The following is a 72,089-nucleotide window of genomic DNA, read 5'->3' as shown; positions in this document are numbered from 1 at the left end:
GTGCTTCTGGCATGTGTAGTGACCTTTTTTCTCTCTATTTTTCAGGTGATGGCGCAATGGAGGCGGAGGATGGTGTTGTCATGCCAGACACAGGGTTGGTACCGCTACATCAACCCGGCACTAGTGGGGTTCGTGGGGTGGTAGGCCACGAAATCCCCCAAGTGCTACAGTCCATCTTGTCTCTGGCTGCCTATGATTCCAGCCTTGATGACGACTCTGACGTCCATGTTGAGTTGGATGAGCATCAAGTCCATGTGTCAGGGGTGAGTGATTCTGATGTGGACACTCCTCTGTCTGTGACACCTGCACTGAGGGATCAGACAGTCTTGGTTCCTCCGCCCGTGGCGGATCGGGACGCAGGGTCACCCTCCACACCAGTCACTGATGTGCCTGGGACATCACGTCGACGGGGGCATGCAGTCGTGCAGCCGTGGGCGGTGCCAACACAGCGAGGACCCCCGGTCCTTGGGTCCCGCATGGGTCAAGCCCAGCAACGCGGTCGCCACGCGCAACCGCAGTATACTGAGTGGGAGCAAGACATGACTGCCAATTCAGAACAGCAAGGGGCAGCAATGGGGAACATCGCTGAGAGCATGGAGCGTGTGGCCCGATCTGTGCTCCCCCCTGCTAGGCAGGTGCTTCTCCAGCAGCAGGCGGCACGGTCCACGGCCCGCTCGCTCAGGCTGGGCATGGCGGCCTCAGACAGGGCACGCCAAGCTGAAATGTCGTCTCTGCATCAAGCAATTGCTGCTCACGCAGAGGCGTACATGGATGCCCTGAGGGAAGAGTATACTTCCCTCAGATCCACTCTGGGTGTCCTTATGATCTCCCAGAGGCAGCAGCCAGAGGAGAGGTTTGCACAGCTTGAGCGTACCATCTCGGCTGAGCTACAGGCTTGCCGGGAGGAGCAGCGGTTGTCCAGCCAGGCCTTGCAGGAGGAACTCTGTGTTACACGTGCTACCTTGCAAGAGGAAGCACGTGTATCACGTGAGGTTCTGCATGCAGACCTACGTCACATCGCCACACAGAACCAGGCTCACCCGTCCGGCAGACTTGCTGCCGACGAGGGGCAAGCTGCGGCTAGGCATGGCCAGGCTACTGTGCCACGTCCTCCTTTCCAGGATGAGCCAAACTCGGATGACCATCTATCTCCCACATAGGTCGGGCTGTGCAGGCGTTGAGCCCATGGAGGTTTTTTTTTTGGCTCAGCATCATCGCATGTGGATGTTGAGCAGCACCCTGTACCTCCCCCCTCCTGGGTGCCTCCCCTCCCCCCCGGGTCGTATGTGGCCATTTTTGATTTTTCTTTTAGTTTAGTTAGTTAAGTTTCTGTTTGATAGTTAGTTTAATTAGGTAATGTAGGTTTTCCATAGTTAGTGGAATTAGTTAATAGTTACTATAGTTTAAAATTGCCCGTCTATTGTGCTTTCATGTGACGGTGCGGTGCTTTGTGGCTTTTGAAGGCATCCCCTGTCTGTTCCAGCTGGGCCCTTCAGGCTTGTCTTGTGTATGTGTTTGCTGCTTGGGGTCCTTGACTCACATATGCCACTCCTGCCTCCCTTATCCATGGGCACGCAAGGATGGTTCGGTGTTACAAAATGTTACACAAGGGCCTTGGACTGTCATATCTGTGGCATGTCTGGTGCTGTGTGACTTGTGTATACACCCCTAGTGGGGATGATTTTGGTGTTATTGTCCACTGTTCAGCTTTTGCTAGATGGGGTGTTTCATGATTAATATGTACATTCATTGCTATGCATTGTGTAGTATGTTTCTTATCTTTACTGTACACGTGCTTGTTGCAATTCATGCTGTAGATAGTGTTACACACTTTGGATGTGAAAGACGGACTGATGGTGTGATTTATGCTGTGACTCTTTGACATGGCCAAGTAATGAGATGCCTGAAGAGACACACACAGATGACTTTGAAGCATTAATCATGTGTTTCATGCCCTTTTGCAGGGGGATGAGCCTCCAGAGCACCTTAGCCAGCAGACATGGCCCATTGGACGACAGAATTCTGGACACGTTTGTTGGTGCCCACATGCACATGTGTGCACAAGCAGAGGCACAGGGATTGCAGACCTACATCCTAGAACTGCTGACGTGTTCCAAGGAACTCCAGGCAAGGTGAGCAGCACAGGGGGGCCACTACACAGCAAAGCTTGCACCAGGCGAGTTGCACATGCAGGCTTAGTCACAGCACTGAGGGTGAGCTTTTGACGAATATTGGTGTTGAAGCACACAATGCAGCTCAGATGTGTTGGTGGACTGATGGCTGTTGATTGTAGGGTTGTCTGGGACACCTGCAGGGGCAGTGGCACATGCCCTCCGGTACACCAAGGTCCATTGAGGCACTTGTATCAACCATGTAGCCTTCCGAGACATGGAAAGGGGCAGCTCACAGGGACATACAGCAAGGGACATACTCGGGTGCAGTGCATTTAATTTCCATGTACTTTATGATAAATGCACTGACAACTTTGTTTCGGTCAAGGTGGTACGCAACTTGCTCTGAAGTCATGGCTTGCTATATGGGTCTGTCTGCTTACCCAGGGAACATTGCTTGTTGTGTGAATTGTGACACATTGGTGTTCCATTTGCCACGCACCCACCGGCAGCTGACTTACTACATTGACTGTGTATGACCCGTCACAGGGGTACTGTTATATATGGGTACGAAGCATCTACACCAGATTGTCTGTTTGTAGAGTAGTTTGTGGCTATGGGGCATGTTTGGTGGTGTGTTTTTGTGTAATTGGCACGTACAGGTTGTTGACTGTGGCTCTCTTTGCAGCATTGCAGTGGACCTGAGAGTGCGCAGGCAGGAGGCCAGCACTCAAAACCAGAGCTAAGTGTCTTGTTGTTTTTCTTTCAAACTGCTCTGCATAGGCTTGCTGGGGGGTGCACTAATGCATGGATGTATGTGTAATTCAATTTGGTATGTTTTTGTCCCCCTAATCACCCGGAATCCTATGCAATTATGAACCCTGTACCCTCTACCCGGTGTTCCTGCTTCCCGTACCTATCCAAGCAACGTTCCTTAACCCTCTTTCCCCACTGGGGTTGCGGATGCCTGTGTAAGCCCCGAACTTGCAGGCGCCAAAACCCTAGAGGGGGTGGTTGGTTCGTACCACGCCTAAGCCTGGACTACAGAAGGCCATGACAATGATGTCCAAGTTTGTTTGGATTGTGTATGTGTTCATGCAGGTAGTACATTTTCGTGCATTCCCTGGTTTCACGTGTCATTCCTCCTCCCCTCTCCTGCCACTCATTCCAGTTATCCAGTGTGCCAACACTTGTCCCAACTGCATATCCCTGAACCTCCTTCCCCACCAGGGTCTCAGGGGCCTGTGTGAGTTTGACCTTGCAGGCACCCGGGACACGGTGGCGGTGGTTGTTTCGTGACACTCCCGCGCCTGTACACGGGACCTGTGACAATACACATCCGTTCATGATGCATCATCCTATGTTATGTACCACACATGGTTCACATCCTGTTGTGACATTGTTTTATTGTGCTACCTTGGTTGTTGCATCATTGTGGTAGTTCTTGGCCTTTGTGAGGTACTGCTACGTCAAGTCATCTACTGGAGGGTGTTTGGGTTCGTTTTTATGCCTTGGATTTTGTGATTTTGGAAATGAGTGTGGATTCTGAGGGTGCAGGCATCTTTTTACACACAAGGTGGGAGATGGTGACAAAGGGTAAAGGTGATCCTGTGGCCAGGTGGAATTGAGGGTTGAAGGCTCCATGACCCAGGTGCAGTTTTTCAGTGGGTCATGGTCATTTGTGAGGGCGGGGGGGGAGTTGTTGTTGATAGTTGCCTTGCCCTGCAGTGTGATGGCAACTCTGACATTTTAATGGTGGTATCCTATGTACATGTTGTGTTCTGCTGATCAATGCCTGTTCATGTGTTGTGTTTAGCTTTCAGGTGCGAGGGGATAGTTGTGGTTTGACATGCTGGGGTGTACACATGGTGAATGTTCACATGTGATGTGTAGAGAACACTGATGGTCACTTGAGTGCACATGCATATGTTGAGTGCATGTCCTTGCAGACCCACACACTTGCACTCTGATGCACTACATGTACTCCCACCCTTGCATATCCATGTGTACACTGTTTGCCTTCTGGTGGCCACTGTGTCCATGCAGCACATGTTCTGTGACCAATTATGGATCCTGTACATGCCTAATTTGCTTTTTGATGTGGTCTGTCGCTTAGATGTGATGCTCAGGGTGTGCATCACACACAATGGCTGTTCACTGTGCTGTGCGCTGAGCAGTGTGTTGCAGGAGTAGGACACAGCACACAGAAGCTGCAGTGTTGATTTTGCAATGCACAATGTGCATGTAGAAAGGCATTCATTGTTATGTTACGTGTACAACTCTTGTAATGCATTTGGAAATGACTTATTTTGGGTGGGAGGTTGTTGGTCTGTCATTTCATCTGATTCCTGCTCAGGCATCATTGTCTGATGCCACTGTACATTTTGGACATGGCAATGTGTGCCTTATTGTTGCTGTGTTGGTGTATGGGTATTGCTTGCCATGTCATGTTGTGGTTTGGGAGGGTTTGAGTGACATAACAGTGATGGCCATGGCCTGTTGTGCAGGTGTGTGTGAAGCACACCTTACATGTCAGGGTCATCCGCTTCTCAGAGCAACTAGCTGGGGGTAGATCTCTCTGCGCGGCAGGGCCCTCCCTCTGGAACAGCCTTCCTGCCTCACTTGAACTTGAGGGGAACCATCTCCGGTTCGGGAAGCACCTCAAGACCTTCCTCTTTGCTTCTGCTTTCTCTCTGCCTCTCCCTTGCGGAATTCTTCACTGGAACTGCACTGGATCTGCAACCGGGCCACTCTCACCGACCTCGGTCCCTGGCCCAGCCACTCTCCACTTGCACTGGCTCCCTGGCAACCCCTGCACTGTGGTACTGTCTCTCTATCCCTACAGCCCCCCCTTCCCAGCACTTGTCTGCACTTACCTTTGCAGTTGCCAACAGCTGACCTGTGTATTTGTTTTTTGGTCTACTTCCCCTCTACTGCACTCCCCCCCTCCCCTTCCCCTTGCACTTTTCCCTGCCCCCTACCCGTGCACTTGCACAATCTGAATGACACCTGGCCTAGTTGTACCGTTGTCTGTCTTCCCTTGTTCCCCTCTCCCTGCCTCATCACACCTTGAGATACTTGTGTATAGGCCATATCATGTCATATGTCATATGTGTGCCTTTTGGTCACACAGGATAGCTTGTGTTTAAGTAGCTAGGGATGCAGACGATGTGGCACTTCCATGGCAACATTCTCAGGGTGGTAGGGTTGTGACAGTTGACTGTCTCTTTGTCATCATCGATTGTCACCTGGTATGTGCCAGGCCTGTGTGCACTCCGCAGGGGTGGAAGTTTAGGTGAAAAATGTGGCCACAAGCTGGGTCCGGGCTCCTCGCCACGTACCGTGTCCCCTCCCATGGGCAGCGCCTGTGCCTGTGGTTGGGGATGTGGGGACACCACCATGTCCACCGGTACGCCCTGCCGTGTTGCAACATTGTGCAGGACACATGCTGCCACAATGATCCTGCACACTACTGGTGGTGCATAGAGTAGTTGCCCGCCAGAGCGGTCAAGGGAGCAGAAACGTGACTTGAGCACTCCGAATGTGCACTCCACTATGGCCCTGGTTGCAATATGGGCGGCGTTGTATCTTACCTGGGGTGGTGTGGTGGGGTTCCGGATTGGCGTCATCATGTGGTTGCTCAGAGGGTAGGCACTGTCCCCTGGGGAGGTGATAATAGTTGTGGTGGGGTTCCGGATTGGCGTCATCATGTGGTTGCTCAGAGGGTAGGCACTGTCCCCTGGGGAGGTGATAATAGTTGAGATTGTTAGGGTTTGGGTATTTGTCTGTGTGTGACTTGCATGCATGTGCAAGGGCATTTGTACTCACCTAGGAGCCATGTGTCGCCATGCTGCCCAGCTTCCAGGGCCCGGCTCAGGGCGGACATTCTGTATATGAAACTGTCATGGGTGGAGCCAGGGTAGTTTGCATAGACAGAGGTGATGATTCCCTCTGCATCGCATACCACCTGTACATTGATGGAATGCCAGTGCTTGCGGTTTTGGTAGATGTGCTCAGTGGCCCTAGGTGGACGTAGGGCCACATGGGTGCAATCTATGGCAACGAGCACTTTGGGGAAGTGTGCCACCCTGAAAAAATCCAGGACAACGGCCTGCCTTTCTGCGGGTGTTCTGGGTATGTATATGTGCCTGCGGACTGTGGGGCGCGCTGTCATGATTGCCAGTGGAATTTGCCTGGTGTAGGCAGCGTGACTGCGTGGTCTGTGAGACCCCCCCCCCACTATGGCAGTAGTCCGCTGAAATGACCCAGTGGCCAAAAAATGCAGGACATTGAGCACCTTCTCCAAGGGGCTCAATGCTTGGGAGCAAAGGGTGGGGGATGTAAGGTCATCTTCCCACTCCCTGACCAGGTCTAGGATGATGTGCGGTGGAAACCTATACCTGCCGTAGACCTGGTCGTCAGGCATCCCAAAAAGGCTTGTCCGTGGTGCGCAAATGCGTGCCCTGGCTATTCTCCTCCTCCTGCGGTGTCCCAGGATCAGTGCTGCGACAAATGGGGCATTCATCGTAGCTGTATATACATGTTTGTTGTTTGCACGCACTTTTGTACTGTGCGCGGGGACGCTTCCGCCTGCCTTCGTGTGGCGGACGCGTTGACGTCTGTGTGCGTCTTTTGCCGTGCGCGGGTTTCCCGTATTCGGATCCATGAATACGGGTTGTTCGCGTGCGTGTGGGCGTTCCGTGTAGTTAGCTGCAGTACTTCCCCAGTTACGCCTTCTTTTTCACGCGTTGTTCCCCATTCCGCGTGCTACGCCCACTGTTCCGCCCACTTTGGTTGTGTGCGCCGTGCTATGTGCGCTTTTGCTGTGCGCGTAGCGCACGCCGTGTATGCCTGCGTGCGCCATGGCTGGATTGGACGCACGGACAGCGGGAAACACGCGCAGCGTCTTCCTTGAATTGCACGCGTGCTCGTGCGCTGCGTTTCTCACGCTTGCGCTCCCTTGCGCCTGCTTGCGCATGGATTTTCGGCGCACGTTTGTTCCATGAATCGGCCCCTTAATGTCAAATGATGTTTAAGGCCATTATGAATTGCCTGGACTAAGCTTGCACCTGAATGAGCTTACTGTTAATTACTGATAATCAACAGTGCTATTAACAGTATTGAGCTTAGTAGAGTTATGATCTGTTCCAAACATTTTACCACCAACCGAATGCTGATAAATTACATCAAAGTACAGATGTTGCTTACCATTTCATCTGACACTCAAATGTTGCTCATTGCTAAAGGTTGGTGTCCCCCGCCCTAGTCAATTATTTATACCCCACAGCCATAAAAGTTAAAACTTAATGGGGAGATGGAGGACCATTCACACCTCTAAGTGAGGTAGCACACTAATTCAAGCAGGCTGCCTACAACTATTTTCTCAAACCTAACATCACAATTTTAGTTTCTGTAATTTAAAGTATGTTTGTTTTTTGTGGTAATGTAGTGGTTTTTCACATCATGCTTAATAAAATTGTTAACTATATCAAACAATAAATGACAGGTAAAGTTGCTTGAACATAGATTTCTGCAGAAGGTGCGTCAACTGACGGGGGCCCTTACAAATTACATTCAAAGTATATATTCTGCTGCATTAACTACTTGAGTATAAGTGAAAAGATAAGGTTGGTAGCAACAAAAATGTAATTCTGGAGGGGAGAGTCTAGTAAAATCAAAAAGTGACAGATGCAATGCTTTGAATTAAACATTACCACTACCGTTGCTCTGCGCAAAATTCCATTCCATGATTCTGTAGTATGTCTGTGTGATTAGTGAAGGGGACAAGCCATTATCAAATTACTTTTGGTGCTGCCACCAAAAGGTTCAGTTGAATCTCAATTGCTAGGCCATGTTCCACCTGAACTGGAACACAAGCAACCACATGAATTTTTTGGCCCTGTGGTCTAGCAGATTTGGAAGGGCTTCTGACATTAGTGACTGGGACAAGGCTCATATTCAAACTATGGTGTGTAAGGCTAGCCAGAGCAATGCCGGCGGTACTAATTGATTCAGAGACCTTTTACACCTATTAGGTACAACCAGAACTCATGCTGTGGAAAACAGATAGGATGGCAATAAAATGTGAGGAAAACATACATCGTATGGGTGTGTTTGGTCATTTAGACACCTAATGACTAGCCCTGGCTCTGGCAATGCCTCACCACCAAAACCTAACCTTTCTAGAACTCCTTGAGCAAGCTCTATCACAAAGTAACATCAAACGTGTTGCTGTATAGGGCCTGCCAGCGTTATATTTAAGCATTCTTTTGAATGTTTAATTACTTAATTGCCTCTGTAAATGAGCTCCTAGTGTACTAAAATTCTCTTAATGTGTGTCTTCAGCCAGTTGATTTTATAAGCAATATATTTGTCAATGCCTCTGTGACTTGCACCAAAGTCCTGTCTGAAACAAGCAATCACAAAGCCAGAATTTCTGGTATGCATATAGGTATTAGTAGACATTTGCCATGCCATCATATGCCCAATCACTGACACAATTTTCCAGTTTTTTCCATTTTATGGCCAGTTGGTACCCTTATCGCAGTGCCTGGAAAATGTCTATCCATGCCTAATCAAAAGCCCAAGCTGTTGCTAGGCCATTGCATGTTGCCTTGAGTTTATCTCCCTAAGTGAATGTGTATATGCCCAGATGTGGGAGTCTTGCTTGCTACGCCTAGGCAATCAAGCTGCACCTCACTGAGCTGGTCCAACAAGGCACTCCCTGAAAATGATATGGCTAGGTTGGCAAGTATTGACCACTTACAGATCACCAGTGGGGCACCAACCTAAATAGAATGTATCTTTGCTTGGAAGCCTAGTCTACTCTGCCAGAAAGTTTCATGATTCAAACTGATAAGTACTGACTTGATAACATCATTCTGTTTGAGTAACTTTACAGAGTTTGCATGTAAACAGAATATGTCATGTGTGTTGTGGGATTAGTTTGGAAAGTATGATGTAAATCTTGGGTGCTGGCTGTTTAGGTAGTGCCCGAAATGAAAACCTGAACCTGTATATCTGAAGGTGTATATCTTTTATAACTAAAAAGCAGTATTTAAATATTTTCTAAAGAGGTGGATGTAACATTTGGACAAGGGACAAATGGCAATGCCCCCACTGCTCTACTCTCTCCCCTCAAATACAAAGAGCAGGGCTGAAAAGGCTCTACCAGTGAGATCTTATCTTTTTAACGTGTCTCAGAGGCAGATTATTTACAACAGGAAGTGATTAGAGATGAGAAAAGGTAACAAGGCTGCAAGGCAGTGACCATTGCTGAGGCACTTTAAAAAAATGCTGAACGCCAAGCCCCTTGACCTGGCCTCCAGACAGCGTCTCCCCCTTTCTTGCAAAACAGATGCTTCTGTACAATCTATGTTAAAGTTCCCTTTAAGTATTACGCCCCGGGAAGGATGCCTATCACACCATGTCCTCAAAGTTTCAACAACTGCACGCATAAGTGACTTGGTAGAGTCACCTCCCGTGGATCGTACATGGCTATCAGCAAAATTGGCTCTGGGCCCCATGGGGATTTGGACAGGGTTGCAGTCAGGAAATGTTTGTGTGTCGGCCTGACGCGAACCGCTGTTAAGTCATAACCAATTTCTGCTCCAATGCGAAGACCCCCTATAGGGCGACCCTTTGCGACTGGAGCTGCCAGTTAATGAACCGTACTATACCCATCTAAATCAAATGAGAAAGTCATCCAGGTTTCCGGCAATGCAAAAAACTCAGCCCTTGTCAGACAGGCTAAGCCTCTCTGGTTGCTAACAAGGAGTTTAACCCCCTGGCATTCCAAGAGACAAGCCTTAAAAGGACAATAGAAGACAAGGGCAAAATTCAGCGTGTAGGATGCACATAAGACCAACGACCATCGAGCCATGTAACCGTCGCTTTATAGCCAGAAGTAACATGCTTAGTGATTTTACAGGCGTGTATGTACTTAACCTCCTGTCTCCATAGTTGCTCCATAGTTTCCAGGGTCGATGGGCAAAAAACAGAAAGTTTGAAGCCCAAGTTCGCAAAGGCATGAGCGAACCTGCAGATTTGTTCAATGGCAAAAGATGAATTAAACGAGGCAACCACCCTGTTAGATGCCCTCAAGTAATGAGCCAACTCTAAAGAACCTATGTCTATGCTCGTAATAATTGCAAGATCAGGACTACTGTGCAGTAGTCTTAGGATCCATTTTCTATTTAAAAAAGGACTGCTCTTTGTTCACGACTCTAAAGTAATGCAAAATACAGTTTTTTGTTTATTTTTATTTGGGGGTCCCCTCCCGCAAACACACCGTTTCACTAGGTCCATAAACCCACTCCACCCTCTTCCCAACCCATCTTATTCTCTTAGTCCACCCCATATATATTTTAAATAAAAAAGTAATGTTTTGTTATTTTACAGTAGTTTAAAAAGTTGTTTGTTATTCATAATTCATTATTATCATTGTATAGCGAAAACATTTCTTCTTCTAATCTCAAGCCAAAGTATTCAGCATTACATTTATCAACCAAACAATTATATATCTTTCCCTTTAAAATTAAAAGCAAAATATCCCTATGTTCCAATTTATTTTTGCTGCCATGGGTGTTCACATTTCTAATTCATCCCTACTTGAAAAACAAAACTACTGTCATTACTTTGCTCGAAAAGGTACATTTGTTAAGCATACCAATGCCTTATACTTTAGAAGACAGTGCTAATAAAATAAATGCAATTATTGGATTCAGTCAAGTTAATAACTTCTGTATCTCTTACACATATATGTAGGCTTGTGGCCTATCAAGCGTTTATATGGTGGATTCATGGAAGACTGGTTTGAGACATTTGTGAGCAATTCCCCAGTGACTTCGTACAATACAAGGGATTTATACAAACAGTGCCTCAACCACAGCACGACAATTTGTAGTTTCTCAATGCCATTAACCTTTCCAAACTAATAAAATAAATGAGGTAATACAAAAAGTTATTAAAACTAATGGTAAGTCACCAACACGTCAAAACTCAAACATTTATAAATGCATTCTATAACAAGAAGTTCATGAAAAATCAGTGTCCTTTAACAAGGTTCTTGGCATATTGGTCTCGTCTCATCCACATCCATCCGCCTCTGGGCGGTTCGCACCTGTGACTGTGTGCTCACAATGGTGCTGGGTTGGTGTGAACGAGCACAATGCTGAATACCATGCACACCTCAAATGGTTCTTTTGCATGGGGACCATTGGCCACATGGCCACCCAAGACCCAGTGTCTCCTGAATCCCCTTTGAAGATGCTGTCCATGCAATCAACATATGTTTGTGTCCTTGGAGTATGTGCCAGGCCTTCTGTGCTCGCCTCATCCACATTCATCCCCTCTCCGGTATCAAAGGCAGTTTGCACCTGCGACGTGCACAAAGGGGCTGTGTGGGTAGGAACGAACAAGGTGCTGAAGACCATGTACACCTCAAAGGGTTCTTTCGCATTGGGGACCATTGGCCACATGGCCACCCCAGATGTGGTGTCTCCAGACTCCCCTTTGAAGACCCCGCCCCTTCAATCAACATATGTATGTGTCCTGTGGCTATGATCTGGGCCTATTACGCTCCCCTCATCCACATCCATCCACCACCGGTATCTAAGTCAGTTCGCACCTGTGACTGTGTGCTTGCAAGGGGGCTGGGTGGGTGGTAACGAACACGTCACATATTCACATACACACCCACTTTTCTAAGCATGTATAAACATGTATAAACACCTTGAACGTTAGCACGAAAACATTAATGCAATCTACAACGAATATTGCCATCTATCTGCTTTTTACCTTGGTTGCTGAATTGGCTCATCTATTTTGCCAAGTAATGGTTAGTCAACTATTGGTTTCTCGAGTATCATCGTTTTAAGCTCAGTAACTTTCTATTGCTTTTTACTCCATACGTCGTCTTTTGATTTTAATGTATCTCAAAGACTTCACTGTTATCAACCTTTCTATGTATTTTTATGTCTGACAGGGTATCATTTGGAAATGTAATGTTTCGTAACATGTTTTGATTAGGTGGCTTAAAGGTTGTTCGATGTACCAGTAATCTGGTTCTTCTTGTTGTAGGCCAATGATTTTTAAATAATTGATCACTGTGATTGTTAGCCCAGGTTACAAGGCATTCTTCAAAGTCTAAAAAAAAGTTTACTTTCAATGCTATGTGATGGTTGAATTAATCACTGTGATATTTTATTCATTGTAATCTTTAATTATATGTGTTAACAGATCTTCAAAACAATTGAACAATAACTTCATGTATCATTTGTGGTTGCCCTAATATCAGCCATGTCAAAACTCCTGGTACAGTAATGCATGTTTTCCCAATGGATATGACGTTAATAAGAACATGTTGGAATTTGGATTTCCAGTTTTCGAGATTGAATGCAGAGCCAAGGATGTCTTGGAGGATGTGCATGCACTTCAAGGTAGATATGCACAAACCATCAAAGTAAACAAAAAAAGCATTCCCTCAGACTTCTTCACAAATTACTTTCCAATGCAGTTCCAACTGAATTTCAGCACACACTGAACGTTGAAATATTTATGTATGCTTATATGTACGCAATTGGTGTGTATACATACGTTGTCTAAATGATCACACAATCTATTGAAATAGTGTGTCCATAAAAATTGCGACACCATTAACAGTAGTTTTAAAATGTTTCGCTTTTGACTGCTTTGTGTATCCCTATTTTAGAGATAGACAAATAGTTAATTGCAATGTGAGCCTTTCTAAAAACTTTAATCGAGTCCTCTGAAAATTGGTCATTTTGGTAAATGTGTTGATTACCATGTCTGTCTTTATGTAAACCTCACTGATGGAAGTACAGACGTTTACTAAGGAGGAAACAACAGACATGTAAAATATCCAAATGGTGAGGCCAACCGCATGCATGTAAACTTATTTTAGAGATTATGAAATAGTCTAAATGTTAATACTAATGTAAGTTTTCTAATGAAAATGGTTATGAATATGTACATTGAAAAAGGAGCGAGATTCAACTTCGACAACTATTCCGGTGTCAATTTCAAACTCACTCGCTTTTCAAGAAATGTGTTTTATACTATTCATTCAGTTGCGACTAAACAATACACTTATAAGGTCAAGTTCAACTTTAAACATATCGATCTTTGTTTTTTATCATATTGGCTAATGATATGAACTGGCATGTAGCATTGTATCACAATAACTATCGTTTTCATAAAATATTCTTGCTATAATTCCCTTGAATCACTATTATAACAACAATTATTTTGCTGCAGGACATTCCACAACGTACTATTCTTCTATTGCAACCGGTCAAGTCGATGGGCCTCATTACGAGTCCGGTGGTAACCGCAGCGGTAAAACCGCCTGGTTACCACCGGACTTGTATTACCATTCCGCCTCCGTGAGTCCAGGAATTACAGAGGCATTACAACCCCGGTTTCCCGGGAATCACAGAGGCGGAATGGTGTTAATCCCCATTCCCATTGAGTCCAGTAGGACTCAATGGGAATAGGGATCATGGAAACACCTGCAGCATCTCGTAATGCTGCTGGTGTTTCCTCATCCGCCTGCAGGCGGGCAGGTCAGACCTGGCGGGAGCATCACCTCCCGCCTGCAGGAGTTGTGATCGCCCGGCATGGAAATAACAGTGGCGGCGGGTTTACCGCCACCGTTGTTTCCATACCGGGCGATTTGTAATGAGGCCCGATGAGTTATGAGACGTGAGAATTTATTGGACGATATTAGTAACTGTTGATTAATACTATTTTGTTTAAAATACGAAAAGTGATAATTTATTTACAATTAATAATAATTTCGACAAATTGGGAAGCATTCAGTCAACAACCTTCTTGTGTTATTCACCCACACACATTTAACAATGAGAGTAATCCATTGCAAAAACTTAGATTGTAAAAGAATTACATGGAATCTTTCACTCTCTGAATAGCCTATGCATGTGTTAATAAACTGTTGCTGCCTACCTAAAGCTCAATACATGCAAAACAAATGATCACACAACATGTGTTTGGCAGCAACAATGTATTCACTTTGTTTTGCAGGATGAGCTCACACCAATTCCCTGTGACATATTAAAAGCTCACAAGGTACAATTTCCAATATCTTTTTTTAAAAAAATTTTAAATTTTTTTTATTTTTTATTTTGGTTTTTTCAAACCTTTAAAAAAGAAAAACAACGACCAAGAGACACAATAACAAACAGCAAAAAATACATATTTTTGCATCCAGTTCCATAGATAAATCACATCTTTCGTCAGCAGGGCGCATTTCCAACCATCCCATCAATTAAAGAGCGGGCTTTTCGTCCAAGCGGTCTTTTATGACGCGAAGAAAGGAGTCCAAGGCATATAACACAGATCTATTTGACCCGTCAAACATGGCTCTCCACCAATCTTCCCGAGATACGAGCTGAAATTTCTCTATTACTGGGCCAAAGATGGTGTTTCTTTCTTGTTCTAGCCCAGAGCAAGTCATTATCAGATGCTTAAGAGTTTCATTTGTGGTTTTACAGAGTCGACACACTAGGTCTGAATCATTTGACGGGGACCAAAAGCATAGTCGCTCCTTGGTAGGCAGTACATTGAGCCTAAACTGCAAGTATATGGTTCTAGACCACTGGTCCGGGAAACAAGTCAAGTATTCTGGAAGACGGCCGTAAGCTCTCGCCTCTTCGGGGGCTTCTTTCATTGTTCGTGATTCCGATCTTAGTTTACAAGTGTTGATCCAGTCGGTTCTCCACAGCTTCAATTTTGCAAAGTCAGGATTTTCAAGCAAGGTTTGTGTCGTGATGTCATATGTGTCAAGAACCTCGCGACACAACTCATTCCATTGATACAAGATTGTTTGAGCTTTTTCGGAGTCTGGATTGTGGAGTATTGCGATTTGTAAAGGCGGATTCATTTGTATTGTTTTCATTAAAAGACTTAAAAGATTCCAGGCAACTTTTGCTTGAATTAAAATGTACCCGAGTTCATATTTTACACATGCTGTGGCAGTCCCCTCTGGGAGGTGTAGAACTTTGGACCAAAAGATGTTTTCTCGCGAGTTCCACACCTCATGCACACAGCCAAATGCGTTTTCTCCACCATATATCAGGGATGGAACCACCTTCTGTTGGAAAAAGGTTACCGTGGGTTTTAGGGAGAATTTGCCAAATTTTTTGTTGATCAGCGATGCCTGGCATGCCAACTGCCGGCATTTACTCTTTGCTGTCTCTACCCAGGATGCATAATTTCTACTAGCACTGATTCTCATCCCCAGATAGGTGGTGTTCTTCACAATCCTGATAGGTTCTTTATCCAGGTACCATTTGAATTTCTTCTTGTTTCCTTTAGAGCCCTGCAGTTTTTCAAAAAATGATAATTTCACATTTCCCCTTGTTGATGTTAAAACCATTCTCTGTTAGATACTTTTCCACAACGATAAGTTTACGTTGGAGTCCTATTGGTGTTAGATCCAACAGAATAATGTCGTCCGCATAAACAAGGTAATCAATGTGAGTACCATGTATTTTCGGTGGAAACTTAATCAGCCCTTTCAAAATGTCTTTGATGTCTGATATGAACAGGTTGAAAATGCTCGCTGCTAGCGGACAGCCTTGTTTAACACCTGTAAATGTGTCAATTGGGGCCGATAGATTGCCCTTGAGATCTAGTCTGACCCTAATAGAGGTGTTTGTGTGGAGTTCACGAATGGCGGCCAGCAGGCTAGATGGACAGTTCCACTCGCTCAGTTTCTCCCATAGTAGATCTCTATTTATACTGTCAAATGCCTCAGATAGATCAATTAGTGCCAAGTAGATCTTAGAATTTGACCTGTGGGCTTCCATCTTCAGTAGATTTAACAGTAGGAGGTTAACGCAGCATCCCACACCCTTGACAAATCCAGTCTGTCTCGGGTCCACTCAATTACATTTAGTAGACCACTCCAGGAGTTGTTGTTGGAGAACGGAAGCATACACTTTCTCCAACACATCAAGCAGGGCGATAGGTCTATAATTTTTAGGGTTTTTACGGTCACCTTTTTTGAAAATCGGTATGATCACTGCCGATTTCCATGATTTCGGGGTCTTACAGCACTTGATAATTCTGTTGAACAAAATCTCACAAAAGACTGACCATTCTTCTGGGTGGCGTTTAATAGAGAAGTTTGGGAGCCCGTCCGGTCCTGGTGCTCTAGAGTCATGCACGTTCTTAATGACTCGCAAGATATCTTCATAGTCAAAGGTGAGCTCCCAGTGTGTTAGTTTTAGGGATTCCCATTCTTTAATACCTTTGTCTTTGCGAAAGAGATAGAGTAGAAGGAAGACCACTCTGTCTCTAGGACCAAATTTGCCTGCAAAGCGTGTTGTGGTGCACGGTTATCATTTATGAGTCTCCAATAATCGGCTAGATTAGAGCTCGCCATTTTCAGCAGCATAAGTTCTGCGTCATTTTGTAACATGATGGCCTTGTGAGATTTAAACCAGTTCTTATAGGCTTGTTTGTATTTTCGTGATTGTTCTCTGGCATCTGTAGAGAGGGATTTTCGCGTCTTTCTCAGTTGCCAACGCAGAAGTCTTTTTCGTTGCGAAATCTCAAGATCAAATTTATGTTTGCATGTAAATTCAATGTTTCTTGGATTTTTCTGCTGTTCTAGGTATTGAGTCAGAAGGTGGTCGTATTCCAGAGTTCCAGAAGTCTGAAAATCCGCCGAGAGATACCTCATCAGTGTCGAGGTGTAGACTGATGCGACCAGCACCCGTTCTGACTGCATAAGCCCAGCGCTCCTGATTTGATCGAGTACGTGAAGAGAATTTTAGGATCACCATGTTGTGATCACTGTGAGGCATTTTTGTGACTACAAGACCATTGGTTCTCATATGAATATTTCCAGATACCAAGATGTAGTCAAGAGTTGAACTTAGATCTCCTCTTCTCCATGTAGGGGCCGCCGGGATATCCCCTGGTGTTTGGCTATTGAGCATCGTTAGCTCACATAAATCCATTTCCACACACCACTGGGTTGTCAGTTGTTCTTCAAGTTTGTTGACTCTCTTCTTGCCGCCAATTAGGTTAAAGTGGCTGATACAGTCAATGTTGAGATCACCACAGATGATCAAGTCGTTTGAGTTGCCCATTTCCATAAGATCATCGATGACAGTTGTTACTTCGTCAATGAAGAATTTTGCGCCAACTGCCCATGATTCCAATAGAGGCTGATGATGTAAAGTTTGCAGTCTTGATCTTGTGCTGCCCCTGCAGAACTGACTGTTACCAACTGGATGAAGGGAGAGATGTTAACGCAGTTCGTAGTCCTGAAACCTGAGGCTATCCTAACTGCCACCAAATGACCGGCCATTGTTCTACACTTGGTTTGCTTAATAGCTGGATTATGGGCTATTTCGAACCCCTCCAGTATTGGGTTATCACACAGCCACGTCTCCTGCAAACAGATAAGGTCTAAGTCAGCGGTCCACGCAGTGTTGAACAAGTGACTAAAGGCCCTGGTATTCCAGGATCCCAATTTGCAGTTTATGAATGGTTTATAGGCCTGGCGTTAATTCGACTGTTCTGTTTTTAACGTTCCAGCAACCCAAGACCAGTCGTTTTCTTTCACTACCTTAGGCACTCGTTCTTTGTCAGAGTCCACATTAAGCATGGCACGATCCACTCCTTGGATTGTTATCTTGATAGAGTCATTCCGTGATATCTCAGACAGTGGTTTTAGTTCAGCAATAACAGGGCATGGTGGAATTGCGATAAATGTCGGTGTTGCAGTTTCAGTCAACACTGTCCTGTGCAGATGTTTACTTTCACCGTTGTCCACTCTGTCAGGCGCGTTTTCCGTTGATCTAGCTACACATCGCATCGGTGCTAAAGAAATATCGAACCCCAACGACATTAGCACCGGACCTGCTTGAAGTAGCATGTCCACTATGAGTTTAGACTGTAGATGTAGTATGACCGCATCATTTTTGGTGTCATCAAAGAATTCCACAATTTTTAGATCTCCAGATTCAATGGCTCTTAAGCTCGGTACAAGATGGCATTGCCACAAAACATTGTGACGATTCAAAATTAGATCATCCGCAGAGTCTATGCGTTCGAGGAGCACTTGATGGCACGTTACTTTGTTTCTTGAGTGACTTTCCTTCTTTAGATCACTATGGGATCTAAGGGTAATCTTTGAGTTATCTTTTGCAGTAGATCTTATTTGGATGCTTCCGCCAGTTCTGGGCTCTCAATACATCTCAGATTTAGAGCCCTTTTTATGCTCATTTGTGGTTTCACGCCAAGCTGGCGGTAGCTTACTGCAACTATCCAGTTGTGTATAAGCAGCAGTTGGATTTGTCTGACAGGCCAGTTTGATTGACAGTGCTAATATCTTGCAACGTTTTTCGTCCAGTGTCATGAACATCTTCTTCTGAGTGTCCGGGCCGTATGATACAGCTGCTGTCGACTGCGGGACTTCACATAGTATTACAACTCTGTTGTGTTGTTGAGGTAGAGTTCCGTCATGCATATTTTCTCGGCGCGGAGATTTCGGGACAAGAGAAACATTGTCTTCCGGTTGTGAGAGTGCTGGCACTAAGGACGTTTTCGGCAAACTTAAGGTGTTGTTGGAAATTGGAGCAATAGCATTGCCAGTAGGCGAATCGCCTTTATTAGGGCGATCCGCCAATGGGTCAGCATCCTCAATCACCCCCCAACTCCTCCACCACATCGTCTTCATAGACTGACATGTTCAGTAAGTCTTCAGGTATGTCACATGACTTGGATTTAGATCCAGTGGTTTGATCCAACACAATGACTACTTCGTTTGTTTGTGTTTTTGTTTCGCCACTTTTTTCTTTCATAAAGGTCTTGTTCACTGTTCCGTTTACAGTTTTGATGTTTCTCAAAAACTTCCTTGAGTCTTTGCCTCGGTTTATTTTTTTCAAGGATACGTTTTTCGATTTTTTTACACCAGTGCCTCTAGATTTGTTTGCAGTCCAGCCAGTTTTTGAAACATTCTTAGAGGTCTTAAATATATCGAAGACTTCTGAAGACTCAACATTCACTTCTTTGTTGGCTGAGTCATGCACCGCGCCTGTCAAGTCCACATATTGGCTCGGGTCAGAAGAGGATGCTGTTTGTGGATCTAAGAGGGCCAAATTCCCTATGGATTGACTCACCACGAGGATATTGTGGAAATATGTAGAATTTCTCTTTTCTTACCCAGCCGTGGTCTGGAAATCTGCCAATTTTTGGGCTTTCATTTCGCAGGCAGAAATTACGTGCATCGCTGACAGAGTACAACCAGCTGATGTTATTTCTGCTTTGTCCGGCAAGCTGTTGTTGTCTTTAACCACATCTATAGTAATACATTCCTGGGTTCTTGCTGTTGGATTTAAGGATTTGCTTAGATCTTTGGCAACCAAAGGCAAATCACATGTAGCAGCGGGCAGGCATTTCGGATTACCGAGTGATAATATGTCAGGGCAGCGATGGTCGTCAACTCCTCTTTCACTCAATGCACCCATTCGGGGGCTAAACTCAGTCTTTTGTTGAAAGAGATTGAGCGCTTGTTTTGCCACTTCGGCCAGAAGTTTCTTGTCCAAGTTGGCGTTTTTATTGAAGTCCATCACTGACGTCATCGCCAACTCAGCCTTGGTGTTTGTTCTCACAACTGCATCCATGTGTTGCATATGTGTGTTTTCAGTAGCCAAGAGCTTAGAGGAAAGACCTGACAGCGGAAACTACCACTGTCAGGTCTTTTAAGTTCTCATTTAAATGCTCGTACATTTTGAGAAAAGGCGCAATAGACAGCGTCATTGAAGATATAATAGTGGTCTGGAGATCTTTCATGTTTGGAACTTCGACCACATTGCCATTAGCCACTGCTTCATGCCCTGTTTGGCGTTTTCTGCCATGAAGGAAGCGTCTGATTTTCGGAAAAGGGCGCTCCATTAGAGACGAGTCGGAAGATGATAGGTCAGACGAAGAGTCAGTATGCTCATAATCAAGAGTGACCCCCGCCCCGTCCAGGCACGACTCATTCACTGGGCAATTTTGCAATGGTTTAGGGGCTCCCATTTTGGGGATCTTCATCTGTGAGCATTGGACACTTGGTGAGATGTTCGAATCAGCTCGCCTTCTTTTCACCAGGCGACTTTGGTGAGGGGTCTGCAATTTACTAGTAATGCCTGTAGCAAGTGGTTTTAAAATGGCAGGTGGTTCAAAAGCATCCTCCATTATTTCTGATGTTCCTTTTTGTGTTTCGTTTGTGTTAATTTATTACATCTGCCCTTGTTAATCTGTTTAAGGTCTGTTAATAGTTTATTAACAACGTCCAAGGAGTTTCTGCGATTGTTATCATGTTTGTTTTCCACTTTCTTTGACACACTCAAGACAGCTCTCGCAGAGAAGGAACGGCTAAATGCGTCTGAACAGGATTCTTGACCTGACTCCACAGCGTCCAGGGGCGTGGAAAGAGCACTTTTGCTATCCACGTCAGCATGAGGCACTTCAAGGGGATTCATAGGCGATAACACCAGTTTCTCATACGCACTGTAGAATCTGGGTCGGGGGGGGCGCTACTTGTTTCTTCATTTCCTTCCATGCCGGTAGTGGCGGGGACAAATGTGCCTGAATTTAGCGCACCAACACTAGAGTCGCAATGGGTTTGCGCAGGCCTCGATCCGTTTGCAGCTCTCGGTTCACTTAATGTGATTGGGGTTGGAAACAGACTGGGACCTATCGTCTCGGTCGTGGCCATGTTCACAGTGCCTCCAGTGAGCTCCTTATTGTTGTCATTGTCGTTATGGAAAGGAGCAGTGTCGACGTTGGACTCAATACGGCATTCAGACAAAGTCGTTTGGACAAACGAGATGAGTGCAGAAATGCATGTGGTTCCCAACGCCGATTTTACCGGCACAGTTTCTTGACCCAGGCCCCCCGCCAACATGTCTGCTTCATGAGATAAACAGGGTGCGGTCGGCACAGTTAATTCAGAGGACACATAGGCACTTACTTGGGCAGCTTGAGTGACGTTGTTTGATGCCGGCTTTAGTGCCGGCTGTGTCGAGAGCTCCGACACCGTCGCTGTAGCAACCAGAACCAAGGCAAACTCACGTGAGTCTCCAGGGACCGCCCGCCAAGGAGATCCAGTAGATTCTGCTATGAGCCATAAGCGTTCAGACTCTGGGCACGGCGAGTCAGGTCCCTGTTTGACTTGAGCGCGGGTTTTCATCACTGCGCTAGGAACTTTCCCTTTCGTTTTCAAAGCGACACGCATCGCACGGTCTGCAGCGGCAGCAGACCGCGGAGAGCTGGGGAGTAAAAGCGAGGAGTCCAGGATTCCACGGACTTCCTCGGACTCCTCAGACTCTGCCAGACTCCGCGCCCGCTCCGCGGGGAAGTTCAGTTTTTAAAGCGCGGCCCTCCAGCAGCAAGGTACTCCCCCAGCAAGTAGACACAGTAGAGTTACTGGCAACTAGCAACTCCTCAGACTCTGCCAGACTCCGCGCCCGCTCCGCGGGGAGGTTCAGTTTTTAAAGCGAGGCACTCCAGCAGCAAGGCACTCCCCCAGCAAGTAGACACAGTAGAGTTACTGGCAACTAGCAACTCCTCAGACTCTGCCAGACTCCGACTCTTTTTTTAAAATTTGACATCTATACAGTGTTCGACTTTGACTTATTAAAAAATTAAGTTTTATCAAAGGTTTCACTAAACAATGTCTTCCAGCGATTTACCATCCCTGTTTTCTTTGTATAACTAATGTTGTAAAGTCGACAATCATAAAAACGAAATTCTCAAGATGTACCTTTTTAAATCAAAGTGTGTAACATTAAATTGCTTAACTATTAAATTATTTTGATGAATTTGTTATGTACAAGGCGTGTACTACTGAAGCAGTTGAGGGTGAGAGGCACATGGACGCAAGGTACATATATGATATTGCAAAAGATCATTTATCTATTTTTCGTGTACAATTTATTATGTGATAATGTTTTTTTTCATACAGAAATAGGCTATATTTGTAATTGTAGATATGTATCTTGAAATGGACGAGAAAAATGCTTGGTTTCTACATTTTCAAAATGCTCTTTTTCAGCTGTGCGGTCAAGTCAGAAAATCAAGTCTGACTGTACCAAAGCAAACTAGGAAAACAAGGGTAAATACCAAACAGGCTTTCTGTTTTTTGTTAAGGGGTTGTTTAGAATGTTCACTTGGGAGCAACTTAATTTTAAGGCTCAGCATGCTCGTGTCAACATTCAAAGTCAGGATGCAGCTGTCCATTGGCCAGTGTCATGCCCACACTTCCCTGCACACAAGCTCACACCTCCCTGCAACAAGACTGTAGCCTCTGCTACAAAACTCACCCACTTAGATGCCTGGGACCTGGGTATGCCACCTCTAAGTTCTCCCTCCGTTTGCTTCAGGGTTCGCTCCCTCGGTGGGCAGAGGACTGCTGGGGCGCTGGAGAGGATACCACGGGAGGAGCCATTGTGTGTATCTGGCGTGGCGACTTCCGTGGCACCTCCGCGCGCAAAGGAGGAGAGGTGTCTTATGTGGAGCGCCCGGGGCACACCGTGTTTCCAGGCACGTCATTGCCCATTGCATTCGGACACTAGCCATGCCCACTGCTGCTAAGAGCCAATGTACCTGTTGTGCCACACCAGTCACCAAATCACGTGACGCATCACATGATCAACAAGCTCACGTGACAGAAGTTACGGGATAAAACAGACGCTACCCAGCAGCACAACGCTTCTCAGCTGTTTTTCCTACGGCTTGTGACGTTACGATTTGGATTCTTGTTTCTTCGTGCTACTGACCTCTGGACCTCATTGTACGGACTCCTATCTGACTGATCCTTTTGTGCTACGCCTTGGGATTATTACTTCTGGTTCTGACAACGGATTGCTCACGGATTGTTCTTGGTACTCTACACCAGCAGATTGATATATTTGGTTCTGACTTTGGATTGTTTATGGACTTCTTACGGTTTTCCCTTTTGAATCAGCTGACCTGGATATGCATTTACTGTGACACTCCATCAGTCACAGACCTCAAGCTACAGGTGGTTGCAGTCTGGTGTAAGGGCACACTCTTCATCCTCCCAGTTCCCCTCTGTGTTGAATCGGCCCGCTGAGGGAATAGGTATTACCCCAACTGTTTAGGACACTTTATCCCCTGACTTCTGGTAGGTGTAGCTACTGTTTCATACATATTTCATCTTGCCTACTTTGTTGGCATCAAATAACTTGCCCGTTTCCCTTGCAGCAGCCGTCCGGAAGCCTTGGGTATCCTGTTTCTTCCACCTGTGGCCCTAATCTTCAAACAGCGAGTGTCTCTTTGTCTCGCTGTTGGCTGCTTAGGGACGGAGGTATCCTTGTTCCTCTCGACTCGCAAGTCTTGACAGACTGAGAAGCACTTTATCGCTTGAAACATGGATCCCTCCACTGGTGATCCGGTGGCTGCTCTAGTTCAGGGCATCACCGTCCTGCGTTCTGATATGGCTGCTGCAACTGCAGCAATACACCAATGCCTTGATACTATTCAAAGCGAGCGTCATGCTTTACCGGCTGACCTGGAATTTGGGGACCCCGCACCTTCACCGAGTGCACCCCAGGCTGACCCGCCCATCACTATTCAGATCATTGTGCCCACTCCTTTTCCATTGGCCGCACCAGAAAAATTCCAGGGGGACCCCAGAAGATTCAGCACCTTCCTGAATCGGTGCAAGCTGCACTTCCTGTGTAAACCACAGTCCTTCCCTGATTCAACAACAAAAGCCACATTCACGCTCTCGCATTTAGGTGGTATTGTGGCCACTTGGGCCAACCCCTTGTTAGAAAGCGACAGTCCAGCACTTTATGATTTTGACCCATTGGTAACAGAAATTACCAAAGTGTTTGACATAAGACACAAGGCCCAATCTAGAGATCTAGAGCTACTCAATTTAACACAAGGGAAATCCTCTCTCATTGATTACATAACCGGGTACAATCAGTTAGCAGTAGAGACTGCCTGGCCTGAAGACAAAAAAGCAGAAGTCTTCTATAAAGGGTTAAACGATGCCATGAAAGATGCTTTGGCAGTAGTCCCATCTCTGCACGTCCTCTATCATGAACTTGTGGACTTAAAACCTTCAGGTAGACGCTAGACGGTCTGAGAGGAGAGCAGAGTCAGGCTTTTCTTCAGCCCCATCAACCCCATCAACCCCGAAAGGATCTCAAGGAGAACCCATGCAAATTGGGGGGGCTCGCAGCCCAATCACGCCTAAAGAAAGGGAACACAGGAGGACAGCGAATGCCTGTTTCTACTGCGGCCTTAATGGACACTATGTCAAGGAATGCCCTAGACGCCCTCGTCTCAAAACCACATGTTTTCAGAAAGCTTGTCCCTGAATATGGGGGCACGGACGAGCTGCGATCATACCCCCATACCACCCATACAAACAAACACTGGTTTGAAACCCATAATGATACAGGCCAGTTTGTTCTTTGCTCCCGATACCATACATTCAGTCCACCTTGTCATCGATTCCAGCGCCACAGGGAACTATATGGACAATGCTTTGGCCCTCTCTCTCAATTTGCCTTTACAGTCCAAGCCACGGCCCAAACCGGTGCAAGCAGTGGATGGCACGGCGCTCATTTCAGGTCCTATCAAACAACAGACCGCTCCCTTATCCCTGGTAATCCAGGATACCCATATGGAAACAATTGTCTTTGACATAATCACGACTCCCCATTTTGGTCTGATCCTTGGGATACCTTGGTTGCATCTCCATAACGCTGTGATTGATTGGGCTTTGAGTCACCTTTCTGTCAGACCCAGCGTCTTACTCAACTAGGAAAGATAGAGACGCCCTCACAATTGTTAGGGGCAGTGGCCCGGCTTACGCTGGATGAACCGCCCCGATGGATACTGATCCACCTCAACACATGGTGGGTACTATCGTCTCTGGGTTGCCTACTGAGTATTATGACTACCTAGATGTATTCGATAAGGGTTGCGCAGAGGCCTTGCCACCACACAGGCCTTACGATTGTCCTATTGATTTGGTGCCAGACGCAGACATACCCAAGGGGAGGATATATTCATTATCACCTGTGGAAGAGCAAACACTCAAGGAGTACATACAAACGGCCTTAAAACTCGGTCATATCCGACAATCTGCATCACCCGCCGCTAGCCCAATATTCTTTGTACTAAAACGGGAAGGGGACCTGCGTCCCTGTATTGACTATCGACATCTGAATGCCATAACCATTAAGAACAAGTACCCCATACCGCTCATTGGCCCCATGCTAGACCGATTGATGCACGCCACTATATATACCAAGTTGGACCTCCCAGGGGCCTACAACCTAATTAGGATACGCCAAGGTGACGAATGTAAAAGGGCATTCTGTACACTATGGGCGCTACGAATATACGGTCATGCCGTTTGCTTTATGGAATGCCCCTGCAACATTCCAACGGTTTATGAATGACATTTACAGTGACATCATCGATGCATACGTTGTCATTTACTTGGATGACATACTGGTGTTTTCACCCACTCTACATGATCACGTGAAACATGTCCGTGAAGTACTCTCCCGGTTACGAGCCCATTCCCTCTTTGCCAAACCCGAGAAATGCCTATTCCATGTTAACAGTGTAGAATTCCTGGGGTTCTACATTTCGCCTAGGGGTTTATCCATGAACGAGTCCAAGCTCCATGCAGTATTGGACTGGCCTGTTCCCAACTCCCGCAAAGCCTTACAGTCATTCCTGGGCTTCGCCAATTTTTACAGGCGGTTTGTCTTTGTGTTCTTTGACATTACAGCTCCCCTTACTGCTCTCACCAGTCTTCATGTACCCTTCATATGGTCCATAAAACAACAGGAAGCCTTCGATAAATTAAAAGCCGCTTTTACCTCGGCCCGGTTCTCCAGCATCCGAACCCCGATCTTCCTTTTATAGTGGAAGCCGATGCCTCCTCATTTGCCATGGGGGCCGTTTTATCCCAGACATGCCCTGATTCTGGCCGTTTACATCCAGTGGCCTATCACTCCCGGAAGTTCACCAATACAGAGACACACTACACTGTTACAGAGAAAGAACTACTGGCCATAAAAGAAGCATTCCGGGTTTGGAGACACTGGGCCTCATTACACGGATGGCGGTAAGGGTTTACCGGTACCGGTAAGGGCACTGGTACCGGTAAACCCTTACTGCCTTACTACGAGGTCCCTTTGCGGGTTGGTACTTTAACGCCTGCTGTTTAGCAGGCGTTAAAAACCAACCCGCAAAGGGACCAGGGTGCTAATTACGGTACCGCAATTTGCGGCACCGTAATTAGCGCCTTCCCCCTTCCCATAGAGCCCTATGGGGCAAAAATGGGAATGGGGAAGGGCAATGGGGGAAGGGGGAATTACCGCCCCGCCAACCTTAGAATAGGGCGGTAATTCCCCTTTCCTCTAAGGCAGTGCCGGTATTTTACCAGCATGGACCAAGGTGCTAATAGCACCTTGGTCCTCCGCCTACCATGTAATGAGGCCCAATATCTACTAGGGGCCACTCATCAGACAATAGTCTACTCCGACCATAGAAACCTACAGGACCTGGCCTCATTGAAGTGTGTCAACAGCAGACAAGTTCGGTGGCACCTGTTTTTTGCTGCCTACGACTTTGTCATCAAACTTAAGCCAGGAACTACACACCGAAAGGCCGATGCTCTTTCTCGTTCCCCAGGGGGCGTTTCTCTCCCGGTTTTTCCAGAGACAGTCTTAGATAAGAAGCATGTAGTATGCTTATGTACCCCTCCTTCGAGCCTACTACACACTATACGTCAGTGGACTGAATCACAACCCGAACAAGTATCGGATTGGGGGTTAGTGTTACATGATGGTCTTCCCTACTATGAAGACAGGCTGTTTCTACCAATCACAGAATCACATAATTTAGCTCTTGAGTGGTCCCAAAATGCTCCCATTAATGGCCACCCCGGACAAAGGCACACTCTAGGCTTACTACAACGTTGGTGTTGGTGGTCTTCGATGAGGGCAGACATTAATGCTTATGTCAACACATGTTCTGTTTGTGCTCAGTGCAAAAATAGGAAGGGACGTCCTCTTGGCCTACTCCAACTGCTACCTGTACCCCCGAGACCATGGCATACACTCACTATGGACTTTGTTACCGATTTACCCAGAATCAAGGGGTTTGACACCATTTGGGTGGTGTTTGACTCGTTTACAAAAATGGCCCGTTTTGTCCCTTGTACATGCATACCCTCAGCACCCAGATGAGCAGAGATATTCTTTCGTGAGGTGTTTTGTTTTTTTGGGTTACCCACGGTCCTTGTTTCAGATCGCGGTACCCAATTCACATACAAATTCTGGAAGGCCCTCACCAGTCTACTAGCAATAGATACCCAATATTCCTCTGCCTACCATCCCGAGACTGATGGGCAAACAGAGAGAGTGAACCAAGTAAAGGAACAATATCTACGTTGCCTCACCCTGCAAAACCAGCAATCTTGGTATCAACTCATACACCTGGCGGAATTCGCCTACAACAATGCACCACATTCCTCTCTGGGTACTTCCCCTTTATATTCCTTGTATGGACAGAATCCTCGCACCCTGCCAATACTGGACCTGTCCGGTCCGACTGTGCCCGTCGCCTCTGCTTGTGTCCGTGACATGTCCCTGATCCATGCACATACACTCACACACCTCCTTGAGGCTCAGGAGAGCATGAGGGTAGCGGCTAATAAGAAACGGGCTCCTACGCCATCCTATGCCCCTGGGGACAGGGTGTGGCTCCCCACTAGACACCTGCAATTGCCTGGCTCTCGTAAGCTCTTGCCCCGTTTTGTAGGTCCGTACAAGGTCCTACATGTGGTGAATCCGGTGGCTTTTCGACTGTCTCTTCCTCCTGCTTGGAGGATACATCCTGTCTTTCATTCCTCCCTGCTAAAGCCTTGCCCAGTTGCCTCTAGATTGTCCGTCCCCCCTCCTCCAGTGGTGCGGGATGACTCTGTGGAGTATGAAGTCAATGCTATTTTGGGTTCCCGTGTTTCTAGGGGTTGCTTGTACTACCTGGTGGATTGGGTGGGTTATGGCCCCGAGGAGGGGTCGTGGGAGTTGGCATCCGATGTCCATGTGCCCTTATTGGTGTCCTAATTCCACAGAGAGCACCCATCCTGCCCACGGGGTCGTGGGCCCTTGGGGGGAATTCTGTCACGTCCACACGTCCCTGCACACATGCTCACACCTCCCTGCAACAAGACCCTAGCCTCTGCTACAAACCTCACCCACGTAGATGCACGGGACCTGGGTATGCCACCTCTAAGTTCTCCCTCCGTCCACTTCAGGGGTTCACTCCCTTGGTGGGCAGAGGATTGCTGGGGCGCTGGAGAGGATACCACAGGTGGAGCATCGTGTGTATCCGGCATGGCGACTCCCGTGGCGCCTGCGCGCGCAAAGGAGAAGAGGTGTCTCATGTGGAGCGCCCGGGGCACACTGTGTTTCCAGGCATGTCATTGCCCATTGCATTCGGACACTAGCCACGCCCACTGCTGCTAAGAGCCAATGTACCTGTTTTGCCGCGTCAGTCACAGAATCACGTGACGCATCACGTGATCAACAAGCGCACGTGACAGAAGTTAGGGGATAAAACAGATGCTACACAGCAGCACAACACTTCTCAGCTGTTTTTCCTACGGCGTGTGGCGTTACGATTTGGATTCTTGTTTCTTCGTGCTACTGACCTCTGGACCTCGTTCTACGGACTCCTGTTTGCCTGATCCTTTTGTGCTACGCCTTGGGATGATTACTTCTGGTTCTGACCTCGTATTGATTACGGATTGCTCACGGATTGTTCGTGGTACTCTACGCCAGCAGATTGATATATTTGGTTCTGACTTTGGATTGTTTACGGACTTCTTACGGTTTTCCCTTTTGAATCAGCTGACCTGGATTTGCATTTGCTGTGACACTCCATCAGTCACAGACCTCAAGCTACAGGTGGTTCCAGTCTGGTGTAAGGGCACTCTTTTCATCCTCCCAGTGCCCCTGTGTGTTGAATCGGCCCGCTGAGGGAACAGATATTACCCCTACTGTTTAGGACACTTTATCTCCTGACCTCTGGTAGGTGTACCTACTGTTTCATACATATTACATCTTGCCTACTTTGTTGCCATCACCTAACTTGCCCGTTTCCCTTGCAGCAGCCGTCCGTAAGCCTTGGGTATCCTGTTTCTTCCACCTGTGGCCCTAATCTTCAAACAGCGAGTGTCTCTTTGTCTCTCTGTTGGCTGCTTAGGGACGGAGGTATCCTTGTTCCTCGCGACTCACAAGTCTTGACAGCCAGAATTTGAACTCAATGTCACCAGTGACCCGGGGAAAGTAACCATGGATCATTGTTACAGCATACAACGTCCCTCAGAAGGGACAGACAACACAGAATATGTTTCAGAATTACTTGCAGACCCGCCCAGACAATCCACACCCTCTAAAAAATGTCAATCAAAGAAAGGCACAATGCTCCTGGTTTACCCAATAGATTCTGAAAACCCAAAAATATCACAGATTCAAATAACTGAAACATCTTTCGACGAATGTGTTCATGATCTTTACTTCACTCCTCATAGTGCGGAGGACTTGTCCACCACCATCAAATCACACACCAGTGAACTGCAGGACGATTGGCTATTAAGAGGTTCAAAATACCTTGTATTCGACTGCTGCCTGCTAGAGATTATCAACATGATTAAATGTAATCAAAAATTGTGTAGAAGGATTTGTGGGGAGCCATTGGTGAAGTTTACTTGTGTAGTCAAAGACACCAAGCTGAAGATCAAGGGTAGCTGTGTCCACCAGCGTAACACATTTTCATGGTCCGGTCAGCATATCCTTCCTGCTCGAAATTTACTTTGTTCATCTGCTTTGTTGTTTAATGGATCAAAGTGTAGTAAAATGTCAAGTTTTTGTAAGTCTCTGAGACTTGAGTTCCTTGCTAAAACCGCATACTACAAATATCCGAGAAATGTTTTGTTTCCACTATTAGCTAGGCCTGGAATCTTGAACAGATATCAATGGACAAGGCTCTCACTGGCAAAAGGCTCAGGCTTGCTGGTGATGCACAGGGTGACAGTCCTGGATGTTCTGCTAAATACTGCACTTACCACTTCCAAGACATGGAAAGCAAAGGAATAGTGAGTTCAGTCATCGTGCACGTGTCTGAATGTACATCTTCTGTTGCCAGGGAGAAATATGGTTTCATTAAATCCATTGAACTTCTGCAATTAAGGGGAATGCAAATAGAACCGATAGCCGCTGACAGGCACTTTGGAATAGCAAAGGCCATGCAAGAACAGTTCCCACACATAAAGCATCAATTTCATATATGGCACGTCACAATATCAATATCTAAAAAATTAACAGCTGCTGGTAAAAAAAGGGTACAGAATTGTTTTTGAATTGGTTACAGTCTATCAGCACCATCTTTGGTGGAGCTCAAAAATGTGTGAGGATCTGTAGATATTCTTCTTGAAAAGTGGCATTCAATGCTGCACCATTGTTCAAACATGCGCTCTTGGGAAGAAAACAAACATTTTCACGAATGTGCACATTGACCTTTGAGTAACGAGCAGGAGCATAAGAAAAAGTGGTGGGTGCCAGACTCCCCTCCTCACACAAGACTCAAGAAGATTGTGTGTGACAAAAGGCTTTTAAGAGACATGAAGGGACGTAGAATTCTGCTGCACTGGAGATTTGGAAGTTTTCCATAATATGTGCCTAAAGTACAGTGCTAAAATGTTGCATTTCGGCATAGTCGTATGGAGGCCAGACCAAGACTCGTTATAGTTAGTACATTGGTCGGGAATGAGCCAAAACTGAAGGTACTTTCGGGATGCTTCGTTACAAAATGGCTTTTACAAAAATAAGTAAACAGTGGGTGGCAAAACCAATATTCCAGCAGATGTATTTTTAATTTGTAAAAGATCTGACATTGACTATGCTAGCCATGCATACGCATGGAATGATACCAGATTATGTTCCTATGGCACAGTCTATGCCACATAACATTGCAAAAGCAGTTTGGTGAAAGGTTAACTTTAAGATTCAAATGATGTGTTGCAGTCTTTACAATTTTATCCAAAGCCAGTTTCAGTCGTTTCTACAATGTTTGGAAACAGTATTGATCACACAAAAAATGCAATTGTATAACACTTTAAATGTAAATGTTGAAACATGTCTTTGTATCAAATTATTGTTTTTAATGTAATCTTAGTAGATATGCATTAATAAATCTGTCCTACTTGACCTTTCCTTTATTAGTTCCCCTCAATATCATTGATTGATATTAATACAATAAATGAGAATGTGATTATTTTAAATATGTGCCTTTATTGAAAAATCATGGAAAAGTCTTTTATGATTAAAATTCTATATGCATATTTATTTAATTTTTTAAAAAATGTGTAAAAGGTCATGGTAACATGTTCATTACAAGAAATAGAACATCAATAGAGAGGAATGCATTGACAAAATTGAATCTTTACAGTAAAACAGATGCCACATGACATTTTACATTTGTTACAATTTATCTTGCACACAGAACATGGATTGACAGGAAAAGAACAATTAGTTGTGTGGTTGATAGTAATCGTGCATTATGACAGGGCTAAAGTCAAGGGGACACAAGTGTGCACAGAGTAGCTCCACTGTTTCCAGGAGTCCCCCCATGTTTTTCAGTGGGCACTGTTATATGCTAATTTCCGGTGAAGCAACATTCAGTTGGTTTGTTAATGAGTCCACATAAGGTTCAAGGTTGCCCCTGCACCAACCAAGTGCTCTCTTTATCCCCTGATTACAGGGTGAATCAAAGTTTATATACAAGTTACAATCTTATCAATACAGTAATCCATATCCTTAAATCACATTTTCCATGTATGTTTTTTGTGACTCAGTTCTTTCATTATTTCATAAAAGGCAGTGAAAGTAAAAAAAAGTGTCCTAAAGCCAATGCATTTTGGAGCCTAGTCCATCTTCAGGGATAAAAACAGCATGTATCTATACGTTTGTGCATAACTGAGTCTTTCTGATAACCTCCTTGAGGTTAATAGCCACATTATGCTCTTTAATGTGAACATTGGCTCATAACGAGTATTGAAACTCGGAGCAGTTGCATGGACAATACAGCGAAAGACGCTCAGTGGACTTGACATTTATTGTGCTGACTTGTTGCACTGTCTTGTAAAGTTTGATGCATAGTTTAATTCCTGGAAGCAGGGGGTACTGCGAGGCGTGTCATCCTGGAATATGGTGATGGAGTAAGTGTGACCTATAATATGTGTTTGTGTTTTCAAGGCGGTGCAGGCACTTTTCTTGAAAACACTTAAAGGTTGAAAAAAGGGACATGTAAAGGGGTGAAAAGGATGGCACCTCAGATGCCCACATTCTCATGGCCTTTCAGAGGAAATGCTTAAAAGGGACATTATTGACTATTATGTGTATAAAATATGACCAGTAATGCTATTATTCTACTAATAAGTAATACCTGACTGTTGCATCCTTAAGTGCTTGTTATTCATCTGTGCCCAAAAGTGAGTACGACAAACTACCACACTTGTAATATTCTCTAGAATCTCACCAGAACAGAGGAGAAGGAGTCATACAGAATCAAAGCAAGGAAAAGCTCTTATAAAATATGGAGTCCAACTTCCTTGGTAAGTAGGATTTGTGGCAAGTGGCAACGCATTGCAAAAGACCAAAGGTTTATGGGCCACAGTGTTAGCCAACATTGACATCCTTGGTGACATAATATGTAATTTAAATGCATACTTGGCCGATGTGCAGTATGAACATGCGCCTGTGGTCTATGCTCATTTCCATCTCACTGTGGGGGCCCACATGTGAAGGCCACCCAGGCGCTCCTGCAACATTGCAAAAATCAAGATGATTGCTTGACTAGATCTACGGAGAAACCAGCAAGCCTTTCAAAACTCAGCTCATTTGAGGCATGCTGGAATTTTAAGGATGTTCTCATTTTTTTTGTTGCACTTTGCACCTCTGGCACTAGGAGCAACAGTCCAGCCAGTCTAATGGGCAGGTGCCCCATTGCCCCCATTCGCAGTCCGCCCATGCAGTCACTATATATTAACCCACCACTTTTTATCAATCAATATCCAGGCATCTGTATTTCGTGCTGTAACCATCTCTCTATGTCCAGGATGATTTGTAAAATGAGTTTTCACGCTTTTAAAGATGGGTAGTGAATACCTAGTTAGCTAACAGCAATACATGCTTATCAGGTGTTGGAAAGTAGGTGCATTGAGTAATTGTTGCAATAGGTGGCAGTGTCCCACAGGTAAAATGATTTAATCGATGGACAGAATTTTAGAAGTCGTTGTATTGCGTTCGACTTGGAAAAGCGTGTTTTCATGTGTGTATTCGAATTCTGAAAAGTGAGGAGATGGATTGGAAGTGTACAGGCACAATACTGTTAGGTTTTGTTGTGATGGGGTTGCTTGACTTTACATTGAAGAAAGACTGGCACATGTTTGTAAAACCTCTTTTGAATGGAATGTGTCCTTCCAAGTATTCGTCATCTTTAGATATCTTCGCCTCTACCCAAGGCATACTGGTTACGGTAGTCTCTATCATCGAGTAATTGCCCAGAGTTTCCTGCGTGAACACCCACATGGTGCCGGATGCCGCTTTTGCTGTGGTTTTCCCCCTCTTTCATCAATTGTCTCTTTAAACCTTTCAAAGTTCAAATTAGTTACTTTTCGTTCAACGCAGTTTGGTCCCTTATCGACTCTCCCCTCGACTCACCAGCTGTGATGAACCACCTGGCTTTCCTTCTCTTCGGAGTCAAAGTTGATACCTCCGAGACAAGCGTCTCCCCCTGGCTGGGTAATCACCGGAGGAGGGTCTCGTGTAACGCTGACACCTGCTGCAACACACGCTGGCTATTGTTTGCGGTCCTGTGCTTCTGTCTGCGGAGGTTTCACAGGCCTTGATCGGAAAGGTCAAGGTTGCTTCTCTCCTTGTCACCCTCTCTGTATGTGCCGTCTTTTGCCTCCTCTTGAACTGCCGTGCTGGGTTAGCTCTCACATTGTGCGGTCTGCCTTACTCATCCTGTGCTCTCATGCTCCACCTTTTATCCCTGTGGGGAAGGGCCATCAGGTGTGTGTGATTCTGGTCAATTGCCTAATTTTGCCTGACGCTTGTATTGGGACATGTCAGGTAAACAGCTCTGGTATTAGTCTGTTGCCTTTCATGTTGTGCAAAAGTGTTCGTGTTGGAAAAGGGGGAGGGCAGTGTTTTGGAATATCCTACCTGGTAGGATGGGGAAAAGGTATTGACAGAAGAAGGATACTGTGTCTCAACCGTCAGCGTCCCACTTCCCAAGTGTCATGGTTCATGCTAAATACCCCCCGGATCCGATGGGACCCCCCCAGTCATCGACTCCCATAAGGACTTATCAAGCCCCAAGAGAGTGCCAGACTCGTAAGATGGGATGAAGCACGTGGAACTACTTGCCCAGTCTAGTGAGGCTGAGCCTTTCAGCTTTCTCAGGGTGTTACTTGAAGAACAGGGTGTGGTAAAGGGACTACTTTACCTGGAACTACTTGCAAGGCTATTTAAGCCACGCCCTGCCGGTACCGGTTAACCCTTACCGCCTACCGTGTAATGAGGCCCAAACTCTTTAGAGAAGTCGACTACCTTTAGGATTGGGTTCTGGCACAGCGTCTGCTTCAAGGTCTTAGAACATATCTAATCCTCGTCATTCCAATGAAGTTTCTGCATTTCGGCATTCTTAAATGTATTTGTCAGACGGGCTGTTTTGTCTGAACAGTTAGGAATAAACTTTGGTAATATCCTATTAACCCAAGAAAAGCTCTAAATCTCTTTTGGTCTTGGGAGTTGGTATATCTAAGACGGCTTTTACTTTCTCATGCTGGGGTTGTACATTCCCTTTCCCCACGAAGAAGCCAAGATATTTTACGGCTGATTGGGCCAATCTGCACTTAGCCAGATTAGCAGTTAGGCCAGAATTTCGGAGGACTTTCATGATGGTATAAAGATGGAAGAGATGGTCCTTCCAAGGTTTACTATAAATGACGATATCGTCAATATAAGCTCCACAGAAATCAGAATAGGGTTGTAGAATTTGATCCATGTGGCATTGGAAAGTGGCTGGAACACTGAGTAAACCGAAAGGGAGGACTTTAAATTGGAATAATCCTAGCGGTGTGGAAAATGCTGTCTTTTTCTTATCTGGTTCATATACAGGAACTTGCCAGTACCCCTTAGTTAAGTCTAAGGTCGATAGAAAGGTGGCTGATCTGAATTTATCAATAAAATCGTAGATTTGTGGCATGGGATAGGCATCGAAATCTGATATGCCAATATCTTGACGGAAGTCTATAAAGAAATTCCAGGAATGGTCAGGTTTAGTGACCAACACGATAGGAGAGGACCATGGACTTGAGGAGGGCTCAATAATGTTGGCTTTCAACACTTTGTTGACTTCCTCGATCACTATATGTTTACGGGCTTCCGGTGTCGATATGGTTTTAAGTTTACCACTTTACCTTTAGGTGGTCAAATATAGTGGTATGTACCTTTTACTCTTCCTGGTTTTTCTGAGAGTACATCAGGGAATTAAATTACTTCATCTTTTAGATCTTGTTGCTGTTGAGTAGATAACTCAGAAAGAATTAAATCAAAGTTATCTATGTCTTCAGGAACCAGACAGCCTACTACTTTGGTATGAGTGGCTGATGGGTTCTCTTTCCACTGTTTCAAGATATTTAATTGGATTCTCTGTTTTCTATCCGGCTGGGTTACTCTATAAGTACAGGTTTCCTTTTGTTTGTGCCATTTGGAGACAAGCTTGTTCTCTGAGGTTGGTAAGAGGACCAGTACTTTTTGTCCTATGGAGAATGACCGTAAATTAACTTTCTTGTCATGAGTGGTCTTTTGTTGCCTCTATGATTTTTCCATATGAGTACAAACTAAGTCTTGGACCAATTTCATATGTTCTCGCCTTCAGGTGGCGGTTTGAGAGATGGGAATAGGGGCCTCCTCGCGTTCTTCCTAAGTTTCCCAGAGCATGTCCAGGACATCTCTCGGCTCTCTTCCATAGAGCAGCTCAAAGGGAGAGAAGCCTGTGGAAGATTGGGGGTTTTTCCTCACTGCAAATAGTGCCCATGGGACCATTTGCTTCCAGTCTTTCCCGTCCTTATCTATCTGTTTTCACAGAATTCGTTTTAGGGTTTTACTGAATCTTTCTACCAAGCCATCGGTCTGGGGATGGTACACAGAAGTTCGCCAGGTGGTAATGTGGAGTAGCTCTTTGACTTTGGCCATGAGTTTACTCATAAAATTCGAGGCCTGGTCTGTTACTATTTGCTTGGGAAACCCTACCCTGGACTATTTGCTTGGGAAACCCTACCCTGGAGAAATACGGTAGATGTTTAAGGATCTGCTGATTGGTATTATTTCATATTGGGAATGCCTCAGGATATCGGGTTGCATAATCCACGATCACCAGGACATATTTATTACCTAATCTGGATGTTTCAAGTAGTCCAATTATGTCCATACCAATTCTTGAAAAGGGGATTTCTATGATCGGCAATGGGTTCAGAGGGGCCGGTGATGGGTTGTGCATGCTGGTTTTTTGACATATTTCGCACGTCTGGATGAACGTTTTTACATTGACATGGATACCTGGCTAGTAAAACTTTCCACTAATCTGCACCTATGTTTTAGATTGTCCTAAATGCCCTTTGGTAAGATGGGAATGCACGATTTCCAGTACAAACTTTCGGTGGCTTTTGGGTATTACCAATTGTTTTTTTACCATACCTTCTGGTGAGGCTTCTCTTCTGTAAAGCAATCCTTGTTAGAAAGAAAAAGGGACTCCCCTCCTCTAGGCCTTCTTCCAGAATTGCCTGTAAAAACGGTTCAGCGAGAGCTGGATCATTTCCCTGGCGAAGGCTACATCGGTGGGTATACTGAATTATCCGAGGTGCACCCCCTATGTAGTTGTCATACACAACAAACCAGTCCCGCCACCATGCACCTTTTCAGATACACCAGCACACACGGTTACTGTCCCCGGGTTGCAGCCCACCTCCCGAGACATCTCCTTACCTAGGGTGCGAGGGAGTCGCCATCGTCAACGAGGGCGGGCAGTGCGGAAAGTCCGACCCGGTTTGTTGCCTCGTTTCCATTGGCAACTCCCATGCAGACTGCGTTCGGGTTGGAACACCCGATTGCGGTTACTTCCTGGTTCCGCGGTGCTCTCCCGATCACGTGCCCAGAGTTCCGCTCACGTGATCGGGAGCCGGCACACATAAAACCGGGAAGTTCGAGTTTACTCACCGCTTCACAGCTGTTTCACGACTCTGTTCGGCAATTGCAGCATTCACGTTACCTTGATACTTCGGATTTGGACCTTGGCTTATGAATCACGGACTGGCTTGCTTACTCCTCGGATCTTGTTGCTCGGATATTGGTACATTGGACACTCGGCTTTGATTAACGGATTGTTTTCGGATTGCCCTTTCTTGACTCTACGATTTTTGGCCACTGGCGCTACGTGGTTAACTCAAGTGCCCATTAAGTTACCGTCAGGCTACAGGTACAGCCGGCAACTACCATCTGGGACACGGCTGACACGGCTGTCCGGATCTACGGCGCTCCCTCGCACCAGATCCCCGACACCCCAGTATCATCCCTGTTGGGTTTAGGTAAGAGATTCGTACACACTTCTTCATATCACAGTACTGTGTTTGCCTGTGCTAACCTTACCTTCCATTTAACAGCCTCCGGGGTCCTGGGCGTCATCAGATCCGGCGAACCAACAAACCACCTGTGGCCTCAAAGCTCGCACAGGGAGTTTATTCACTCATCCCTGTGGGTGATTTGTGGACAGAGGTCCATTACTCTTCACTACGCGGCAAGTGACGACAGACTGTGAAGCCGTTGCGTCATGGAGAGTATGGAACCTGAGGACCCCGTGGCTGCCTTGGTACAGGCACTCACACTGCTAAGAGCAGATATGGTTGCCGCTACTGCTACAATACACCAGAGGTTAGACTTGATCCAGAGCACACAACATCCCTTGCCCGCTGATGCTGAGTTCGGGGAGGCTGCTGCCGCAGCGCAACCCCCAACTGCTCAGCCGATTATACCCCAGCCTCCTCCTGCCCCTGCAGCACCTCAGGTTCCAATACTCATGTCCACGCCTTTTCCCTTGGCTGCTCCAGAAAGGTTCCACGGTGACCCTAGAAAGTTTCGCACATTTGTAAACCAGTGTAAACTGCATTTCCTCTGTAGACCTCAGGCTTTTCCTGACGCCACCACTAAAGCGGCGTTCACCTTGTCCCACCTGGCCGGCACCGCGGCAGAATGGGCCAACCCTTTATTGGAGAACGACAACCCCGTCCTGTACGACTTCGAACTACTAGTCACAGAATTGTCCCGTGTGTTCGACACGCGTCACAAAGCCCAATCTCGGGACCTCGAGCTGTTAGATCTGACTCAAGGGAAGAGTTCTCTCCTTGAATACATTGCTCGTTTTAATCAGCTAGCCGCTGAGACATCCTGGCCTGAACCAAAGAGGGCGGTCGTTTTCTATAGGGGGCTTAATAACACCATGAAGGATGCTATGGCTGTGGTTCCATCTTTGCCCACGACCCACACTGAGTTAGTGGACCTCGCATTACAAATCGACGCAAGACGTTCCGAACGTCGGTTTGAAACAGGAATCCCCATTGCCACTTCATCCTCCTCTTCCTCTGGTACAGGCATCAAACCCATGCAAATAGGTGGCATTCGCAGCCCCATCACGCAATCAGAAAGGGAACGCAGAAGAACCGACCATGCCTGTTTTTACTGTGGTCTAAATGGTCATTTTGTAAAATCATGTCCCAGACGCCCTAAGCTCAAGAATCCGGTTTTTCCGAATGCTCGACCCTAGACCCGGGGACGGGATCGAGCAATACTTCCATTTCCCCGGATAGGAACCCCACTTTTGGCAGGATCAGGCCAGTGTTGGTACAGGCCACACTTAACCCTACACCCGACATGTCCCATGTCGTCTCGATTTACATCGATTCAGGCGCCACAGGCAACTATATCGATATAACTTTGGCCAGATCCTTAAACCTACCTCTGATCACCAAGCAACATCCTGAGCCAGTACAAGCAGTGGATGGTACAGCACTGATATCAGGCCCTATCAAGCAACAAACCGCCCCCATCACCCTCACTATACAAAACACGCATCAGGAAATCATCACATTTGACCTGATTACGATGCCACAGTTCGGAATCATCCTGGGTCTTCCTTGGTTACATCTACATAACCCCTTGATTGACTGGAAGTCAGGGCAGGTCCATTTTGAATCTGAGACGTGCCAGAATTTTTGTCTCACCGCACCTGACGACGCAGAATCACCCCCACGGGCCCTAGGGGGCATAGCGCAGCTCACACTGCACGAGGATATCCCTATGGCTCTTGAGCCTCATGTAGTGGGGGCTGTTGCCGTTGGTTTTCCTACTGATTACAGTGATTTCCATGAGGTATTTGACAAGGGTTCCTCGGAGGTGCTCCCACCACACCGATCCTATGATTGCCCCATTGACCTAATTCCTGATTCCGTGATTCCCTCGGGCCACATCTACTCCTTATCTCCATCAGAAGAACAGGCATTAAAGGAATATATCCAGGTAGCATTGAAGGTCGGTCATATACGTCCCTCCACATCTCCGGCTGCTAGCCCCATATTCTTTGTCCCGAAAAAGGAGGGCGATCTGCGTCCTTATGTGGACTACCGCCGCCTTAATTCCATCACCATCAAGAATCGATACCCAATACCATTGATCACCCCCTTACTAGACAGGTTAAGCCATGCTACCGTTTTCACAAAACTCGATCTCCGCGGGGCCTATAACCTGGTCAGAATCCGCTCGGGAGACGAGTGGAAGACGGCTTTCTGTACACGTTACGGATTATTCGAATACGTGGTCATGCCCTTCGGGCTTTGTAATGCCCCTGCTACCTTCCAACGTTTCATGAACGAAGTATTTCATGATTTGTTGGACGTATGCGTGGCAGTATACCTTGACGACATCCTCATATACTCGCAGGACATAAAAGAACATATAGTGCACGTCCGCAAAGTACTGTCCCGCCTCCGCCAACACTCACTCTACGCCAAACCCGAGAAGTGCCAGTTTCACACTGAAAGCGTTGAATTCCTGGGTTTCCACATTACACCTGGATGTTTGGCCATGAACCAGTCCAAGGTCCGTGCGGTTTTGGACTGGCCAAAACCCAGCAATCTCAAGTCCTTGCAATCATTCCTTGGGTTCTCGAATTTCTATAGGCGCTTCATCCAGGACTTCTCATCTCTGGTAGCTCCCCTTACTGCTCTAACCAGCCCCAAATCGCCTTTTGTCTGGTTGGAAGAACACCAGGCGGCTTTTGACGCCCTGAAGTCTGCATTCACTACTGCTCCTGTCCTGAAACATCCCGACCCAGAACTCCCATTTATTGTGGAGGCCGATGCGTCCTCTTTCGCTCTCGGGGCGGTCTTGTCCCAACGTTGCCCTCATTCAGGTCAGTTGCATCCGGTGGCATTTCATTCCCGGAAATTCTCTGTTACAGAAATACATTACACCGTCACGGAGAAAGAACTGCTCGCCATCAAAGATGCTTTCTTAGTCTGGCGGCATCACCTGTTGGGGGCAAGGCACACGGTCACGGTGTTCACCGACCACCGCAACCTCCAGGATCTGGCCTCGCTCAAATGCATTAACAGTCGGCAGGTGCGGTGGCATTTATTTTTTGCGGCTTTTGACTTCCTGATCAGACATCGTTCCGGTCTGTCCCACGGGAAGGCGGACGCATTATCTCGCTCTCCGGGTGGGGTATCCCTACCTGTGTTCCCAGAAAACCTGTTAAACCAACATGTTATTTGCCTTTGCACCCCTCCTTTGTCTCTGTTAGACTCAATTCGCACATGGGTTTCGCTACATCCCGATCAGGTCACCGAGTGGGATCCGGTGTTTCATGAAGGGTTGCCCTATATCCAAAACAGGTTGTGGTTACCTTCGACCGACACTCGCAATCTTGCTCTGGAATGGTCCCACGATAGCGCCATCAATGGCCATCCGGGGCAGAAACGCACGTTGGACATTCTCAGACGTTGGTGTTGGTGGCCCTCCATGAAACGCGACGTAGAAGGGTATGTTAACACCTGTGCTATATGTGCCCAGTGTAAGCACCGTAGGGGACGTCCGGTGGGGCTCCTGCTTCCGTTACCTGTACCCCCCAGACCCTGGCACACGGTTTCCATGGATTTTGTAACTGACCTACCCCGGACAAAGGGATTCGACACCATATGGGTGGTGGTCGATTCATTTTCCAAAATGGCTCGCTTCATACCTTGTTCTGGCATCCCTTCTGCCCCAGCTTTGGCCGATCTCTTCTTTAAATCGGTCTTTTGTTTCTTTGGATTGCCCACGATTATTGTTTCGGATAGGGGGCCCCAATTCACTTCTCGGTTCTGGCGTGCTCTCACGGCTCTCCTGGGTATAGATTCTCGCTTTTCCTCCACTTACCACCCGGAGACGGACGGCCAGACTGAGAGGGTGAACCAGGCCATGGAACAATATTTGCGTTGTTTGATTTTGCAACACCAGCAGTCCTGGCTGGGCTTGCTGCATCTTGCTGAGTTTTCGTACAATAACTCCACACATTCCTCCACTGGCTCTTCTCCCTTTTATGTTTTGTATGGTCAGCACCCCCGCACCTTACCTATCCCGGACCTGGCACCCTCTGACAACCCAGCTGCTGTCGCCTGTGCCCGCGACTTGACGGCTGTTCAGGCTCGGACCCTTACTCATCTTCAGGAGGCCCGGGAATCCATGAAGGCCGCAGCGGACCGAAGGAGGGCGGTGGCACCTTCCTATGTTGTGGGGGACAGGGTTTGGCTCTCTTCTCGTCACCTTAGGCTACCTGGTTGTCGCAAGCTTTTACCCCGTTTTGTGGGCCCGTATAGAATTACTGCTGTGATCAACCCTGTAGCCTATCGCCTCTCAGTCCCTGCTTCCTGGCGCATACACCCCGTCTTCCACACCTCTTTGTTGAAACCTTGTCCGGCCCCTACTCGTCTCCGGTCTACGCCTGGCCCTGTGGCGGTGGGTGACTCCGTGGAATATGAGGTTTCTTCTATCTTGGGTTCTCGCTTTATCAGAGGTGGGCTCCAGTATCTTGTTGACTGGGTGGGTTTTGGCCCCGAGGAGCGTTGTTGGGTTCCTGCTGGGGACGTCCATGCCCCGAGACTTGTTTCACGTTTCCACCGGGATCACCCTTCCTACCCACGTGGTCGTGGGCCATTGAGGGGGGGCTCTGTCATACACAACAAACCAGTCCCGCCACCATGCACCTTTTCAGATACACCAGCACACACGGTTACTGTCCCCGGGTTGCAGCCCACCTCCCGAGACATCTCCTTACCTAGGGTGCGAGGGAGTCGCCATCGTCAACGAGGGCGAGCAGTGCGGAAAGTCCGACCCGGTTTGTTGCCTCGTTTCCATTGGCAACTCCCATGGAGACTGCGTTCGGGTTGGAACACCCGATTGCGGTTACTTCCTGGTTCCGCGGTGCTCTCCCGATCACGTGCCCAGAGTTCCGCTCACGTGATCGGGAGCCGGCACACATAAAACCGGGAAGTTCGAGTTTACTCACCGCTTCACAGCTGTTTCACGACTCTGTTCGGCAATTGCAGCATTCACGTTACCTTGATACTTCGGATTTGGACCTTGGTTTATGAATCACGGACTGGCTTGCTTACTCCTCGGATCTTGTTGCTCGGATATTGGTACATTGGACACTCGGCTTTGATTAACGGATTGTTTTCGGATTGCCCTTTCTTGACTCTACGATTTTCGGCCACTGGCGCTACGTGGTTAACTCAAGTGCCCATTAAGTTACCGTCAGGCTACAGGTACAGCCGGCAACTACCATCTGGGACACGGCTGACACGGCTGTCCGGATCTACGGCGCTCCCTCGCACCAGATCCCCGACACCCCAGTATCATCCCTGTTGGGTTTAGGTAAGAGATTCGTACACACTTCTTCATATCACAGTACTGTGTTTGCCTGTGCTAACCTTACCTTCCATTTAACAGCCTCCGGGGTCCTGGGCGTCATCAGATCCGGCGAACCAACAAACCACCTGTGGCCTCAAAGCTCGCACAGGGAGTTTATTCACTCATCCCTGTGGGTGATTTGTGGACAGAGGTCCATTACTCTTCACTACGCGGCAAGTCACGACAGTAGTCTATTGGCTAAAGTCTGCTCCCTTGATTGGAGGGGAAACAGTGTGTCATCATGATGATGTGGTTTATGAGAAAGGGAAAACCTCACCTTTGCCTTTTGCACATAAAATCTATTTTTGATGTAATACATCTTTACATGTGTACAATCTTTATACCAATGACATACATCGATCACATATTTTGTGGAGCACACCCTCTTCCAAGCCTCATTGCTGTGAGATCTTGTGTCTGGATTTGGCAAAATTTCACACTTTTTGTCCGGGACACAATGTCTAATTTGTCCACAATTTTATACATATGTGCGCATTGTATTTGGGCATAATCGTATGAAGTTTCATGCTTCTGACATGAATACAATTGCTACAAAACCAGAATTTTCACTACGCCTTCTCAGAACATCGCACAGAGTTCTGGGTCCTTTTAAAATGTCCACAAAAAAATCACATTACAAAACTGTAAATTTACAATTTTTACAAATTCGCAGTCATTTATCAGTCTTTTTAAAAAATGTGCTTTCTGTGCTATGTGAATCCACAAATGGTCGTCTGTCCGCGCCTCCAAAGTTTCTGGCAGGTCTGAAGCAATCCGCCCCCTTCCTTCTCGGAGAGGCCACTGTTGACACTCATAATCTGCATATCCTTTCAGCCAATGAAGGTCCTTTGTCTCTCCCACGAGCAGCAGCCCAAATCCCCTCCCCTCTTCATCAACACCTGAATGTGAGTTCTTGGCTTTTAGTGGGAAGCAGGAGAGATGCCTTTTGTTGGGGAAAGCTGGGGAAAACTGGTTTGGTGAGTCACTGTCCATTTATAACATTTTCTTAATTTAAAATAAAACTTGCCATTTTTAATCAAGCAGCTAGAACTCTGATTCCAGTCACTAAATCATGGAGTTTAAATTGTTACAACCTATGTTCCTCTTAATGACAGGTCATCTGATTCCAAACATTTGATTTCAATGGCACAAGTTTAAGCTTCTGATGCAATTAAGGACAGCTGTTACACAGGCGGCCGATGGTACTGCACCCATATTTTGACAGATTTTCACAGGCAAGCACACTTTTTACTGTGGATATTTTGATGATAGATTCCACTTTTCCTGACATTGTGTGTTCATATTGATTCCTTAAATGAAGTGGTGGGTAACACCCAGCAAAGATATTGGATGTTTTGTGGTGTTTTGATCCGGTATTCTGTATTTTCAGCAACCAAGAAAAAGGAATTTAAGAGCAATTTCTTGGTTTCTTGCAATAAAGCACTGCCTTTCATGCAGTTTCCATTTTTACTCGGTAGGCAGCCCAGTGACAGGTTTCAGCAGTGAGGCCTCCTTCCCACTACTGACAAGTGGCAAAGTAGATTTGGCAGCCATCTTTTCCGTTTTCAAAGCGCAATTTCCATAGGTTTTGGTGCGCATAGGGCTTTTGCGGCCAGTTTGTTGATTCTGGTGCCACCAGGACACAGGGATGTCGCAGGGCAGACCCTAGTGGGTTAAAACATCCCACACCTCTGACCCTGCGAGGTCTCGAGTTGACGACAGGCCCAGTCCACGTCCGTCGAAGACTCAATCGAGTCAGGGGTTGAGTCCTTCGAGACCCCTATCAACACCAATAGCGTTAAAATCTGTGACGCTTAAGCGTCGAAGCCCTCAACGCCAGTAGTGTCGAAACCCTTGATATCATCGAGGGAAATCAAAAAAACATTGAAACCACTCTCTAAAAAGGATTTCTTTAAGTCCTAATCTTCGATGTTGGAAGAGCATGAGCCATCGGATCAAGATACACCATCTGAATATGGCACCCCAAATGTTCCTGAAGCCCTCATATCAGAGGAATCTAGAATGAGGGACCTGTATGAAAACCTGCAAACAGCAAGTGGCATTGATACCTCACCAGAATTGGGGTTTGAGAATCCAGATCCAGCAGAACATGCTGATGCATCCTATGGACAGTTAATGTCTAAGGTAAGAGAATTCTTGGGATTGGGAAGTCCAGCCCCTCCTTTTGAGCAAGATGGTCTCACTGACATCTTGGATAAGGGCCTACAAGAAGACCCAGGGGGTTATTCCGAGGTTGAAGGTAAGGGAAAAACGATGCCTGTAATGGATTACTGACATCGTTTACTGCTTCTGGCTATTCTGACCAACCAGACTGCTATTTACGGTACCGTAAAGTACGGTGCAGTAAATAGCGGTCTTGGGTCGCGCGCGCGACACGCAATGCCGATATTAGCGGCATGGCGTAAACCGGAGCTGATCACAAATAATGCGCACATGTAAATAACGGCCTCCTGAAGCCCGTAAAGTACCTTACCGGCATGGAGTACATACAGGCATCTCAGAGAAGGTGTTAAGAACCCTGAGCAGTGGTTCCCAGAGCCACAGGTGCACACAATCAGCAGAGGTGTAGGCAATGGAGTCTGCCACAGCAGAAAAGGATCACACCCACACACCACACCCCCTCCCACACTAAGATGATACCAATAGAGGTAGCATTACTGAAGCAGGAGGCCCTGCTTGCAAGGCCTCAACTACAATAATAACACCAACAACACCAGGCCCCATCACAGAGGAGACACAGGAGGAGAAGGAGGGTGAGACAGGCCCAGCATGCACCACCAGTGCAGCCACCGTTACCACCCCGGCAGCCCCCAATCCCAAACATCAGGTTCAGTCCCTCAACATAACCCCTGAGCAGATCCACACCCTGTACCAGCTTGACTGTGACACCATCACCACCATAGTCGACCTGAGACATGACGACATAGTGAGCCTCATAGAAATACGCACCGCCATCCCCCCTCAACTGAAGGTGGTGTCTGTGCTCCACTTCCAAGCCACAGGCACCTACCAGCACACAGTGGGGCACATGCATGGCATATCACAACCGTTCATTTCACGGACACTGAACCAAGTGCTGGAAATCCTCCTCAAGCACACAAGGGACTACAAATCCCTACCATGGACTACCCAGGAGATATACGATACAAAAGTTGCCTCCCATGCACTGGTAGGCATGCCAAATTGCATAGGTGCCCTTGACTGCACCCACGTGGAGTTGGCGGTCCCGCATGGAGGTAGCGTATCGCACCGCAAACAATACCACTCCACCAACGTGTAGACGGTATGCAACGCAAGCAAGATCATCACACATGGGTGGGGCCGACATCCAGGATCAACTCATGACTCAATGGTCCTGCTGAACTCCACGCTACCTCACTACATGGAGCGACATGCAGGACGACATGCCTGGCTGCTTGGTGAGTTGCCTGACTGTGCCATGGCGGTGCATCGGTGTCATGAGGTGGGTGCCTGCATACTCAAACCAGGTGGAAATGTTGACGCCAGTGCACGATGTGCAACCCACCAAACACTGTGCCACAGAGCCAGTGAAACGGCACATGACTACCGAATCCCACATTGATGAAGTAAGGCCCACACCTAACACTACATGACCAACAGGTGACAAGGCCACATCTCACAACACATGCACCACTCATCGGCGGCCCTCACACACCGTAAGGGCATGTAGGAAAACACACTGCATATGCACTATGTGGCTACCTCCAGCATATCACCACACCGGAGAGTCATCCCTGGGAGTGGATTGAACTGAGGCCAGCAGGGATACCACACTGCATCACCGGTTCGGCACACCCATAGGAGTGCTGGAAGTCACCATAGTACGGATCAGTGCCGTAGGATCAATATGCTACTGACTACAGCCAACACACCCAACTACCGAATCTCACAGTACACAGGACTTCAAGGATCTTACCCCAAGACTGCTGCATGCATAAACGATGCTTGTTCTACAAGATGTGCGTGCCATAGTCCATAGACCATCTCGAAGATGCTATCCCCTACATCATTCCATTGCACTGGACACATAGCGGGGCCAGGAATGGGGTCAATGCATCCATGGACATGTGCGTATGGGCAGAAATAACCTACTGCCATGTAAGACTAGTTCAGTTGTCCACCATGAAAGTCCAAACACTTACCTTCATTCCCTACACATGCAGGTGATGGTGGCTGTCCATTCACGCCGTGGCTCAGGACCCCTGTCAGAAACCCACAGAACAGGCCCGAGGAGGCCTACAATATTGCCCATACCCGTGCACGTGTGGTGATTAAGCAGGCACTTGGCCTGTTGAAGGCACGAATAAGTTGCCTCAGCCGGTTGGGTGGGGCACCCATCTACAGCAATGAGAAGGTGTCCAAGCCCCCCATGTCATGTGTAATGCTGCACAATATGTGCATCCCTTGGAACGTGCCCCTGTCCCCTGACATGGGACTGCTACCACCAGATGATGATGAAGGGTAGGAGGAGGAGGAAGGGGCAGGACAGCATCATGGTGCCAATGCACAGGAGGGACATGCCATGTGGCAAACATTGATTGGACATTAAAACCGAAACACAAGTCAGCAGAGGGTGTCATGACATGGGGACATAGGGCACTAGGTGTGGGGATACATGTACACCATGCACTGTCAGATATGAGAATACACATGCTCAATGATGAATGTCCACACAGGTTTACCTTTGCAACACAAACGGTGTATTGAAAATGTACGTGCATAAGTGTATAACAAACCCTCCACCACCGCACCCCCACCCCCAACTCCCCAACAGTAGTCCCATGGTGTCCATCTAGGCCACATGTGGCAGGTATGCAAGTTACTCTGCGTTCCCGGGGCCTGGGGGAGCCATGTCCCGGCGGCGCTGGGAACGGAGTGAACGACGCAGTGGGCTCGTTCGGGTTGAGTGACTGGTCGAGGGGGTGTCCTCATGCTGAGTCAGCTGAGAAGGGCGCGCAGCCTCAAGGGCATCAGCAATGCGTCCGAGGACGTCACATAGATGGTTTGTGCTGTCCATCACCACTTGCCGCATTGCCCTTAGTTCCTCCCGCCACTCCTCCCTGCCCTGGCGATTGTCTTGCATCACCTCGGTGATGAGGACAGTGAGCTGCGCTGCACACGGCGCATCAGCTGATGGGGTGTCGTCCCTGCAGGGGATTGGGCTTCCATGCCCTGACAGGGCTTCGGCTGGGGGACTGGGCACAGGATTGGCCTGTTCCTGTGCTTCTCCATGGGCACATCGGCCAGGTGTGTCTGGCTCCAATGAGTCGCTGCATGACACCTGTGAGTAGTTGCTGGGTATGTGTCCTCCTCTGCCGCTCCACAGGTGGACAAGGGGCTGTCCACGGTTTCCAGGGGGGCCGTGGCTGCCACCTCCCCAGCGATGCTGGACTCCTCGGACCTTGGTGTTGACAATGTACCTGCCGCCAATGCAGGGAGGGGCGGGGTGGTGCACTATCCATGGGCCTTGCAGGAGCCCGTGTAGGTGTGTCCTTCCTGGCTGGGATGCGGCAGACCCTGCCTTTGCCCCTAGAGGTGGTGGTACAGCTGGTCTCGTGGTCCTCGCTGTCATGCCCACTGCCTGTGGGGGTAGAAGAGAGGGACGGCATGAGTGATGATTTGAGACGCAACTTACATTCATGGCTACATTCACATATTCAGTCATTTGGGGTTTATGGGCATTTGGGTATGCAACTGCACTACATTCTATTTATGGGTGTGATATGTATGCAGGTGTCGGTGTCACTCATCCTGGCCGGGTACTGTGCAGTCTGACTCGCACACTGGCCACACCAGCTGCACAGTGTGCATCATGGGATGTGCCAGTTCGTGCACTATGTGTGATGTGCGTTATGCCCTTGCACTTGGAACTTGCTTGGGTCGCAGTTGGTTCGGCATGATTTTAATGGGGAGGAGGGCACCATGCCGTGATTCCTTGGATGGGCCTTGTGAGTGTAAATCATGGAATTGGCATTGGCAGTGTTGACTTTGGACACTCACCTCCATCAGCGGATGACGGTGCCCCACACTCCATGTTGCCGACCCCTTCTATTGATTCCTGTCTGATCAAGCCAGCACACGTCTCCTCCCATGGCATCAGCTTCATGGAGGAACTTGGGCCCCCTCTGGTCTCCTGTGCCTGGCTGCGGTTGGCAGAGAGGATGCTCCGCACCCTCAGCCGCAGGTCGTCCCACCGCTTGCGGCAGTCCTTGACGGTACGGGGGGTGGTGCCGACTGAGCTCACCCTCTGGGCCACTAGTGCCCAGATGTTCTTCTTCCAGAGCACTGGTTCTCTGCGCATGTCCCAGCTGAACATGATGTCAGCGTGCTCCTCAAGGGTGTCAACCATGATCTGCAATTCGTCCGGGCTGAATCGCTGCTTGCGGAGCAGGTCTGCTGTCTTCTTGGGTGCTTTTGGCATTCCTGCTGCTTCTGATGGCCTTTTCCAAGGTTCAAAATGCTCCCAGGGGTGCTGCCTGTTGAGGATGGCAATGGATTGTGTTTTTAAAGATGGCCGCCGTGCTCCTTCCTGTTCCTGTGCAATGACGATAGTTCCGTTTCCGTTGTTTAACGGTGGCCGTAATTTACGGCTACCGTTATTTACGGACATCGCTGTTTCCGCTTTGTTCTATGGCGGTATTGTTAAGTACGGTGTGCTTCATGCCGGTAAGGGCTTTTTTGGGCCTTTTGCGGCATGGCGCTAGGTACTTAACCGGCATGGCGCAAAGCTCGTGCCCGCAAAGTCATAATAGGCCGCAATTAGCAGTCTGTTACCAGATCGGACACGTTGTTTGCTACATGCCGGTAAAGCCCGTTACTTACCTCCAACCTCGGAATGACCCCCCTGTGTTACCATTCCTTATAGCCCTTCAGAAGAGGGTGAAGGCAAATTGTGAGGTGCCGGAAACAAGCCCGGCTGTCAACAAAAATCTTAGTAAAAAATAGAGGCCTTCCACTAGTGACCTTGAGTACCTATCCAGACACCCGACACCAGACAGTTTGATGGTCCAGGCTGCAACTTCCACGTCAAAGCAAGCGTCACAGCCCACAATACCGCCAGATAGGGATGACAAGTGTTTCAAAGGCAATGCTAAAAAAGGTATTCTCAGCCGGGAGTATGGCTTTGAAATCAGTCGATGCCACTTGCAAAGTTTTCCTTCACCTTGTGAGATTGTATTTCCATGGCTGCTGAACCCGTTCTGGAAGGAGAGAACAGAGAGCTTTCTGAACATTGTGAGAGATGGAAAGAAGCAATGTCTGAGTCTGTGCAATCAGGGTTGGACTCTGCAGACGGCATTAGCAGAGCCATGGAAGCGAGCACAGTCATACGCAGATTTGCGTGGTTGAGGAAGTCGGGGTTTCCACTGGACGGGCAGTCCAAACTTCTCAACATGCCCTTTGATGGCACTCAGCTATTTGGCAGCAAAGCTTAAAGGAGCCTGGGAAACTGAAGACCTGAAAAGCAGCAGCAGTCAAATCACTTGGTGCCGCCAACAGACAGCCACAACCATCACACCACAGTGCACCAGTTTGGAGGTGTAGGTTCTTTCGTTACTCCTCCTCATTTGGAAGAGCAAGAGGACTGGCCGGTCAAAAAGGTCAAATAAAGTTCCCTTGTGGTGCACGAGGAAGAGGTGCCAAGCCTGCCCAAGCAACAGCTTCTTTACCCTCAGCTGCTGCTTCAGCTGCCTAAAAACCTCTCTGAGGCCTTAACCCACAAGACCCAAGTGGGAGGCAGACTTACACAACATCTGCAAGAATGGCAGGGCATTACTTTAGATGCCTGGGCGTTAGAAACAGTAGCCCAGGGTCACTGCCTCCCCTTTTTAAGAAGGCCTCAAGATCATCCACTGATGAGTCTCTCGTTCAAAGCTCCAGATCCGTTCCTTTTGCAGGAAATGTTGAACCTGCTAGAGAAAGGTGCCATAGGACCAGTAGCTTTGACAGAGAGGAACGGAGGGTGGTACTCCCCTTACTTTTTGATTTCCAAGGATGACAGAGGATTGAGACCCATTTTGGTCTTGAGATGCTTGAATAAGTTCCTCAGCAAGGACAAGGTCAAAATGGTCACCCTTTCTCAGTTCCTTCAGGCTCTCCAGCTTCAGGATTGGATGGTGTCATTGGACCTTCAGGATGCTTACTTTCATGTGCCTATCCATCACAAGCACAGAAAGTACCTGAGGTTCGCCGTTGGCGTGTCTCCCTATCAGTTTCAAGTTCTGCCATTCGGGCTGACCGGCGCCCCAAAGGTTTTGACCAAGTTAATTGGCGGTGGTGGCAGCGAGGCTCAGGAAAGGGGGGATTCACGTCTACCCCTCCTTGGACGAATGGCTGATCAGGGCTTGTTCTTCCGAACAGGCCGTGGAACATTTTAGCATAACCTGTTATGTTAAATTATGTTAAATTATTTATATGGCGCCAAAGCCCTCGGGCGTCCTGGCGCTGATCGATACAGGAGGAGTAGGAGACACTCCAATATTCATAACATTACACAAATAACCTGGTTTTCAGGAGTTTTCTAAAAACAGTGTGGCTTTCCTCTTTTTGCATGGATTCAGATCATTCATTCCATGCTCGAGCTGCCGAGACCGGAAAGGAGTGACCTCTTCCCTGGACTCTTTGTATGCGGTCAAATTTCAAAAGAAGTGCTTTTTCTGATCGCAGGTTTCTCGGGGGTTGTTATAATACCAACCTATCTCTAAGTTACTCGGGAGCAATCCCCAATATACATTTGTGAGCCAGAGTCAATATCTTAAAGGCAACTCTAGCTGCCACAGGTAACCAATGTAGCTCTTTCCTGGCTACGGATACTGGATCTTTCCATGTTATTTTATACACAATATGTACGGCTGCATTCTGGGTTTTGTATGGACTTTTTGCTCGCTGCTTCCAAAAAGGAATTACAGTAGTGCAACCGTATGAGAATGACAGCCCTTGCCAGTTTAGCACAGTTCTCTTTTGTGATCATTGGTCTGAGTAAACTTAAAACTCTAAGATTGTGGTTAGTGTTTCTTACGATCCATTGAACATGCGCATCAGCATTAAGGTTTGCCTCCATGTAGACGCCAAGAGACTTGACCTTGGTAGCTACTAAAATGTGATTCTCCTCTACAGAAAAACTTCTATAGGCCTGACTTAAGCTTTTCCTTGCTTGTCTGGCAACATAGATCATTAACTCGGTTTTTGCTGCATTCAAACATAACCAGTTTGTGGACATCCAGTTCTTAATTTCCTTGTATATGTTTTTAAGCTTCACTTGATCCTCTGTATGACTTCCACTCACCCCCATTGCTGAATATATATGTTAAAAAGCAGAGGCGACAGACAGGCCCCCTGGAGGACTCCACACATCAAAAGAGTTGCCTCAGATGCATTATCTCCCCAATACACCTTTGATCTACGTCATTCCAGAAATTATCGTAGCCCAAAATATTGCTTCCTCTGAGAGCCCCCCATCACTTTGAGCCTCTCCAATAAAATCTGATGATCTAAAATGTCAAAAGCTGCTGAAAGATCTAAGAGGGTCAGCAGCCCTGATCCGCTTTTTTCCAAGACTTCCAGCATTTGCGTTTGTAGATCGACCGAGGCATTTTCTGTGCTGTGGGTGCATCTAAAACCTGATTGTTTCCTATGAAAGATTCCTGCAACTTCCATATGTGTTTGAAGTTGCGTGGCTGCAACCTTTACCCACTAGTTTAAGAAAGAACAAGGTGTTCGTAATTGGTCTCAGATTTTTTGTATCCATCGGGTCAAGCTCTTGTTTCTTCAGCAGAGGTGTCGCTGCCATGTCTTTTATACGTTGCGGGATGATACTGGGCTTAAAGGAGGAGTTTACAAATCTACAAAGGTATGGAGTAAAGATGTCTTGGTGTTCAAGACATTAGAAGGTAAGAGGACTCCTGGACAGGAGTTTCTTTCATTTCCTGTGTTGTCTCCTTGAACCTGAAATCACTGGAGGATGTCCCCTGATTTGGGATCCTTTGACCCGAGATACAACTCTCATCTAATCTGTTTGGAGGTTCCTCCCTAAAAATGTTCTTTGTTATGGCTGCTTTCCGCCCGTCGAGTTCCTTCCTAATCTTGTTCTGAGCAAGCAAGAGTTTGTCCGCGAATGCTTGTTGCACTCAGTCGCAGTCCTCCTTGGAGGGGTTTATGTTCTGGTCAAAACTCTTGGTTTTTCCCAAGATTTAAAGACTCTGAAGAGGTCTTTGCTTTGATTCCCAGCCTTATTAATTAGGTCATTATAGTGATTAGGTTTGGCTTCTGAGATCCTTTCTTTATATTCTTGGGCTTCTTCCTCAATTTCAAGAAGTCACACATGATACCATCTCAAAGGCTCCAGCTCATCAGAGGAGTTCTGGATGCTTCCTTGGGAAAAGCCTTGTCACTCATCCTGCAGATGTTCACCAAATTCCAGAGTGCCCAGCATTTTCCTGGTGCCAGAGACTCGCCTGAGGATGAGATCCCTCCAATGGGCTCCAATGGGCTCTCACAACCCAGTGCTCTCAGTTCTCGGGCAGGATGTCAGATCTGCTTCAGGTTCCAAGCAGGGTCGCACAGAATCTCCTGTGGTGGACCTGCAAGGAGAACATTCTGAAGGGGGAATCTTTTTGGCACCCATGACCGGAGATAACATTAGTTACAGCTGCCTCACTTAAGGGGTGGGGAGGACACACCAACGATCTGACAGACAGTGGTTGTTGGTCTCCATCAGATTCCAGACTGCACATCAAACTTTTGAAGCTGAGGGCAATCAGACTAGAGTGTCCTGCTAATGATGGACAACACAGTGGCCATGTACTACCTCAACATTAAGGAGGTGTAGGGTCACTACCACTGTGCACAGCATCAATGCAGCTTTGGTTCTGGGCAATTCAAGAAGGAATCGCCTGGGCAGTAGTTCACCTAGCCGTAGAGAACACGGTGGCCGATGCTCTGAGTAGGCAGAGCATAGTCTCCTACAAGTGGGAACTAGCTTAGGAAGTCTTTCAACCCCTCAAGTTGATATGTTCGTGACCAGTGTCAAGCAGAAATGCAAATTGTTCTTAAACTGCCCACAGGGTGAGCGAATTACAAGCCTTATCATGTAAACCACCATATGCAACTTTTTATAAGGACAAAGTTGTCACTTTTCTTCTGAAAGTAATTTCTGACTTTCACATCTCACAAAAAATTGCTCTGCCAACATTCTAACCACCACCACCACACTCTACTAAGGAGGAAGAAAGACTACACAGGTTATGCCCCAAAAGGGCAATCGTTTTTACATATCACGTATGGTAAAATAAGACAAGATGACCAACTTTTTGTGGGGTACACCGGACATAGGTTGGTTCTGGCAGTCACCAAACAGACGTTATCCAGATGGATAATCCTGGGTATCACAGAATGTTACAGACTTGCAGGAAAGGATCTCCCAGTAGGTCTGCAAGCTCACTCCACAAGAGGCATGGTTACGTCTTCTCCCTTACAGAGAGGGGTGCCAATTAATGACATTTGTGCGGCAGCCCCCTGGTCTTCCATTCATACCTTCACAAAACACTACTGCCTGGACATTGCTTCAGGTCAGGAAGTAGGATTTGGAAAGGCGGTTCTACATTCCATCCATGACAAAACCTGAGAATTAATAACCTTCGTCAATAATTTGTACTCCCTCCTCCAAGTCTTGTACTGCTTTGGGAGTCTATCTAAAGATAAGAAATACGTGGGAGGACACAGAGGGCCTCATTACGAGGTAGGAGGTAAGGGATTACCGGTAAGGGTGCCGGTAATCCCTTACCTCCATATTCCGAGGTCCCTTAGCGGGTCCCTTCCTTAACGCCTGGTCTGACCAGGTGTTAAGGACAGGACTCGCTAAGAGACTTCAGAGCTAATAACGGTACCACAAATTGCGGTACCGTCATTAGCTACTTCACCATTCCCATTGAGCCCTATGGGGGCAAAAATGGGAATGGGGAAGTGCCTTGGTGAATGGGGAATTACCGCCGCCGCTCACCTTGGAGTAGGGCGGTAATTCCGCCATCCAGCAAAGCGGACACAGTAAAATACCGGCGGCAACCATGGCGCTAATAGCGCCATGGTTACCGTGTACCGTGTACCGTGTAATGAGGCCCAAAGATATAACAATGAGTTTCTAAACTCACTTGTGTGTATTACCAGGAATCGTCTTCATGCAAGAGAATTGTGCCTGTTCCAATATTACGATGGGACGAAACCCTGTAGGCAAGAGGCACAATTAATATCTCGCAAGATAGATACTATGACAGTACAGTAAATGTGACTTTACAGGAGCAGTAAGCAGAGAAAGCGTCATACCATATGTTGCAGAGGCGTCTGATGGAAGTTCGGAGTAGAACCACTGAACATGCCACTCCGGAGGGAAGTTGAGCCAAAAGATGAATCCCAAGGAGTCCGAAAGAAGCAACCTAACCCCGATAGCACGAGGACACATTAGATAGTTGAGTGCTTTGATAGGCAGTCTCTAGTCCAAGCACTCAAATCCTATTAAAATCCCAAAAGTTCCGAGGAGACAAAGTTCTAAAACTTGAGGCAAAAGAAGTCCGTAATCCTTTCCGAGTTCACAGGAAATACCAAAGGCAACAAGATGAAATCGTAGGCAAGAGAAGTACGTTAACTTTCCAGGTCGAGGATCGTAGGCAAGAGAAGTCCGTTAACTTTCCAGGTCGAGGATATCCAATTACAATCAGGCAAGGGCAAAGACAGAAGCACAACAGTAGACAAAACAGGGTCAAAGAACAAGAACCCAAAAAAGTAGATATCAAGGAACAAGAATAAATGCTGCTAACAAAATTCAGAAGCACCGCTATGAAAATGAGGAGGGTCTTATATACCGGAATCACCTGACACGCTGAACACGGCGCCTCAGTGAGCGTGCGAAGGCCAGCGTGTCGGTTGCCAGCATTTCCAAGGCAACCCCCAACGCTCCCTAAATGTACAGAGCCGTATAGGTTTCTTGACTCGTGTAAGCTATAATTTTCATCCTTTCTGGATATTGAGGACATGAGAAGTACATGAAGGAGAATTAGGAGCCAAGCACTCTGTGCTCTTATAACTGGTGGAGACGTTTTCAGTGGTCGTGTAGATGACTGAGGCGATTTCCTCACAGCATTCTCCCCTAAAGATACGTTCCCCCCTCGGGAAACGTGAATACATTTCAGCAATCCAGGGGCATGAATATTGGAGGCAGGCTCCCAGGTACGATCTTGTGGACCGTAACCATTTCCAAACAATCAAGTAAAGGCGAACCCCATGAGAGAGCTTAGTATTCAAAATAACCTTTACCTCATATTCCTCAGAGCCCTGGACCGTAACCTGCGATGGACAGATCGGAAGCCTGGTCTTGTCCGAGCAAGGCTTCAGCAGGGATACATGGAATACGGAATGGATTTTCCACATAGGCATTAGCTCCAGCCTAACTACCAGAGGGTTGATGACTTCCTTGACAAGATAAGGACCCACAAAACGGGAACAAGACACTTGCGAAGAGGAATATGAATGTTTTTGGTTGACAACCAGACCTTCATTCCAGGTTGATACGTGGGTGCAGGAGATCGATGACGATCAGCGTATCTCTTGTATCTCTTAGACATGTCCTGGGCCTCCTTCAAATGAGTAAAAACTTGATCACGTAAAGCAGTAAGATCCCAGACACAGGGCCTCATTCCGAGTAGGGTGGTAAGGGTTAACGGTCACCGGTTACGAGACCGGTGCCCTTAAACCCTTACCGCCCTACTACGAGTTCCCTTTGCGGGTCCTTCCTTAACGCCTGCTTTTAGCAGGCGTTAAGGACGGGACCGGCAAAGGGACTCCGGGGTCAATAACGGTACCGTAATTTACAGTACTGTTATTGCCGCCTTCCCCCTTCCCATTGAGCCCTATGGGGGCTCAAATGGGAATGGGGAATGGCCCTTGTGAATGGGGAATTACCGGTCCCTGCGACCTCGGAATGGACCAGTAATTACTCCATTCACCAGGCCGGAGTTTGGACGAGTTCGGAGGCAGCCATGCCGCAAATAGCAGCGTGGTTACCTCCGAACTCGGAGTGAGGCCCACAATCTTGAACTGCCGGCCTAGCGGTCTGCATCGGGAACTCCAAGGGCAGAGACCTCGGGTATTGTCCATACATGGCAAAAAACCGGGGAAGATCCCGTAGAAGTATTGATGGAGTTATTGTATGCAAACTCTGCGGGTACCAGGACTGAAAATCAGGAATCTTGATGTTGCATGGTTAAACAATGCAGATATTTCTCAAGAGTAGCATTCAAGCGTTCTGTCTGTCCATCTGTTTCCGGATGATAAGCAGACAAATAACATCCATCAATACCCAAGGAGGCTGTGAGATGACGCCAAAAGCGTGAAGTAATCTGAGTCCTCCGATCAGATATTATTACATCTGGGAGACCAAAGAACCTGAAAACATTGTGCAAAAATAGATCAGCCAGAGCAGGAGCGGTAGGCAGTCCCAACAAGGGAAAAATATGGCCATCTTTGTAAAGAAATCGACCACCACCCAGATGGTGTCATACCCCTGGACGGATGGCAATTCCATGATAAAGTCCATTGAAATCATAGCGCAAGGTCTGTTAGGTATAGGAAGCAGTTGTAGCAGCCCCAAGGGTTTGACCGTATTGCCCTTACATTGGGAACACACCGAACAAGAGGCAACGTATTCTGCTACATCCTTATGCAAACAAGGCCACCAACACCAACGCTTCAATAAATCGATGGTCTTGCGTTGACCTGGGTGTGCGACCATAAGAGAATCATTACACCATTGCAAAGCGGTTTTTCTAGTCGTAGTATCTGGATTGTAAATACGCCCTGGACATATGGCAAGGAATGAATGATGTCCATATTATACTCCATAATTTCCGACGGGTCTTTAGCTACTCATTCCTGAGTGGAATCTTTCAATGAGGAGTTCAGAGTACAGGTACATATAACCTGATTGGGCATGATAATATTCCCTTCCCAAGCATGAGGTGAGTCATTGCCATGCATTCTGGATAATGAATCTGCTTTAGAGTGTAATGACCCAGGCCGATAGGTAAGTACGAAGTTGTACATGGAGAAGAATTCAAGCTAGCGGGAGTGACGAGCGGTGACACACTTCACTGACTGCAACGCAAGCAGAATGCGATAATCCGTGTAGACTTGTACGGGGGTGGCTGTGCCCAAGAGGTGATGTCGCCAAACCTTGAAGGCATCCCTTAGTGCCAATAACTCACGTTTCATGATAGTATAATTCAACTCGTATTTCGTGATTTTCCTGGAATGATAAGCCACAGGATGTAGGAACCCTGTATCCTGGCAGACCTGCAAAAGGACCGCTCCTACCGCTTGATCTGAAGCCTCTGCTTTGACGTAAAAAGGTCTCTCAGAGTCCAGATGTTGAAGCACTGGGGCCGTACTAAAAGTAGACTTCATTGGGCCTCATTACGACCCTGGCGGTAAGGGGTTTACGCCAGCGTTAGCTGCGCCGACCCCTTACCGCCAATTACGAGGTCCCTTAGCGCCATGGAGCTTTTAACACCCGCTTTTAGCGGGTGTTAAAATCCATGGCGCTAAGGGACCATGGAGTTAATTACGCCACCGTAATTTACGGTGGCGTAATTAACGCCTTCCCCACTCCCATTATGCCCTATGGGGCAAAAATGGGAATGGGGAAGGGTAAATGGGGAATGGGGACTTACCGCCCCGCCAAGGTCGGAATGGGGCGGTAAGTCCGCCAACCACCATGGCGTAAACGTAGTTTACGCCATGGTGGTAAAGTGACGGCCCAGGCGGTAACTTACCGCCTGGGTCGTAATGAGGCCCATTGTGTCGAAAGCCTGTTGTGCTTCCTTGCTCCGTATGAATACTGAGAACTAGTAAGAGCTGTTAATGGGGCAACAGTAGCAGATAATGAACGGATACAAATATAAAAATTTGAAAAACCAAGAAAGGATTGTAAGGCTTTAAGGGTAGTAGAAAAGGGCCATTCCAAAATGCCTTGACCTTCAAAGAACTCATCCGGAACCCTTCGCTTGGGATGTAATAGCCCAAGAACTCTACGTGTTTAGCATGGAAAATACACTTTTCTAGTTTAGCATATAAGCTATGTTCACATAGTCTTTGCAACACCGTGGAAACATGTTGCACATGGGTCTCATACGATGGTGAATAAATCAAGATATCATCGAGATATACTATAACATACTGGTCTAATAAATCTCTGAACACATGGTTTATGAAACTCTGGAAGGTTGCCGGCGCATTACACAAACCAAATGGCATGACCATGTATTCAAACAGACTGTATTTGGTTTTGTACATGGTCTTCCACTCGTCACCCCTCTGCATACGCACTAAATTATAGGCCCCACGTAGGTCAAGCTTGTTAAAGAGCACTGAGGAACCAAATTGATCCAATAAGACCAAAATAAGTAGAATAGGATATTGATTCCGTATCATGACCGCGTTCACGACCCTGTAATCAATGCACAGCCATAAATCTCCCTCCTTCTTTGGAACAAAAAAGAGCGGAGATGCAGCCGGGGAACGAGATGGTAGTATGAACCCGGATTTAAGTGCATTGTCCAAATACTATTTGAGAACTGCATCCTCCTTTTGAGTCGAAGAATAGATCGACCCAAAGGTATCGTGGCAAACAAGAGTCCACACATAGCTCTGAAATTAATTCTACTGATCCTGAATGCCAGTCGATAACAGGATTATGTAGTTTTAGCCATGGGAGACCTAGAATACTCTTGAATTGTGGAGCTGCTATAACATCAAACGTTATGACCTCATTATGTCCTGGAGCTATAGTCATAACAAGATCAATGGTACGTTCTGTGACCAGTAAGGACAATAACGTGGTGCTATCCACCTCATTTACTAACTTAGGACATTCTTTAGGAACCAAAGGACATTTTATTTGCACACATATTGCGCATCTATGTAATTCCCAGTTAACACGGAATCCAAAACTGCCTCCGTAGACCACGGTTCCCTAGGGGGATAGCCAAGAGTAGCGAGTATGGAAAAAGGAACCAACCCACAGGAGCCCTGATCATTCTTGCTCGGCAAAGGGGCTCCCTCTATTGCCGGGCTTTGGTGTTTCCCTTCTTTTTGGGCTTTTTTGGGCATAACTTCAAGAAATGTTCGGAGGAGCCGCAGTAGAAACATAAATTGTTCTTCTTGCAGAGTTCTCTCTCCTCAGTGGTCAAGGGACCGCAAACAGACCCAATTTGCATTGGTTCACCATTTCCTGATGTTGATGCAACAGGGATGCGAGGAATGATTGGCACACCTCTCTTCTCTCCTTTTCATTCAGCCTTACGAGTATCAACCTGTAAAACAAGATCCACGAGTTCCGGAAAGTTGGTAGGAACAACCAGGACTGTGGCAATAATGTCCTTTAACGAGTCAATCAATCCAATGTAGAATAAGGCTGCCTTATTTTCTTCCGGCCAGCCTGTTTCAGCAACTAGCTGGTTGAATCTCGCCAAATATGCTAAGAAAGAAGACTCCCCTTGCTGTAAGGCTAGCAACTCCAAATTGGAGGCCTGAGATTTGTATCACGTGTCAAATACACGAGGCATGGCAGTAATCAAAGCATCAAAGTCATAGAGCAGTTTTACCATATGTTGCGGAGGCGTCTGATGGAATAGAGTTTGGAATAGAACCGCTGAACATGCCACTCCGGAGGCAAGTTGAGCCAACAGATCAATCCCAAGGAGTCCGAAAGAAACAACCTAACCCCTACAGGCACGAGGACGCCTTAGATAGTTCAGTGCTGTGATAGGCAGTCTCTAGTCCAAGCACTCAAATCCTATCAGAATCCCAAAAGTTCTGAGGAGACAGAGTTCAAAATCTTGAGGCAAAAGAAGTCTGTAATCCTTTCCGAGTTCAGAGGAAATACCGAAGGCAACAAAGTGAAATCGTAGGCAAGAGAAGTCTGTTAACTTTCCAGGTCGAGGATATCCGATTACAATCAGGCAAGGGCAAAGACAGAAGCACACCAGTAGACAAAACAGGGTCCAAGAACAAGAATCCAAAACACTAGATATCAAGGAACAAGAAGAAATGCTGCTAACAAAATTCAGAAGCACCACTCTGCAAATGAGAAGGGGCTTATATCCCTGAATCACCTGACACATTTAACATGGTGCCTCAGTATGTGAGCGCACGTAGGCCAGCGTGTCGGTTGCCAGCGTTTCCAAGGCAACCCCCAATGCTCCCTGAATGTACAGAGCCGTAAAGGTTTCTCGACTCATGTAAGCCGTAATTTTCATCGTTTCTTGATATTGAGGACATGAGAAGTACATGAAGGAGAATTAGGAGCCAAAGCACTCTGTGCTCTTATAACTGGTGGAGACGTTTTCAGTGTTCATGTTGATCACTGAGGGGATTTCCTGACACTACCCTGCAATATAATTTCTGTGCATTACACCTCGCGTTGCTTCACTGTCTGATACTGTCTTGGACACACTAATTTCGGTTATCCTGTGGTTTGAAGGCAAAAAAACGGACCTGAGTAAGGGGCGCAGTGCGTGCTACTTATACCTTCAAAGATGTCAATCTCGAGACGGAGGCCCTTAGAGGCACATTGAGTCAATCACAGCAATGCACAGCGCCCACTGTTCTGATCTTGATGGTTGTGCAGATTAGTGTACCTCCGTCCCCAAGTACCGCACACTTGCACAAAGGATACACTGTCTGTGCAATCTTTGAGGCCACAGGTGTGTTGAGCTGTCAATCAGGTAACAGGAACGCCGGAAGGACCGCTGACCGCTGCAAGGCAATGTTTAATGGTTAAACAAGAGCAGTGCAATTGGTACGGGTAACAATCAATATTAACAAAGCTTACCCAGGAGTGCTGTAGGTAGAGTCCTAAACGTGGCGAAAGCCACAGATTGCTGATGGAGGTGAAGAGGCATTCAGCACGGCTCGTAGGTGGATCACACCTGGTTCTGATGTAGATGGACCAGTAAGGCAAGAAGGTCAAAAACCAAGTTCCAAGATTCAAGGTTCAGAAAGGATAATCCAAAGGCAATCCAAGAGAGAGTTCCAAGGTCAAGGAGCCGGGGAATCAAGGCGGAATCCAAGAGGCAGAAATCCGAGGGGCAGGCAAAACAAATCCGAAGAACAGTCCGAGGTCGCAAAGTCCGGGATCATAAGCAGGAAAACCAGAGCGCTAAACAATCCTCAAGAGATCAGCTGTGAAGCACTGTACCCATGTTGCCAAGATGCTTTTAAACTGATTAAGTAGTCACATGATGTGTCCCAGGGACGTGCGAGACGTGACGTGATCACGTGGTCACGGGACGCCGGATGTTCGGGATTGCCGTGGGAGTCTCCGTGGGCGTGACCAGCCGTGAGTGCGCCTCCATGGTAACTGCCAGCGAAACAAAGGACGGTAAACACCGGGGCTACAGGCTGGTGTCCTCCTACGCCAGACAACCTGCTGGTTCTTTCTGTGTGTAGGGACTGCTCTTGTGATTAGGTGTGGTGTGGGGCGTGTGCTCGTGTGATTCCTAATGGGATGAGCAATGGGAGACGTGACAGAGCCCCCCCTCAAAGGCTCACGACCCCCTGGGCTGGACGGGTTATCCCGATGAAAGCGAGCAACCAAACGCGGGGCATGGACGTCCCGAGAGGGAACCCAGGAGCGTTCTTGAGGGCCATACCCCAACCAGTCAACCAGATACTGGAGGCGTCCCCTGCAGAGACGAGAACCCAGAATAGCACTGATCTCATACGTATCCGGGGCGGACATAGAAACAGGGGCAGGAGATTGGACCATCCGAGTGGTAGAAAGACAAGGCTTGAGTAGGGAAGTGTGGAACACTGGGTGGATATGAAAAAGAGAAATAAGTGGGCACCACAGGGTAAATATTATTATTTGTCGTCTTCAGTTCGTATTTGTATTTTAAATTTTAGCAAAGAGATATCTAAACACTTGCGGGAGCAGGCTGAGAAGGGTCTGGAGTCACCCTGACCCAAGAAAACAAGTGAGGCAATAGACTAGATGGGAAACCTAGTCACACCACCGCTCTCCGTTTGTACCCAGTCTGGGTAATTATATTCGAAAAAACAATTCCAAATAGTTTTAGTTTGGTTCTTCCTAATTTGAGAATTGTTCATAGAAAAATGGGTTCCAAGACTTTGTTTATGTAATATATATTCTTTTATCAAAAAAATCAAAAGAATGATCACTAATCAAATCTTAGTGAGGACGCAGCTGACATGTTGCTTTATGCAAGTAGACTTAAAATGCCAATGCATGCACTACGGCTCGCTGCGTCCACCGCTGACACTATTCTTTGAACTCAGATCGCACACTGGATTCCCTCCAGCATCCGATCGTGTTCTTTGCGAAAACATACGTCTGATACTGTTTCTTTCCTGTTTTAACGCGCCTGACTCCATTCTTTAAGCGAGACTTGCCCTGATGAAGGAGCTTTATACTCCGAAATGCATTGGCATTTTAAGTCTACTTGCATAAAGCAACATGTCAGCTGCGTCCTCACTAAGATTTGATTAGTGATCATTCTTTTGATTTTTTTGATAAAAGAATATATATTACATAAACAAAGTCTTGGAACTCATTTTTCTATGAACAATTCTCAAATTAAGAAGAACCAAACTAAAACTATTTGGAATTGTTTTTTCGAATATAATTACCCAGACTGGGTACAAACGGAGAGCGGTTGTGTGACTAGGTTTCCCATCTAGTCTATTGCCACACTGGGTGGATATGCCAGGTAGAGGGAATAGAAAGCCGTAGGGCTACCGGGTTCAGAACATGTGAAATTTTGTAGGGACCGACAAATCGGGGCAACAGTTTCCTGCAACCAAGGATCCGCAAATGGCGAGTCGACAGCCAAACACGGTCCCCAACCCGATAAACAGGAGCCGCTACCCTTTTCCTGTCAGCCTTGGATTTCATCGAGGCCTGTTCTTCCCGTAAATGGACCAGGGTCTGGGCATGGATAGAGTGCAGATCACGAGCACAAAAATTGGCGGCGGGAGTGGAGGAAGAAGAAAAATCGGGGAGAGGAAGAGAACGAGGGTGCTGCCCATAGAGTGAATAGAAGGGGGAGAACCCGGTGGAGGAATGCCAGGCATTATTGTATGCGAATTCGGCCAAATGGAGCAGGTTCAGCCATGTATCCTGATACTGAAGGGTCAGGCATCGCAGGTACTGTTCGAGGGCCTGGTTCACCCTCTCGGTTTGGCCATCGCTCTCCGGGTGGTAGGCGGAGGAGAAGCGGGCATCAATGCCAAGGATTTTGGTAAGGGCCTGCCAAAAACGGGATGTGAACTGTGGACCGCGGTCGGATACAATGACTTGTGGAAGACCAAAGAGACAGAAGATTGACTTGAAGAATAGTTGGGCCAGAGCAGGGGCTGAGGGAATCCCGTGACAAGGAATGAAACGGGCCATCTTAGTGTAGGAATCGACCACCACCTAGATGGAGTCGTAACCTTGTCTGCGAGGCAAATCTGTAATGAGGTCCATAGAGACCGTATGCCATGGTCTGGGAGGAATAGGTAAGGGCTGAAGGAGACCCACGGGACGACCCCTGCGTGTCTTGCACTGTGCACAGATGGAGCAAGTGTTTACATAATGTTGAACGTCGCGCCTCATAGATGGCCACCAACACCATTGCTTTAGTAACTCCAAGGTGCGGTGCTGTCCAGGGTGCCCATTGATGGCCGCGTCGTGGGACCAAGCAAGTGCCTGATTACGTACATCGCTAGTGGGAAGGAATAACTTATCTTGTATGAAGGGCAACCCTTCCTGGAGTACCAAATCCCATTCTGCTAGTGCTTGTGGATGGTGTGAAACCCACTGTCGGATGAGAGTTAGCATGGAGGGAGGAGGAGTACACATGCATATGACATGACCTTCGTTTAGAAGAGTATCTGGGTATAGGGGCAAAGAATCCCCTTCCGGGCGAGCGGGATAAAGCATCGGCCTTACCATGTGAAAGCCCTGGTGTATGTTTTACCACGAAGTCATAGGCGGCAAAAAACAGGTGCCAACACACTTGTCTGCTGTTCAGGCACTTAAGGGAGGCCAGGTCCTGCAGATTTTTGTGATCGGTGTAAACCACAGTTTGATGTTTGGCCCCAATGAGATGGTGTCGCCAGGTCAGTAGTGCATCCTTAATGGCCAGTAAGTCCTTCTCAGTGACTGTGTAGTGGGTCTCGGGAGATGTAAATTTCCTTGAGTGGAATGCTACGGGGTGCAACTGACCCGTGGAGGGACAGGGTTGGGAGATCACTGCGCCTAATGCATAAGAAGAGGCATTGGCCTCCACCACAAACGGGAGTTCGGGGTCAGGATGCTGTAGTACAGGAGCTGTGGTGAATCTAGCTTTAAGTGTCTCAAAAGAACGCTGATGCTATGAGGTCCAACAAAACTGGACCCGAGGACTGGTCAAGGCAGTCAGTGGTGAAACAATGGATGAAAAATCGGCAATAAAATGCCGATAAAAGTTGGCAAAGCCCAGAAACGACTGGAGCTGTTTGAGACAGGTTGGAGCGGGCCAGTCGATGATGGCACGTACTTTGGACATGTTCATGGATAGACCTCCAGGTGTAATAAGAAAGCCTAGGAACTCTACTTCCCTAGTATGAAACACACATTTCTCGGGTTTGGCGTACAAGGAATGTCTTTTTAGCCGAGTTAATACTTCTGTGACATGGCCTATGTGTTCCTCCAGTGAGGACGAAAATATCAATATATCGTCTAGGTAGGCCACAACAAAAACGTCCAAGACGTCAGAGAACACTTCATTAACAAAACGTTGAAACGTAGCAGGAGCGTTGCAGAGACCGAAAGGCATTACAGTATACTCGAACAGCCCTTGTCGAGTACAAAATGCCGTCTTCCACTCATGTCCGCTACGCATACGAACCAAGTTATACGCCCCCCGAAGATCCAATTTAGTAAAGATGGATGCCTTGGTTAATCGGTCTAGAAGCGTGGAGATGAGGGGTAAGGGATACCGATTCTTGATGGTAACAGCGTTCAAACGTCTGTAATTCACACAGGGACGTAAGTCACCCTCCTTCTTGGGCACGAAGAAGATCGGACTAGCAGCTGGAGAGGAAGAGGGTCGTATGAGACCTAAGCGTAGGGCTTGTTGGATGTATTCCTTGAGTACCAACCCTTCCGATGGAGATAAAGAGTATATCCTGCCCTTTGGTATAGTTGCCCCAGGGACCAAATCAATGGGGCAATCATAGGGTCGATGTGGTGGTAGGCCTTCTGCCGCGACTTTGTCAAACACCTCTCGGAATTCATGATATACAGCGGGGATCCCCGCTGTAACGGCCCCCACTGTGTGTGGGACGTTCGTAGATGGATCTGTCTCCTCAAGGCTGGCGGAAGCCATAGCCCCAAGGACGGTGGCCGGGGACGAAATCGCAGTGGACTCGATCAAACAGAAGTGTTGGCAAACTTCAGATTCAAATGTGACCTGCCCATTTCCCCAATTAATCAAGGGATTGTGCTGTTTGAGCCATGGAATGCCTAAAATGATACAGAACTGCGGAGTGGAAATGAGATCAAACGCTAGCGTCTCTTGGTGCGTGCTCTGAATCACCACTAACATGGGAGCAGTCTGGTACTCAATGGGACTAGAGACAAGTGAGGTACCATCGACCGCTTGTACCGGCTACGGGTACCTTTTCTTGATCAAGGGTAGATTGAGGTTGTGAGCCAGCGAGATATCAATAAAACAGCCGGTGGCCCCGGAGTCGATCACAATCTGTACTGAGTGGGCCAAACCTCCGGCTGGTTTCAGCTGGGGCTGGACCGCAATCGGTCTGATGGGACCAAATACAGGTTCATTGAGGGTCAGAGAAGGACTCGCCTGTACCCTCATACTTAGGGGCGAGCCTTCTGAAAACCCGATGTTTTATTTTGCGGGCGGCGGGGACATTCTTTAACGTAGTGCTCTAAAGTACCACAGTACAAACAGGCGTTATCGGCTCTCCGACGCTCCCGTTCGGCCTGAGTGATGGGACTCCGGATCCCTCCAATTTGCATGGGTTCCGGAGCAGAGACGGACGGGGCCTGGGAGTGTCTGGTTGGAAAAAGTCGTCTCTGCCCTCCTCTCGGACCTGCGAGCGTCCACCTGTAGAGCCAGGTCCACTAACTCAGGGAAGACTGAGGGAAGAGCCGGCACTACAGAAAGAGCGTCTTTCATGTGGCTACAGAGACCACAGTAGAATACTATGGCTTTCTTTTCTTCAGGCCACGAGGTCTCTGCAGCCAGTTGATTGAAACGGGTAATGTAATCAATCAGTGTTTGTTTTCCCTGTGTAAGATCAAGCAATTCCAGGTCTCGGGATTGTGCCTTATACCTGGTGTCAAAAACCTTTGCCATCTCCGTCACCAGTAGGTCGAAATTATATAGGGCAGGGTGATCGCTCTCTAATAATGGGTTCGCCCAAATGGCCGCTACACCTGACAAGTGAGAAAGAAGGAAAGCTGCCTTGGTAACGGAGTCAGGAAACAGCTGTGGTCTACACAAGAAGTGAAGTTTGCATTGGTTGAGGAAGGTACGATATTTCCTAGGATCCCCCTGATAGCGTTCGGGAGCAGCAAGAGGAAAGGAGGTTGGAAGGACCACTGGAGTGGGGACTGTGGGTGCTGTGGGCGGAGGTGGAGACGGAGCTGGAGGGGTGGGGTCGCCAAACTCGGCATCTGCGGGTAAAGAGGCACGTGTACTTTGTAGGGCGTCGAGTCTATGGTGGATGGCCGTTGTGGCTGCGGCCATGTCGGTCCTAAGGGCCGCAACCGCTTGCATTAGAGCGGCCAGAGGGTCCCCGGAGGAGGTATCCATAATCCGGACGACCAGGAAGGCTTCACAGTCTGTTCTGATCTTGATGGTCGTGCAGATTATTGTACCTCCGTCCCCAAGTACCGCACAGACAGAAAGGATACACTGTCTGTGCAATCTTTGAGGCCACAGGTGTGTTGAGCCGTCAATCAGGTAACAGGAACGCCGGAAGGACCCCTGACCGCTGCAAGGCAATGTTAAATGGTTAAACAAGAGCAGTGCAATTGGTACGGGTAACAATCAATATTAACAAGGCTTACCCAGGAGTGCTGTAGGTAGAGTCCTAAACGTGGCGAAAGCCACAGATTGCTGATGGAGGTGAAGAGGCATTCAGCATGGCTCGTAGGTGGATCACACCTGGTTCTGATGTAGATGGACCAGTAAGGCAAGAAGGTCAAAAACCAAGTTCCAAGATTCAAGGTTCAGAAAGGATAATCCAAAGGCAGTCCAAGAGAGAGTTCCAAGGTCAAGGAGCCGGGGAATCAAGGCGGAATCCAAGAGGCAGAAATCCGAGGGGCAGGCAAAACAAATCCGAAGAACAGTCCGAGGTCGCAAAGTCCGGGATCAGAAGCAGGAAAACCAGAGCGCTAAACAATCCTCAAGAGATCAGCTGTGAAGCGCTGTACCCATGTTGCCAAGATGCTTTTAAACTGATTAAGTAGTCACATGATGTGTCCCATAGACGTGCGAGACGTGACGTGATCACGTGGTCACGGGACGCCGGATGTTCGGGATTGCCGTGGGAGTCTCCGTGGGTGTGACCAGCCGTGAGTGTGCCTCCATGGTAACTGCCAGCGAAACAAAGGATGGTAAACACCGGGGCTACAGGCTGGTGTCCTCCTACGCCAGACAACCTGCTGGTTCTTTCTGTGTGTAGGGACTGCTCTTGTGATTAGGTGTGGTGTGGGGTGTGTGCTCGTGTGATTCCTAATGGGACGAGCAACGGGAGACATGACACCCACTGCCTGAAAAAACAAAAAACATTATTAACAAAGCAGTTGACGCTCGAAGGGAAGCGATCTAAAGATGAGAAATGCATGGGAGGAACATCCAGCGGCAGGAACATCCAGTTAAAAGAACATTATCAGGGGTAAGTAACTTGTTATTTGACAGTAATGCAATCACCATGCAGCCCGATCTGAAGCTTATGGGCAGACAGATCTGCACCCCACCCCCACTTCTGCAGGATGGCCTCCCTTCTAGGCATCTATAACAAACAATACACACATGCCCAGGGCATAAGACTTGTGGTGGCCATGAGCAGACGGCAATTTGTGGTGTCAGTTTTACGCACCTCCCTTAGCTGCATGTGTTGAAGTAGCCCAAAGTGGGGTGAAACAAGGTGCCTTGACACCGTTGAAATGTAAGTTAATATTTTGTATGTGGAATAGTTGAAATATTTCATTAGTTTCACTGCACAGCTTGCAATTGAAAGTACAAAATAAAATTGTTCTTTTTTGTGACATTGTTTCCAAAAAATTAAACCTTTCTTTGGCCGGCCAAGAACACACAATAAAGGGTATCTTTGTTATTTGTCCTTTAATACCCCAAAGTAACAATTTGAAGGATACAATGTGTCGAATATCCACAAAGAATTGATAAGATTCACTATAGTAAAACCGAACATAATTTCTATTAGTGAGATCTGTCGTTCGAGATGGTTGCTCACCTGAATATAAAGACAATGGAAAATCAGCAAATAATGTAAGCACTGTTTTACATAATATTTATGTGAATAAAGTTGGCATGTGTGCTGTATGCTTGATGATTAACGATGTGCAGGATTAATGTTCAATTTGACGCAAAGACTAGACATCATACATGTAGATTTGACTGTAAATTGTTAATTAACATATTTACGTACTGTGTATATTATTTGTTTAATGGGTACTGAAATATATTTTTGCATTGCCAAATGTACATATCTGTGTCCTGGGGATGTGCGGTGGATACAATCTTCCCGTGGACAAGTATTTCAACCAGAATTGAACAATAACCATCCACAACGCATCTGTAATATCAATATTCTGGGACGATCGTCAGGCACCAGTTTGTCCATTTGTGGTGGCAGTAATATGGAGAAATATGCCTGCGTTTATGGTATGAATATGTGTGGATTGAAAAGTGTTGCATTTCAAAGTGAAACAAGTCCTTTCTTCTCACTAACGGAACACCATGTGCATCGATCAAACATCAGAGAAGGAACATGAGCACATTAGATTTAACCACAGAAAACTTTGACTACACAATACAACTACAGGAATTATTCTATCGATCAAGGCAATCTGCAATATTGGATGGAAGTTGACAGATATAGAAAAAATGTGAAGCATGCCATGTGCTAGCACTACTTATTGCAAAAGTTCTCAATGTTTTCGTAGATGTAATCTTCTATTTTGAGCATTATGTTAAAAATATAACTACTTGTTACATTCCCGACTATTATTATTTTCTTCAAAGTATACGTTGTTTTCTCCTTTTAATAAAAACAAAGAGAACTTTCACACTGTGTGTGGATGTGTGCGTTGATCTTGCTGGTTTTGCGGTAGGTAATGTTATAACGTAGGTGATGACAGGGTATGTTTGGCTACACTGTCCATGAATTGAGAATATGTGGATCTTATCGTTTTGACTAGTGATGTCAGTTTAAGCGGCGGGTGATCAGAATTACTGGCGCGAGGGCACTTGAACTTAGGTCGATGGATCAACAGCTAAGTTTAGCACGCGGTGGCAATAACTGACATGCCAGTTTTGCATGTGTAAACGTGACAAAACGAAAAAACAAAGGTAAGATGCATTCAAATTATTTTTCGATCGATGTATGCTCAAAAATACATGCCAGATCGATTGGGCCAATAAAATTACTGAGCCAACTTCCCCTTTGAGTTTAGATAAAAGGTAATGCTTCTATACCCATTGCTTACTCTGCCATTAATTACTCTTGCAAACATTTTTCCATACCTGTCAATAACTGAGTTTGGCCGTACTGTACTTGTAGATTTCCATTCAGGATGGTAAATACAAAGCTACAATATGCTCTTCTGTTCAGGTTGTTTTTTTTTTTTTTTTAAACTTTGTTTATTGGCAGAAAGTTAAGACAGGCACAGGACAAGGCACACAGCGCTGAACCAGCGGATCTGCAACATGGACATCAATACAACACAGTATGATACAGTCGGACAGTATTCTCGTGTGTGACAGCCAAGACAGAGACATTACAGTATCAAGTAGTTACGGGGGGTGAGTGGGCAGGGGGTGCTACCTCCTCCGCATTGTCTCTATTGTTCAAATAGGTACGGAATGCCGACCACACATTTTTGGGTCGTGATGTGGGTGGCAGGGAACCAATGTAGTCCTCTTCTCGTATTTGTGTCCAAGTAAGGGCTGTGAGCCACATCGCGAGGGTGGGGGGGCTGTGCCGTTTCCAGTTTAGTAATATACATTTTTTAGCCACAATAGCTCCGACATTCAAAAATGTAGACATTTTCCGTACATTCTCGCCTTCCCAGACCCCGAACAGCAGGGCAAGCGGGTCCAGGTCAACTGGAGATTCCACTATTTCTGAGAGCGCCTCTGCTACCTCGAACCAGAAGGCGCTGATCGCAGGGCACGCCCAGAACATATGGATATGGTCGGCATCAGAAGATTTACACTTTGGGCATGTAACGGACCCTGCCCCAGCAAATCTTGCTACCCTCGTTGGTGTATAATAGAGCCTGTTAAGAAATTTAAACTGGATGCATCGGAATCTGGCACATAGGGACACCCCGCGTGTATTTGCGCACATCTTGGTCCAGAGTTCGTCGGATATCTCCATTTCGAGCTCACTAGCCCAAGCTATACGTGGCCTGAGGGCCCCAGACATTCTCCCACCCAGTTGGCGCTTGTACAGGTTG

Source organism: Ambystoma mexicanum, chromosome 13 (genome assembly GCF_040938575.1).
Source record: "Ambystoma mexicanum isolate Mex_15411 chromosome 13, UKY_AmexF1_1, whole genome shotgun sequence".
Taxonomy (NCBI): domain Eukaryota; kingdom Metazoa; phylum Chordata; class Amphibia; order Caudata; family Ambystomatidae; genus Ambystoma; species Ambystoma mexicanum.
Note: the sequence above shows the minus strand (reverse complement) of the source record.